At 41.3% G+C, this 62,390-nt stretch overlaps 1 protein-coding gene and 3 long non-coding RNA genes across 5 annotated transcripts in view; 3 read left to right on the top strand and 1 right to left on the bottom strand.

Moving 5' to 3' along the window:
• Positions 1-5,518: 5,518 nt before the first annotated feature.
• Positions 5,519-18,276, top strand: LOC117543973. Its single transcript, XR_004568621.1, has 5 exons — positions 5,519-5,572; positions 8,627-8,738; positions 9,155-9,203; positions 15,829-16,195; positions 16,903-18,276. It is a non-coding gene; the product is annotated as an uncharacterized LOC117543973 (long non-coding RNA).
• Positions 18,277-25,459: 7,183 nt separating this feature from the next.
• LOC117543974 lies at positions 25,460-30,358 on the bottom strand. The gene is made up of 2 exons (XR_004568622.1): positions 27,630-30,358; positions 25,460-27,355 (listed from the first exon to the last, which is right to left on the bottom strand). It is a non-coding gene; the product is annotated as an uncharacterized LOC117543974 (long non-coding RNA).
• Positions 30,359-34,855: 4,497 nt separating this feature from the next.
• Positions 34,856-43,257, top strand: nr2f1a (nuclear receptor subfamily 2, group F, member 1a). 2 transcript variants are annotated; one of them, XM_034212541.1, is made up of 3 exons: positions 34,856-36,186; positions 37,637-38,161; positions 42,027-43,257. In XM_034212541.1, exons 1-3 carry the CDS (start codon positions 35,754-35,756, stop codon positions 42,299-42,301), a joined length of 1,233 nt encoding a protein of 410 aa, XP_034068432.1. In that variant the 5' UTR covers positions 34,856-35,753; the 3' UTR covers positions 42,302-43,257. The 2 variants fall into 2 exon arrangements, with proteins under 2 accessions (XP_034068432.1, XP_034068431.1); XM_034212540.1 differs by having other exon boundaries at positions 34,857-36,186; positions 37,634-38,161.
• Positions 43,258-48,021: 4,764 nt separating this feature from the next.
• The window catches only part of LOC117543899, a 22,047-nt gene continuing 7,678 nt past the window's right edge, over positions 48,022-62,390 (top strand). Inside the window, exon 1 of the long non-coding RNA XR_004568615.1 lies at positions 48,022-48,241. This is a non-coding gene — a long non-coding RNA (uncharacterized LOC117543899). The remainder of the gene's footprint in view (positions 48,242-62,390) is intronic.

Genomic DNA, 62,390 nt, shown 5'->3' with positions numbered 1-62,390 from the left:
GGGATGGGGCAAGAGGTGAGCCAAACATTTTTCCACTTTTGGCACTGCCAGGAGAGGCAGACTTATAGCAACACTGGACTTATATCACACAAGTGTTTTCTCTCTTTATCTGTCTGTCTCTCCCATACACACTTAAAGGCGTGTAGATTTAAAGGTTTTTGGAGGGAGATCTGTATCCGAGCTCTCCTTTCGCGCACATAATATCCTTCATGGTGTGCCAAGAACACACATCTTTTAAAATTCTATAAATCACCTTTATGGGATCTGCAGTTTGTCCATTTCAGCTCCTCTGCTTCACATAGACAGAGCCGGAACTCCTCTACTGTACGTGTGTGTGTGTGTGTGTGTGTGTGTGTGTGTGTGTGTGTGTGTGTGTGTGTGTGTGTGTGTGTGTGTGTGTGTGTGTGTGTGTGTGTGTGTGTGTGTGTGTGTGTGTGTGTGTGTGTGTGTGTGTGTGTGTTTTTGTTGGCCCTGTCCTGTCTCTACTCTGTTAGATAAAAAATCCCACCTGTCACTGAGGATTGTTCTGGCCTTTCATTTAAGACGTTCTTTAAAGAGCCGCATCATTACACAGCCCTCAGACAGAGCCCAGAGAGTGTAAAACCTAGGCCCTGCTCAATCCCTCTGTATCCCTCTCCCTCTGATTCTTTTTCCTCCTGGCTTTGGTGTTTATCTGCGAGGTCGTCTGAAACCGTGGCCAAAATGTGATAACTTTTACAACTTGACAGTGTGGATGACGCTTTGCCAGGACCGTGAAACAAACAAGTAGGTGAAGGTTAGAGAGACAGGGGGAGCAATGAAAATGTTAGACATCGGTTGTTATGAGCTTTGACGTGGCCTTGGCTTCCACACTGCAACCTTACACGGTGGCTTGTAGTCTAACTAGACTCATTGGATTTTCATAGGCGTTCTTGCATCTATATAACTCTATGTTAGTCTCTGCAAGGGCACCGTCTCTCTTTCCCTTTCCCTCATCATGTTCTCTCTTTCTCCTGTTCCTCCATCTCTCCTATCTCCCTGCCCTCTCTCTCCTCTGTCTTGGAGCCGTTCTGATGATTGATTGTTTCTCTGTGCAGTCTGACAGGATGTAGCACACTCTCGGCCCCAGGGGCCCCGAGCAGACTGCACCACCTGATTAAGACTCCTCCTGTAATCAGGCGCACAGTGCCACACCAAAACTACTGCCGTCAACATGTTAAAAAATAAGAAAGGTTCCACCTTCTGAAAGATAACACTTTGTTTGTTGCTGTAGAAGAAGTGAGATGAGGGGCCATCCAGAACTTTTTTTTCACTAAGCTGATACCTTTCTCTCTCAAGGGCTTAAAGGATCTTATGTATCAGTAGCAGCAGAAAAAGTAGAAAAGCAAAAGGTCTTAAACCTAATAAAGTTTTCCGCTGCCTTTAAACCAAGGCAGCTCTAACCCTATTACGGCTGGTAATAGTATTACAGATAACAATCTCATTGTTTTCCTCCTATTGAGACTAAAAGACGGACGGCCTTCGCTGTATCACATGATTGAGGTGAGAAGGAATTTGAATGATGTCAGAGAGCGAAAGACACAGCCAGAATAGCGTAACCTGGGTAGCAAATAGGGTACAAAGGAAGCATAAGAACGAGGACGATAAGTGGTATATGAGACGCTTTTTGTTGTGGGAACATTCACTTTTATGTTTACTCTTTTAATAAATAACAATAAAATGTCAAATGTTCATATCTATATAGTCATCACTACTGTTATGGGTTATTGAATTAACCAGGAAGCCGGTTTAACTGATGCCTCAACCCAATTACAGACAAATGCATCCGCAGTCTGGAGTCATGTCTCGGTTCCTAATGTCAACTGTCTGCTAAAGTTGTGTCAGGAGTTCAACCGGCCAGAGGCCTGAATTGACATAACATCCAATAAACTACTAATTCAAACTCTAAGCAGCTTAAACAATGAGGTAGACAGCAAGGAAAGAGAACTGCTCTCTCATACAAAGCAGATGACGACAGTTGAGAGATTAGCTACAGTATGTCTGCATTACCAATGAATTGCAAAAGCTACAAAACAAAACTCTTTCTTGATAAATAATTTGGAATTGGGGGAAAAAATTAGAACTATAACAAGAACATGGAGAGTACACTGTCTGCCTGTTTGCTCTTGTAACAATAGGTGTGTCTGATCCAAACATATATGCCTGATACAAAAAATACTAATAGCAAAATATACAAAAGCATGCAGGCCTGACATTTGGAGGAGCAGATTACAGATAGAAATAAAGCATAAACAATTTAAGCACCTTTTTTTTCCAGTGTTGTTGCTTATTACCTTTATGTGAAATGTATTTTTATAAACTAGATAGAGCATGTACCATGTGTTTATCATGTTTGAGGTACGACTTCAGATGACTACGTCTATTTTAGTCTATCTCTTGCAATTCGGCCTCGTCAGCCATGGTAAATAACAAGTGAGCCAGCCTGGTGGTGGTGGAAACCCCCGGGCCCGGTTCCAACATAGTTCAGCCTCATCGAACCCTGGGCCTGTTCCAAATTGATGCTAATATGGTCTGGGCTTCTACGGTAGTGTCAAATAAGCTTTATTGATACCAGGGATTTACATTTCTTTCTCTGTGTGTAAGACCATAACATGCAAAAAAAAAGGTTTGTGAAAGGGCATGTGTATGAGTGCGTTTTGTTTATTAGTATGTCCATGCATGGGCATGCTCAAATGTATGTGTGTAGTGTAAGCATCATTCCCTGTGGGTGTGTTTGGTATTTTGCTATGCTCACATTTATATCTGTCTATGTTTTCCCTTTCCCTTCCTGCTGATGCCATCAGTACACACTTGGTGACTGATGACAGTCGTTGCCACAGTCTGATGCTCTGCTGCTTAATGTCCTTTTTGTTTATTAATTAACTGCAGGACATATATGCTGAGAGACACCTATTGATTCCACTGCTGCATTAATTGATTTTGTGCTTCACTAATCATATTGTTGCTGAAAGATTATTGTTAGGCCTCTGTGCTCTCTTTGTGTGTTACTTTGGTATTGTTGTTTTTTGCGGGTGAAGTGTTGATAATATTGAACAGATATCTTTCTTTGTGTTATTTTTAATTATCTCATAGCATATAGAGAATAAGACTGGGGGGCAAAAGGGGAAGTCACAAGCAAGACAATCAAGGCCTAAGTCTAAACTTTAGTAGAGTATTTAATATAATTCATTATTTACCAATATGTATATCATATCATTTGTAAATGTAAACACCACGAGAATAGTTTGTAGTATATGTTTAAAAAAAAAATTGAGGACAAGTGCCACTGGAGTTGCGTATTTGTTACCCAAATGAGAAACATTAGCTGTCATTTAAAATAAATAAACACATGGGAATAAGTAAACCTTTGTTACATTGTAGAAAATAGGCAGCACAACTCTGACAGCTAAGAAAAGCAGAGTGTCCTCTGATCCAAAACACACCTCTTATATGATTGAAACAAACAGATTCCAGTGTTTGTGCGTATCTGACTGCCAGAGGTTCCCTAGTGTGTCTGACCGGGGGTTACAGTGTAACCAAAGCGTCTGTCTCCTGCTCACCACCCAGATCAGCCCGTTCAGCTTGACTGGGCCCAGTTGTCTTGGTTTCATACTGACGACTGTCTGGGAAAGGTCTGTCTGGGGTTCAAGTACATTAAAGTCATCCGCTCCCCTCCCACTGAGCACCAACACAGATGGCTCCAGATGCAGCTGGCACAGCATGGAGCAGCACCTGACAGTGCTCACTCACTCAGACACACACAAATATGCACATGTATAAACACATGCATACACATAAACACGTGCACAAACTCAGGTGCACAAAGGTACGGACACATCTGCTCACTAACTGTACCTAAATGCAAGTAAAATTACCCACACACACAATAATGGGAGCGCATACACTCACAACTATAAATACATAGACATTCACTCACAGCAGGAACATATGCTGCCACGCATCTACAAATCCTCACAGTAGCGCACATACGAATAAGCAATTAAAGACCTAGATTACCGAATGGCGCACACACACATTCAAATGTAAACCCACACATATTGTGCTCACTTTCAAACATATGCCAGGGCATGCCGGTGTGCACATGAGCACAGTGCAGAAAGCCCTTCATCTCTGCAGGAGCGAGCAGGAGAGAGGGGAGCAGGACAGCTGAGAGAAGTCAAATTGAGCAGCCTCACCATTTGTAACACAGAGAAAGAGATGTAAATTAAGGACAATGTGTTCTATTGTACTGCAGAAGACGCTATAGTTATTAGGCCTTTGTGTTCGAATAGGGGTTTTACACAGACCCACTCAACGATAGGGGATTGCATTGCCAGGCAGTTGCACATGATGATAAATTAAACACAGCTGATTTTTGGCCAGTGAAAGAAACATGCCTCTTTTAAAGGTATTTCCTCCTTAGTAAAAGCCATTTTAGCAGAGTTGAATTGCCAGTTTCAGGTGATACAGGATATCCTTACACAGCAGATGATAACAAGGTTTTACAGAGATGCAGCTAAATTATGATAATCCAGATGTGATACACAAATATTATTTGACAAATTTAACAACTATGTTTACATTCAGGAATGCAGGGCAACATCATAGGGCAGCATACATTTGCATGAAATGATAGATCCCAGTGACCTGCTGGTGCGAAACAAAATGGGAAGATTGTTCTTTCCCCAAAATTGAAATACCACTCAGACATGTGTCGTTATTTAACTATTCTGTCTATCAGCAATGAAGTCGTTGGGATTAAACTTGTATTTAATCATGCAACTGACACATATCATTGTAACGCTTAGACAGCTTGGACTTGGAGAGTTTAATAGACTGGAGAGACTGGATTCTTAGATACACTCCTCGTCTCCTCAACTATTCTCAGCTAACTAAGGTCACAGATAAAGGCAGGGGACATCAGCCGTCACAGGTGAGCCAAACATTCAACCTGTGATGATAGTGCAGTTTTCATTTTTTCAACAGCTGTATTATTATAGCATTAAAGTGTTCAGTACAAATAAAGTAACTACGGAACTTGGATATTGTGATGATTTTTGCTGCCAATGTGGAACAAAGCATTTATGTGAAGCAAATAATGCCTTGTACATTGTGTGTTACACATAATAAATAATAAATAAACAATACTAAGTCGTTACTTAGTTACACATAACCTTTAAATATATATGTTATTAAATATATGAGGTGTATTACGCATTTGCCTCAGCGGTGTTGGTCGGGACGACCTTAGCCAGTGGGAAAAACACATGGACTCACATGCACTAAAACAGAGAAGCCCTGATTACAACACGCACACATAGTAATATTGGGACTGGTTATGGACATGAAACTGTATTGTATTGCAAATGCACTTTATTTATATATTGTTGTATTTTTTAGCACTTAATTAACCTGTCGTTTTATGATGTAATCATGTGCAATGCCACTTTTTATATTTAGTAGGTGAAGTTACATTTAATAAGAGTAAAACTCACAGGCACAGAGGGCAGCTCAGGGGTCCTTCAGGTGAAACGCACTTAACGCAATGTTAAAGGTAAGCTAATGTGATCACGAGGAGTTGTGTAAAAGTATTGACACGATATATATATATATATATATGTATGTATTTATTATGAAACTGTAACAAACTAGCGCTAATGCATATCATATGCATTTATATGTTTTATCGTAGATTTGCCAGTTTAATGTCGAGCGTCTAATGTGCGTCACCTGCTAGTTTAATTGCACCTAGAGTGTAACCACCTTTAGCTATATCGTGAGTTGTGCATATGTGCTGAATGGTATCAGGTAATGTTTTTAGCGGGTTAGTTGTTGTGTTTGTATAAGACCAGAATGTAAACGAATGTTAATTCCGATAAATCACTCATTAGACAGTGCCGAGTGTCTGCAGCCTCGTGCAGTGATGTGCTTGTACGTTTGGACTGTATGTAACGGAATGAACGAACAAAATAAAAGATTTGGTTTTAAACTTATGCACGCCTGGAAGTCCCTTTTTTAATGTCCAAGTGTGCTACACATGCTAGATTCCCTGCTCACAATGACATTACTCCACTAAATCTTTACATATCAACGACTTTTTCTTTTTCATAGATCACATTGTAGTCGCTTATATCACAGCTTTACTCAAACCTCCAGCTGCATAATTTTACTGCAGATATCTCATTGTGATGTTTTTAAAATATCTTTAAAAGTTGTATTCACTCTGCATAATATAATAACAACTTCTTAACTTTAAAACCTTATTTTCCCAGCAGTACCCCTCACTCTGGCTTTCAGCCATGCTAATTTTTCATCTACATCATTGAGTTTTAATTAACACTACAAGGATTCAGTGTCCTCATATGACATCACTCGGAGCACAAATTCAACCTCATTAGCTCTCAATATCTCTTAAACCAAGCAAAATTGTGTAATGCTGCACCCGGTTTTAGTGTTATAAGAATGATGATGTACATAATGAATTGACTTGTTGTTCAAGCAGCTATCCCCTAAACTATGCTGCTAAGACCCTTGACTATCCCTTTGGCTACTTTGTTATTAATAAGACTGAGACATAAGGAGGCACACCATCCCTTTACATCAGCTTTTCCAGTAGCTTGACTCTCTTTTCTGTTTTACTAAAAAGCCAAACTCAGAGAGCTCTTTGCTGAATACATTTTACAATGCATTACAGGTCGTATCAGTTTGTCCTTTGTACCATCTTCTTTTTTACCTACCTCTTTATCCTCTAACTTGTATGATTTTCTGCAGTCTGATTCATCTCCCCTCGGCTCCATAGAGAGCCATTGAACTGTCTCAGAACTAGTTCTAATACATTTACACCATTACAAAGTGTCAGGCAACTTCTCCTTCAATTGCTGCTTGCCTTCTGCGTGACAGCTGGAATTAAAGTGGTTACACTACAAATGTTACATCAGCCACTTAGAGAGAAAATGCATTGTACTTGTTACAAGACCAGGGCACATTTACAGCCTACTGCTGTACTGCAATATTCTGTTAAAGAATTGCCTATTGTTGAACAGAGATGTCTGCTGGCTCTGTGTGCGCTGGAAATGCCACTGCTTCATTAAATGAACTGCAGTCAACATATTAAGTTCAGTCCCGTTTGAATTCTTGGCACATTCAAGATATTTGGAGAGTGAAGCCCTATAGCTGCCGGTGTTACAGTCATGTCTTTAGGTGATCTATTAAATGTTATAATTCAAAACAAGCTCTTTATGGATTGCTTATGATGCATGCTTAGCTCATGATTGACCTGACCTTTTACAGACCGTCGTTCTTTGGAAAAACATCAGCCTTAACCTTTTTTAGCTGGATTACCCTGCCAGCGTCTCTGTATATGTGTGTGTGTATGAACATGCATGTATTAGTCGTAAAATCCATCTAACAACGCCTGCCTCAAATGCTTTTATATGGTTTGCGTCGATGACAAAAAATAATACATTACTGATTGATTGATCAATCGCGTCTGAAAGGGTATGAGTAAGTGTGTGTGTGTGTGTGTGTGTGTGTGTGTGTGTGTGTGTGTGTGTGTGTGTGTGTGTGTGTGTGCCATGGCTTGATGCAGAATAGAGATTGATGGAGGCTTGCCGTGAGGAGGATGCTCAGTTATCTCCTTGTAATTAAAATCCACCTCATAAAGATTATTGACTCCCCCACCACACAAACCAGCATGCTCCCGCGCTTGGCAGGGTTTGCAAAGCGCTTCTTAAAAAATGAAAAATAGCATATTAAGCAGCACATATTTCCCATTTATGCGGAACATTTAGATGTGGTTAAGTTATCGTAATGTGCAATAAAACCTAGATGTGAAATTTGTAATCCACTTTGGAAAATTGCTTACTATATTGCTTTAACATCCCCTGAAAGAGCTTTTGAGATGTGTGTGCCAGGTTTATTGTACGCTATAATTTAAAAGTCCTCAATGCAGGCAGTAAATATAAATGTATTAGTGGCAGGTTTAAATAGGCAGACTTGAGGTAGCATGAGTGAGTGGATGCTTGAGTGTTTTCTGTATGCGAGTACATACTGTGTGTTTGTGTGTGTCTTTGATAAATGTCAACTATGAATGTGCTTTCTCTGCTCAACAAACCACAGAGACAGGTGAGAGGGTGTTTGTGGGGTAACTGTCTCAAGACAGCGATGTAAATCTACTCTTTGCTCAGAATGAAACCAAAATAATAAGATGTGAATATTAAGACTTTTAACGTGTCTTATTGGGAGTCAGTATTTTTTAAATATTGTTTTGTCTGTGGTAGACTGGGGACTAGTTTCTTCCTCACCCCAGCACTTTTGAAAGGGCACAACCACTTGTGATACTTAGTTGTGTTATTCGAGCATGACAACATCATTTGTTTGTGTTTTTTTAACAGTCCCTAGTAAAAATGATCATGGACCTACAATGAGAATCTGGCTACACATTGGAGATGGTCAGAAACATGTGACCAGCATACCAATAGATCATAATTTGGCTTCTTTTACTTCTAATTGTTCAGATTAAAATGCATAAAATAAGTGGCAAGGTGACATTGTATGTATTTCTGATGTATCTGTTGGAACATTTCGTCCCTTTGGTTCATATCTCCAGCAGGTGCAGAGCTGCTTCTCTTGGGACAGATCCTCTGTGTGTCCTGGGTTAGTGATTACCCTGGCCTCAAAAGCTCTGGACCCCACAGCCTGTTCCACCGGCTGGCAGGAAGGTGTGTATCAGAATGACTGGACACATGTGTTCAGACTTTTCAGGTCTAAAGTAGATGACAGACCCAAGGTTTTCCCAGTAAATGAGTTTGAGCTGCATATGCATATATTTTTAAATGGTCTGCACTTTAGCACAGACAGCTGAAATGTGCACTGCTTTCTGGTTTAAAGTCTGAAGTATGTAGCGCTTGAACACCTCATCGATGATGTGATAAAAGCATAACTTATTAGCATCAGAATCTTTAATGATCACCTCATCGAATACAGTTAAACAAACTTTCTTTTAATTAAAGTTCCATTGGATTCAGCTTAATATAAACAATTCTGTTGCAGGGGGGTCTTGGGGAACATTTATGAGATTATACCTCATCTGATCTGCTTTGAAATCTTGCCTAAAATACATTTTCATTTTATGCAGGTGTATGATGCCGCCTGTGGAACCTAGCATGTGATGGCCCTCAATACAAGTGAGTAGACTGTCCACTATCCCATGTTCATATCTCTCTGGTTAATTGTTTTTGGGGGCAACGAGAGTGCGTCACCATAGGCAAACCAGGGAAATTCATGTTTTGTGTCTTATTTCTCGCCCCTTTTCCCACCACACTCGCTTCTCATCTCTCCAAATGATGTCTTGCTCCTCCTCAAAGCCCCTCCTCACTCACTTTTTCACTCATCAAACCATCATTCACTTCAGAGGGAGGCATCATTAATGCACAGTAGGACACAGCAGCTTGATGTGTGCTAATTATATTGTGTGTTTTACACGCTGGATGACTTTTGCTTAGTCAGTGATGAGCTCAGTCTCTGGTAATTGTTTTTTGGATGTGATGAGTTTATAAAAGCCTGTGTGTGTCAGTATGTCATTCTGTGAGTGTGTGTGTGTGTCAGTATGTCAGTCAGTGTGCGTGTGTGTACTTATGCATGGTGAGGGCATGCAGATCCTCTGCCTATGTGTACTTGCATTAAAGCTGTGTGCATACATGTATACATCATACACTGTTTTTATAAGGAGCCAGAAAGACAAGATTATTCCACTGCTCCACACATCACACGCTTTAGTGAACTTAAAAGTGATTACCAAACAGTCAAAATCTCAAGATCATTCTGACACATTAAAACGGCATGCAACTTTAAACTCATCAATCCCCACACAACTTTGACATGCACCGTCAACCATGGCACGGCACTCCATGACTTGCATACATTCTCCACAACCCATGTGATCCTTTTAGCACTGTACATCAGTTAGTACTTTTGCTAGAAGTGCTGTTGAGCCTCTGGCTAATCATGCTGATTGAAGGTGTCCTTTGGCTCACCTGGGGGCTTTCAATCCTATTAGGCCAACCGTCCTGAGCCTAGCGCAACCAGCAGCCGCTCGTGTTTGATCACTGGTGCTTAGAGCCCACACTTGTCCTCTTATGTTGGTATTAAGGTATGGAGGAGAGGAGCGGCAGGGTGTGGTTTGGTGGGGGGGTTAAAATGTGATCTCCTTAACTCTCTAGGGGGGCAGAGGGGAGTTTGGTGCCTCACCTCCCTCACTGACACTCCTCTGCTCTTCCAACTGGAGCTGGTCTTTAAACTTCTGATGTTAGTTGAAAGGCGGAACACGGCAAGTGGTTTCCAAGCAAAAAGGAAAGAGATGGAGGGAAGAAAAGATTGAGAGGGGGGGCTAAGAAGAGAAGTTTGACTGTGTAAGTTGTGTTTTCATCTGTAAAGAAATATTTGAGAGTGTAGGTTGTTTAGAAGATTCCTCAACTTTATCACATCCGTCTTTTTCTTTTTTCTTCTCTCTTTTCTTAATTTCTCTTGTTCTTTCTCTGTGTCAGTCTATGGAAGTATGGAAGGTATGCCACCTCTTTGGAACACACCTGGTCCCACAAGGCCTGTCACCTCTTTCTGCCCTATTTTTCTCACATTCTCTACCTTCCCCCATTACTCCCTCTCCCAACCTTCCTCCTGGCTGCTATTCTTCCTCACTGCACACCCATCACTAGATCTCTCCTGTGGCTCTCCTTTTTCCTCCCCTTTTGCTCCTCCTTCTCCTTCTTCCTCCCGCTTCTCCTTTTTCCTCCCCCTTCTCCTTCTTCCTCCCCTGGCCACGAGCGCCCAGGAAGAGCCATGTGTTTCCAAAGTGGACTGGATGGGAAATCGAAGCAGGGCTTCTGTGTTTATCAAGCCACAGCTCCGTCACCTTGCTCCTACTCCCGTCTGGAGGCCCCGGCAAATTGGTGACAGCAGCAACAACCCTGCAGCACACATGCCCCTTCTTTTCCCCTGTGTGCATGTCCACACACACACACACACACACACACACACACACACACACACACACACACACACACACACACACACACACACACACACACACAGCACCTTGGCCTGTTTAGTTTTATTGCTGGTGTCAGGTGAGGAGGTGGAGGTAAGAGTGCTGTCTAATGTTCACCTCACACACACACGCACACACACACACACACACACAGTCATTTCCACCCCTGCCGACACCTTGGCTAACAAGACCTGTGAACCGCTGTGACAGAACTCGGAGTCTTGTCAGAGTCCCAGTCATTTAATGCCAAGACCCGGCCTCAGCTCTAACCCAACAGGGTTTCTGTATGCACACCAAACCACAATAGGCCACACAGTGATATACTGAACATGAGTCTACTGAATAGTACTCCTCCAGGTTCATACTGTTTAGGTTATTACTTTACCAGTCAGAAATCTAAGGAATGATTTCTATTCACTACTTGCATAGAGTAATAGTAGAGTTATCTGAAGTGGAGTAAATGTGTGTCTAATGTGACATGGTTCAGTTCAACATCAGACATGACTTATGTTAATCCTCCTTTCTGTCTACTTTCCTTTGTTACATTATAGTTATGTATCTGTATATCTGCTTTATGCACAGGCATCTTTATCGGAAGAATCTGATAGTCTTGAGTCATTACAAGTAGTTTTGCATGGACCAGTGCTCCTTTTGTTGTATTGCGTAAAGAATGTTTGCTCCTCAATGCCTTTTTTTCAGTGCCTCCCTATTTTCTCTGCTCTTATCACAAGTGGAGGAGAAAGGAGAGTTGACTGGGGTTAGAGCCCTGCACGGCCTGGCTACCTTGGAAATGAACTGTACAAACAACGTATGGCCATTGTGCCTAAGCGCTTACAATGATGCCATTTAAGAGAGTATTGATCCTCCCAGTGCAGGGTCAATCATTGGATCAATGGTGTGTGGGCTGGTTGGCTTGAAGGCTGGTTGACTGCATGAATGAATGGATGGTTGGATAATGGATGATGGGGTGATGGATATGGATTGATTCAGGGTGGATATGAAGACTGATGTGTGTGGAGACGGCAGTGTCAGGTCTGTCCAAACATGAACTTGTTTAGGTCTAAAGGTTTCCGTTGTCTATAACGTGAGATTATGTCCTGGTGTCTTGTACAACTGTCTAACATCACCAATATTTAACACCAACCTGCTTTATGCACAGGCATTTTTTTATCTGAAGCATCTAATAGTCTTGAGTCATTATGTAGTTGTGCATGGACCACTTTTCAAGATTTGCTGGTCAAGGCCTTCTTTCAGTGCAGTGTTTCAGAGTATACCTGTCAAACATTGCCAATATTCAACACACTGGAATGAACCCTTAGCTAATTCTATGTTTCTCATAATCAAATAAATGTATCTATTTTATGCAACAACAAACATATTGTGTGTTACTTGGTTATAACTTTTTTAGACTTTGCTGTATTGTTACTGAGGAGGGCATACCCTTACAGTACATCCAATATGTATGTGAGCTAAGTACCTACTTTTACTTAGATATTTACAAGCCGAGGTTGACATCCCTCAAGGAGTAACACTGCATAAATAAAGCTGTATTTTGGCATAGAAGGGGGTAAAGTAAAGATATAAATTAAAAAGAGTCATTGTCATTAGCATGTTCTTGGTGGATTATTATTGATGTGTTTACACCAGGGTTGATTGACCTAGTTACCCAGCCCTTGGCAGCACAACATGGAACAATGCAACACAAGGGAGAGGTGTAGATGCCTTTATTATTCTTACATGTGAGACACATGTGAGTGAACACACACACATAAACGCACAGAAAGCAATGATCATCAGGGGCTCACAGAGGTCGTGCCTCATGACAAAAGAGAGAGGGAGAGAGCTTATTTAAAATTCTGTAAGAGATGTCAATTGTGCCCTCCGCATATTTCTATGGAAAATGTGTAAATAGATCATTTGTAAATAGCTTCTCTCTTGCCAATCACCCTGTCTGCTCTCTGCACCGCAGCATTAAAAATGGATCCTTAGCCGCACTAGGGTGAAATGCTAACATCGCTGCCAAATGACTGATTAAAAAGAAAAACCTTTAATCTTTGCTTAAAAGTGTCTACTAGCTTGGCATGCCTTTCCCCTGTGCTCCTCTATCTTCCAAGGCTGTAAAAAGAAGGAGGGGGTCGCCGTGGGGGAAACGGGGTCACGCTTCATGTAGAGTCAGCGCTGTACACTGATATAGCTTTAGAGGTGAGGGATTTCACTAAGAGCAGATCTAGGAGTTAACATGCATTGCTCTTCTCTGAATGTAACCTTAAGACAAAGGTTAAAAACACATTTGAGCATTTCACAAGAGGGGGTGAATGTGTTGGCACTCCTTCTAATGACTTGCAAAAAAAGCAGCTAAGTTTATCTATCCTGCCAGGCGAGTAAAGAACAATCAGCAGATAGTTTGACATGCTTTCAGATTTGTCAGTTGCAAATAAATATAAATTGAAACTCTCTTTCTCTTAATGATGTTTAAATAGTGACGTGGCAACTGAAAAGTCATGAAATAAAGAAACCTGAGCAAAAGATGTAAAAAAGAAGACGCAAAAGGGCATCGAAGTGTTGATCGGAGGTGATGAGAGGTGTGTTTGTGTTTCAGAGGGGAACAGGGGCCGTGCTCACTCAGAAACTGAAGCTTGATTCAGAGACCTTGTCAGCGATCCCCTCCCAACGCAGTGAAAGAAAACACAGTGAAAGTAAGATAAACATACCTCCTCTTTCTTGCTCTATAGCCCTATTATTGACATACTGTATAACTCAATCTGTGACTCGCTCTCTAACTCAACAGCCCCCTAACTCTTGCAGTGGATCTCTCCTGATTGATATCTTCCTCCATGCCTGCCTTGTTGACATCCTCATTCCCACACATGCATTGTTTGCTTCTCAAATCCTCTTTCATTCATTGTTTCAGTTTCTTTAAAACATGCTGTAAAATAACATAGTATACTATAAGAAGTTGCACTTGAGTAAACGGCACAACCCTCAAAGCATTAAGTGGAGAATATATTCACTCACCTCTGAATATCAGTGAAGACCACTCAACTGTCACCCAGAGCCACACACACACACAAGCTCCCGCCCCTCCCTGTCTCTCTGTCATTCAGGTGTTTACTGTCATTCATACTCAGGGTTTTTGTATAATCCTCTCACCACACCTGAGCGCTCCCCACTCAGTGTCACTGGATTTACTCCCCCTCTCTCCCTTCCCCTCTCCTCCAGTGCACAGCCTTTTTCATTTTGCATCACAGCCATTCTTTTACACACGTTGTCATTTCTTATGTAAATAACCGTAGATAAAAAGACAGTAACAGACATTTTAAGATGTACACACACACCGCTAGGCGCGTATGTTTTCAGTCATCCCCTCTCATCAGCCAGTTTGTTTGTAGAGGTGTCTTTGCCTGTAGCCATAAATTAGGGGTTGTGATTTAACTCATTGAGACAACAGAGAAAGACAACGAAAACATGAATAAAACAAATGATGTGGAGAAGGTGAGGGAGACAGCGAGAAGAGGAGGGTGAACTGAAGGCAGAAATGGGCCAGTATGTATTTCTGCTCTACTTTCACTTGGGGAAGGCTTCATTAAGAAGTCTGTTTCCAGAGCATAGTGGAATGTATCCGGGTGCACGTGCGTGTTCATGTGTGCACAGAATCGTGCGTATATGTTCATAGGTTAACGATCATTTTGATGCACACGCATACATGCATGCTCGTAAAAAAATGTGTGTGTTCATTGAGAAAGGGTCTCTTAAATTATTTACTCCCAGAACTATCTAATTGGAATCAAGTTTTTAAATGGGGTCAAATGTTGTGGTGCAGTCTCATGCAGCTTTTCTCTTGCCCTAAGTCTGTATCATTATATCTGGTGCTACAGTGCTGTTGTTTCATTGGACTTGAACATCTAAATGCTGTATTTGATGATTGACTCTGGCTCTGCTCTCAGGCTGAAGCAGAGGAGGAAATGTTACGGCGTTTGTCTGTTTTCTCATGGCTGTTACATAGAAAACATTCTAGAAGAGATCGGGTTAGTTGTAAACATCAAACAGAGGTGTGCACACTTACACACACACACACACCCACATACCCACACCCACACCCACAGAGCCTAAGGCAGCGCACAGAGCTGGTATTAGATTTAAGCCCCCTAATAAAGCCAATTAGAATTACACTGTGCACTGATGAAGGCAACCTAACAAGGGCATTTCTCTCTCACACACACACACACACACACACACACACACACACACACACACACACACACACAACAATAGACTGTAGTTGATTTATGGTAACGGTGTCAAATGTATTTTCCTTATTCAGACAATGGATACAGTAGGTACAGTAGCTAGTTACTTAGGTAAGTTAAAGTTAAATCAATTACTTAAAAATATAAGTCAAGAGCAAACATAAAACTATTAAGATTAGATTCATATTGGTTACCTTGTGTCCAGTAATGCACTCATTACTGCCCTTAGGTAAGACACTCTCTGCCTAGAAAAGTACACACTGACTAAATTGTATTAATCATGAAGGTTGCATGAACTCAACTTTAAGCTTTGTTGGCAAAGCAGAGGTTTGGATCAGAAGTGAATCTGTCAAGAGTTCATGAAAGCACATGGGTGCAGTTTATGCCATTTTCCATCCTTTTTATATAGGTAAATGCCTTCTATCAAATGTTGTCTGTTTTCCTGTCAATCTACTATTACATTACATTCAAATTGTCTCACAGTAGGAAGAACCTCAGCATATATTGTGTATCACCCAGACAGGAATCCAGACAGGTTCAGCTCAAGCTGCTTCATGGTCTGGAGAGACCAGAGAGCTCTGAGGAGCAGGAGAAAGAGGAAGAAAGTGAGATTGCAGAGGAAGAAGAAAGACCAAACAAAGATGAGGGAGATGGAGCGTGACACGATTCAGCATTTGCCATTGCCAGGTCTTCAACAGGGATGGACAGAAGAGGAAATGGCCACTCATCAATCAAATCTGGCCAGGGGGAATGGGAGAGAATGTAGCAGGACAGCAGGGCCGTGGGAGCTGAGGAGAGAACCATGCAGAAGAAGGGACAGTATTCGCTACTTTGCATCTTTAACCAGGTCCGATGGAGAGATGGAGTTTTAGCTGAGGCTCTAAAGGTGAGTGTTAATGTTGCTATCACAAACAAATAATCTAATTGCCTCAGTTTTTAGTTATGTTTAATGGTTGTCTTCAAAGAGAAGAAAGCTGGTTTTGCACATATTACATTTCAATTATTTTTCTTTGCCCCCTGTGTGTACAATTCAAAGATCATTTTCACTTTTATTAGACTGAAAATAGTTGATGGAAACATCTGGATGACCCGCTGATGTCACTGGGCTGCTGGCCCTCTTTGTTACACTAGTACTATGAATATCCACTCTCCAACCTGCCTCAGAGAGCTAAGTGCTTGTGTTCTTCAAGAGGCATTATTAAATCACTTTGGCCGGGATTAAAGAAGCAAGTATACATTAACTGGTTGGCAGGCTTGAGGTGTGACTTTAATAATGGAATGCTGCAAGAAAAGTAATTTGCAAACAGTAAACAGTTAACAATGACATTTAAAAACCTTTATATTCTCCAGGGACTGAACAAATGAAGAAATGGGAATTGTCTTCCAACAGAACATTGATATATAGTTTAAGTGTGTATATAATGTAATGTACTGAATTGGGTTTTTGCTCTTAATATATTACTTCATCAGAACGTGTCAGGGTTCAATATTATGTTAAAGCATCAGGTAATTTCACCAGCATCTAGTAATCGAATCCTCAGGACAAAGTAGGCTGTTTTCATATATATTCCTTTCTTGTCTTTATCTATTCAGGAGAGATCTGCACATTGATGGAATTTGTCCAAATAACTTCCCAGACATCCTGGGAGATGTACAGGTCCTGCTGATCAGAGTATGTTGTCCCTGCTCAAGGAAAAGACCACACACTTGTCTCAAGACTTGACTCGTCTCGCCATCTGAGATGGTTCAGAAGCCCCCCCACCCCCCCCCCCCCCCCCTTCCTGCTGCCCTGGACCAACACTTACTCCAACTCCTTCTCCTTGTGAATTATTGAGGTACCGTCCCACACACAGAAGAACGGTTTCCTGTCTTGGCACATATTGGACAAATCTATTGGAATACACAGTTCTATCCAACAGTGGACTTTTAAACGTTACTGGCTATTGAGTGTGCACTCTATTTTCTACCTGACAATGCTTTTTGTAGACCACATACAAAGCTAAATACTTTTCACTCCTAGGTGACTGACAAACAGCCTCTTTTGCTCCACAAGAGCTCTCCAAAACAGACTCCAGATCAGCCTTAATGGGCTCCACTCTACACCACACTGTGATTTGGCAAATATGCTCTTCTTACAAACAGCCTCAGTCAATGACACTCATGAACCTTGATCTTATCTGAAAGCATTAGACTTTGGACTTGAAGTCAAAGCCGCGTGCCGGAGCTGCAGAGGCCTTGAATCGGTACATTTCAGCAGAACTTGAGCGGGTTGAAAGTGTTTTTTTTATTTTACGTACTATCGAGCCACATTAATTTTGATACTAACAGTATGTTGTTTATTAAAGACAAACAGCCTCTAAGATCTTGGGCCCCTTGTAAAACATTTCACGGTGGAGTGTTATCATGGCTGCTCTGCAGTATGAGTCACATGAGCATGCTACTATAGCTCTTTTGAGTGTAAGAGAATTGGGCTCTCATGGAGATAATACTATTTGGTGAGGTCACTCAAAGTAAGTTGGATTATTACAGGAAACAGAATTTTCTTTGAATCTTCTTTGCTCTGTGTTTATATTCCTACATTAGTGTTGCAGTCTTTGCAAACTAGTTCTTCTTCGCCACAATGTAGAACACAACCATGTAGTAGTTCCTCTGACAAAAAGGACCTTTTGTCAATAAGATGTTATTGTGTGTGTTTGTTGGCAGTGCATGGTTTGACACATTCATCAAAAAGTAATACAATTACTTCTTAGTATTATTCATATTGATTTTAAATATGACTAGTTATTTTGTAAGATTTATTAAATCACTTTAAGCCCTGGTTTTGCATAACAAGGGTGTTAGGAGTCATGTTGACACATTGAATGGGTATGAAATTATCTTGGTTCGCTTTCTTCTCTGCTATTTTTTCACTGAGACAAAAAATAAATCTGAACATTAAAGCTATTTTTTCTGTGGTCACAGTGTTTAAAGGTAAAAGGTTTGATTTTGTGAACTTAAACAAAAGTATTTAAAAGGTATTGCATTGCTTATCCAGGAGGGTGATGAGGAAAAAACAAAAGTGCTTTTGAAGTGAGTCTGATGGCTTTTGTGATTACCAAACCCAACACTTACTTTATACAGCCATGCAATAGTGATGGCATTGAGACATCCGCCCTCACCTCACCGTCTCCTCACTCCCTATGGTTTGTTTTGGTGTGTGTGAGTAAGTGTTGGTTGTGTGTATCACGTCTTTGCCCTGCAAGACTCCTTCCGATCGATTCAAGGTGAGACTTGTCGATTAAACACCCTGAGCCGTGCTCTCTACCTAACCCCAGGGTGATTCAATCCCACCCCTTACACACACATGCACACACCCGTACACAAACACAAATACCCACCCGCTTCACCTGTCATCCATCAATATCTCCATCTGGGCCTCTATTGATCCCCTCTATCCTGCCTCTTCACCCCTTGCAGTACAACATCAGGGCCAGGACGTCCACACAGGTTTAATTTTTGACAGATTTACAATAAAGCTCAAGTTATTATTTAACTCTTCCGGCCGCAGTATGCTCTTTGATTTAGCACCCAGGGAGAGGATGAGTTACAGCCGACACGGAGAATCTGCCGGGGCTGGAATGGTAGGCCCCCGGTTCATAACTCAGCCGCCGAATGTGTAGTTAGTCAATCACTTGATCTGTAATCACAAATGCTGCCAGAAATTACATGAGTGATGAGCTGTAATAAAAGCACTTACTTTTCCTGCTCTGTCTCTTAAGTGTTATTGGCAGACCCCACTCTCCCAGGAGGCCGTGGCTGTGAAACCAAATCCCGATATAAACTGCCTCATTGGTCCCTGCCTCACGCTCTCTCCCCGGTGCGCTGTGACTGTGTGTCTGCGACTGTGTGTGTTTCTGTTGCTGGGTGTGTGTTATGTGTGTTAAGCAGAGTGCTCCCACTACAGTGTAATACAAAGCCCTTTTTGACAGTCTTTCTTCCACTCTTGGATTGCCTTGCTTCAGGACAAATGATCCTCTTTCAGTAAAAACAGTCATCCGCATCCCTATCATTTACATTCTCGAATGTCTGCAGAGGTGCAAGGGAACACAACTTACTGACAGTGACAGTTTTTAGACACACCTGTTAGTATTAATTGGTCAGTATAATACAAGATATATGTACATATAGGTTTGAATGTGTTTCAATCCAGCAGTTTGTTGATACTGTTAAAACTTTATGCCTGACTCATTTCTTCCTAGATGTCCTGAAGAGTTATGGTTCCTCACAGATATGACCTTATGTACAGGTAATCAAACATCCCAGGGCCGTGACACAAACGTTTCTTCGACTGTCTGTGACTCCCTGCTCCATAGCCTTTGGCAGGAGGTCATGCGTGACAGTTTTATTGATACGGACCTCTGTAATAATTACACTGCGTCTTGCATGCACTATTGATCAGGCCTATTGATAAAATAATATTTTACTGTAAAGGTCTGTTGATTTGATGCATTACAGCATAAATCTCTCCTCACAAGCAGCTGATTTGGAACCCCTACTGCAGAGTGATGGATGTTCCCACAGATAAACACACACACGCACAGAAGAATACACACACAAGTATTTATATCTATTGTTTGAATGAGGTAGTAACAGACACAGGTTAAAGACAGGCAGAGATGTAATGATATCCATATAAATATACGATCACATAGAGAAGACAAGTGGGATCTGCTATCCAGCACAGCTCATATGATGTGCTAGGATGTTTATGGAGTCACAGCTCCATCTTATCATGATTTGTATTGTCAGCAGGGGCTGAATCTGCATGGTGGTAATAGATTCTGATGTGGTTCAAATGCCCCGTGGTGAATGGGAAATAGAGATGAATGTGACAGATCATACAGAACTTGTCCTGTATATAAACGGCCTTTAGAACTGTTGTTCTCACAGGCAGGGAGGACAGATTGTTGAACAGCAGGCATGTAGGGAAATGTCATTGCTGGTATTAAACTTGTAAAAATGTGATCCTCAAAGCTGACCTCTACAGTTGATGCAATGAAATTGATATGATTTCCAGAGGAGAAACATTCTATACGTTTTTCTGGTGTTAAAGAGGTTTTTGTCATACTGAAGTTGCATGCAGCTGAAATCCAGACTAATGGAGGACTAAACACAAAGTGTCAGGTAATATACACTGGTACTTATGGTGTCACGCATTATCACCCTTTGATCTTACAATGGAAAAACATAGTATTTGTAATAAAGGAAAGGACCAAATGTATTACTATTGGAGGAAAGGAAAATTGGTCTTTATGGTTCAGGTTAAAAAGCAGCTCACTAGACCATGTTTCCGCTTTGGCTGCCAGTTCAAAAGCATGTTTTCTTTTTGGACTTTTCGCTGGCTGAATTCTGAACCACTTGGGGGTAGTTTGCAAAGGCTGTGGTGCACCAGCGACAGGCTGGTTTTCACATTTAAGCAGCCAAAGGGACATGGGAAACATGACCGTGTTCAAGAGGCCTACACAAATCTAAAAGCCGGGTTATAGAGTTAATCGCTGGCCCAGTGGAGACCCCCCCTGAGCGGCTGCTTCTACAAAATGCTGAACAGAATGTCTGGCTGTAGCGCAGGAATGTTGTCCTGCAGGGGACAGAGGAGGGGAAATGATTTTAATCAGCAGTGATGTATTTTATAAGCATAAAACCTGCTCCAACTTGCACTGTTTGAAATGCTCTGGAATTCTGATACTATCAAATGCATGAAACTAATAAAAAGACAATAAAATAGCTCAACAGTTTCTACACTGCCTTTTAATGAATGAAGTGTGGGAACATCATTTTGGAAAAAGCCTTTGTCACATAACAGGAAAAAAAAAGAAGAAATTCTCCGTATTTTTGCGATCAATTCAGGACCCTACTTCCATAGTGTATGATTGATACATTATGGAATCTATCCATACCATCCTGTGACTTTGAACATACACACTACCATTGTACCACAACTGTTTGAAATGCTAATATAGAGCTTGTGAAATAGCAACAATACCGCCAGTGTGTTCCCCAGAGCTGGAGGGAGAAGGCAGAGCAAGACAAAGGCAGTTTTTAATCTGAGCAGGAAGCATACAGTGGCGATTCACTGTGACATGGTGATTGATATGAGTGAGTAGTGTATTTACCGAGTCTGACGGGATAGGAGAAAGAGAGTGTTTTCTTCCCATCCGTACGCTTATCTCCCTCCATAAATCACTGCCAATGGAATGCATAAATGTGGATGAGAAAATGTTGTATTGTTCCGACTCAGGCAATTCTACTTTGACCTTTACATTTGCCATTGGTCACTGGTGCTAAACGCATACCATGACCCTTTCTGACCTTGGGCCGTTCATATTTAATAGCCATGAAGCCTGATGGTTCATTAGACTGAATACAGTGTATGAACACACACGCACCACATAAACACTCCAAACAAGTAGTAACTGTAGTCAGGCCTAACATCTTTTCATGCCGTCATTTTCTCTGTCGATTTAAAATATCACATTAATATAGACAATATATGATCAGTTGTGTTCCCTTCTCATCAGTCTGTGTCTTTATGGCTATGATTCTATTATCCCTTTCCCAGCGGCACGCTATGATGGGATATGTCCATCCTAACCTTTGACTCAGGCCAGTGCTTTGAAGGTTCTGCTCTTTGCCCTTTCCCATTTGACCTGTCTGAAGTATACCTTTATAATTGCCTGTGTCGCTATCAAATGCACATATGAGAGGGGGCAGGGGCAGGGGGCCGAAGTCTGTCCGGTAACCTTTTGGCCTCTTGTTCATCCATTCTGCTTGGAGCGAGCACAGCAGGCTTCCTCCCCCTGCCCACAATCCCATACTGTATTAGTCTGCATGTCGGAATTATTGATGGTACTCTGGAAATATTTTATTGGTCAGTCATGACCTTTGACTGGGGCAATGCAAACACTAACCCCTCAAAGCTTCCTATTGACATGGATATATATATATATGATCAGATGGCTAATAGAAGTATAGATTTAGAGTGGCTGAGGAGCTAGTCATTTAGATTTTAACACCATGAGGTCAGCATTGCTTTTCCCCACTATGGGTCACTTGGAAAGTCACATATTGAGTTTGTCACCTATCCTGTGATGTACAGGAAATACATTTTTAGGAAGACAAATGTATGTATAAATTAATAATACTAAATAATTTCAAATTACGGTTTATATTTCAAATCACAAACCTTAAATACTCTTTAAAATGGTGAATATTTTTCTCGTACTGTCCTCACATCTTTATTTATTCAACATACTGTACGTCTCTTTATCAAAGGTAGTGTCACTTGTGCTGAAGCACCCACAATTAAGATAAGCCCAACCCCAGCTGGACAATTACCTGCAAACTAACCTTTTCTGGAGGCACTTAAGAATGTAAGGACCCCTGAGGATAGATGCGCCTGAGTAGAACAAGCACTTGAACAGAGAGAGGGAGGGAGGGAGGATGTAAGGTATGAGAATGCCGGGGTAGAGAAAGGGTGACAATGAGGAATACAAAAAAAGATAGAAATAGAGAAAAAGACGGTATCATGGTGAGATTACCTAATCCTCTGTCTGAGAGCAGTATTTGAAGGACCTGGTGGTGTCAGACATGAGGGGGCTTTGTGGAGGTTTACCCAGGAGAGGCCGGCTCAGCAGGGGGATCTAGTGTAACTCCAGGTGACCAGTGCTCTGTCCCCAAGCACAAACCTCAGCCCATGGCTTTGTAACCGCTGTTAAATTGATTGCAGGGAGCTGATGAGATTTCCCTGCAGCCCGGGTCATTATCACATTGTGTACCAGCTCTAATTCCCTCGTACTGAGCCCTCTATGGATTGTCACTATGGTTTATGTAGTCATTTTGAATGTAAGTGACAGTATTTTCTGTCAAAAGTTCATATATCTGTCAGGTTGCGTGTGATAAAACTGGTTACAGGAATTTCAAATGTGACATGAATTTAATGACATACATTGAAAAACACTGACTTGTATTTCATTTCCTAATGCCTGCTGCAGCATTTTTAGCACGGATCAGGGTGTTACAGTCTACCCTGCTGTGCAACGGGGAGAGTTTCAGCACTGTATAATATCTGATCCCAAAAATGCTGCAGGGCACCCACTGCAAATCAACAATGGATTAATGGATCTGGTTCTGCTCGTAAATCTCTGTGGAATTGGAAAGCGTTCTAGGACAGTCAGCCTGTAGTGGTGTTCTTAATGTTACAGGCAGTTTGGGTTTCCCATCGTTCAATGGCAGTGACAGGGTAGTAAAGATGTGGCAGCATCTTATGTCAGCGTTAAATCAGTGAATGTCAGGAATACTAGATTGTCAGTCTGCGGTGGTGAGAGCTATATCAACACTGATTCATTGGTAGAGATTTGTTTATGAATAACTCTTTTCAATAGCTCTCAACATACAGTAGAATAACTTCATGCACCATAGCAAAGACAGGGGGAAAAAGTGAAGTGCAGACATGCCCTAATTCAGCGATGTCAGTACAACCCTTCAACCTTAGAGTGGTGCGGTAAGGCCTTGCCATAGATCACAGTGGTTAACAGTTAGCTGTTCCTGCAGGTGTATAGGGAATGGCAGTAACTGCTTCCATTACTGGACAGAATGGCCCAACTCCCACAGCCCCCTCCAGACAGCGCTGTCATTACCCATCCATTGTGAGGCCTGAAAGGGAGCTGTAAGTACGGCAGACTTATGGCTTTGTTAGAGTGACTAGATGGTCTCCTCTGTCTCAGCACAGGATAAGGAGGGACGGTGGTATGGAAGGATAGCCAGATGGAGTGATAGAGATGGAGGATGAGGAAGGATCGAACACTCCCTGATGCCACGCCACCGCCACCACTTCCCGATGTGCTCGTGAGTAAAGTGCAGGCGGGTGGGTGGGAAGGGTTATTTGGTGCTATTTTTACAAGAAACGGGTTGATTTGTCTTAGGCCATTACCGTCTATTACAGCTGCGAGTCTTGGGGAAAAGGTGGGAAGCGGCAGACGCTGGCATTCTGCCTAAAGAGAAATCAATGAAACAAATTAATCCTGCACAGGCTGCGGTGACACAGTAATCCATCATTCAGGGGGCGCTTTTACACACTGAATCAGGGAGCGAGGCAGGGAGGTGGAGGGATTGGGGGTCGGGGGGGGGGGCTGGGTTGGTGGGTGCGTGTTGGTGGGTGCGTGTTGGTAGAGTGGGGTGGGGGAGAGCAAGACTGAGGCTCTGGGGGACAGGGGCAGACATCCACGCTCCGGTAACACTGGGGCAACGGTGGGTGGTGGCAGGGAATCAAGTAGCTCTAAGCCCTTCCTTTATAGCCTTTAGTTGCCTGTGGACATACAGAGCAGGAGGAGGAGGAGGAAAGGGACGTAAACACAATCAGCTAAACTGCACCATGGACATGGCCATGATTACACACATACGCCTACACATATTCTCCCTGTTGCCTGTCGCTTGCTGTCTGCTTTAACCCCACCAAGCTGATGGTTATGAGAATGATAGGAGAGCTTTATTATTTATTTACACTGGACACACAGGCAGCCAACTGGTCATTAATGCATGGACATAACTTGGGTGGGAAAGAATATAGGGTGAAACTGGGGCCATGAGGTGAAAGGAGAAAGAGAGAGGATATAGGAAAGCTTTGTTGTAATGTACAGATAAACTGAAGCCACAAATTACACTCATTGCTTAACATTCCAGCGGCACATTATAGCACTGCATTGTTTCAATTGCAGATCATAGCAGATTGTACTAGTGATGACATATTATTTTGCATTGTTCATCATTAAAGCATTCCTTGGTCTAGTCCCCACCCATAAACATACACAGAACTCACTGGCCTTCTGCCTAGCAAGATAAAAAACAACCCAACATTTTACTATTCAAAGCAGAGAGCCATACACATGCACCCAGATTCGCCTCGGTGACGGCCAGTGCACGGCCAATTAGAGCTCAGATCTATCCGTGTGATTGAGTCATGTGATCAGCTGCCCTGTGAGGAAACAGTCCTGTCCAGGCCAAGATCCATGTGAAGCAGCTGTACCCTCCGATGAATCACACAACAGCCGACATCAAATGATATCACAATTCTACCGGGAGTGAGAGGGGGAAAAAAAACACATACGCACACATATTAAGATTGATATGTTTTTATTAAGATCTTTGCTGTGTTGCATTGCCTTTTAGTAAAATTACATCATTATGAAAGCAATTTCAAGAGCATGATCCACTCTGTTACTGTATCAGCCGGCTTTGTTGGTCTCCAGGCTCCTTTGTGGCACTGAGGTTGCTCTGCTGACGTTCATCAATGGTGACCGCGTGTGTTTTTTAAAGCAGTGACTTGTAGCTAGAGCTTTGATAGAGAGTGGTGATGCTTAGGAAGCCGGGTTCATTCCATGAAAAAAAAGACCCCGTAATGCAGAAACACAACTGGCAGCACCATAATTTGCCGTGTCATTGTAATAGAGGGTGCCACTTACCTTGACCAGCTTTCCAAAAAGGAATTCCAATAGCCCCCCCTTTTGCCTCTAAAGACACAGGTGGTAGCATTCTGTGGAACGACAGGTTAGAAAATCAGAGAAAATAGTGGGTGGAGGAAAAAGGGAGAAGGGGGGAGTGAGTGAATGTGCTGGGAGGTGAGCAAAGGGAGGGAGAGGCTGAGATTGAGCAGGGTGGTGCAGGAAGGGTAACGGGAGCAAGAGTGGTCATAGAGTGGAGACGAGGCGAACAGAGAGGGAGGAAGGGGAAGAAGTGAAAGGATGGAAAAATGTGGGGATATTGCAGCAGAGCGGGTGGTGTGAGGGAGGCAGAGTGAGAAATGTTGCCGGAAATGCTAGAGCCAGCAGTGTGTGTAAAAAAAACACACTGCAACATTTCTCATCCTTGACATCACTGACAAGCTTTCCAAACACACACAGTGTGCTTTCAAAGTGCAGGGCTATAAAATCTCAATCTTTAACACATATGTTTGTCCTGTGTTCATACTCTTTTTGTTTTCTTTCCTTTTGTAAACAAGACAGATGTTGGGGATATTACATTTAACCGATGCCGTAATTCTTCATTTGAAGGGTGTGTGTTTTAAGATTCCCACAGCAAATTCAATAAAAAATGTTTTCGTGTAATGAGAACTTTCTCCCTCCTCTCGTCTAGGAGACATACTGGAAGGACGGATATGAGAAGAGGGGAGGAGGAGGAGGAGGAGGAGGAGGAGGAGGAGTACAGAAGATTGTTGTGGAATGTTTGCAGTTCTGGCCAAAACTCGACCATCTCATTTGTCAGGGCTTGACCCCAACTGTTGGGTCAAAGGTCAAAGGGAACATCTGAGGGGAAACTGACTTGGCTATCACACACACACAAACACACACACACACAGAGAGTCAAGCAAACACACAAACATGTGTGAAAGCGTCTGTGAGAGTGTCTCCTTACCTCTCCTTCAGCGCGCTCACACATAATTCAAACTAATCTGTATATGTATAATCTGTACATCTGTATATATCATCATTATTATCAGTCCTACTCTTATTTGTTTTATTTATAGTGTATTATGTTGACCTCTAGCTACGAAAATATCAGCTTTCATTTTGCGAATAGGCATACTGGTCTTTTTCCAAAACAAATCATTGAGAACACATTTTAGTTCCATGATGCTTGGATTCATTTCTGAGTAGTTTGTGTTAGTACTTGATAAACACACACTCCAGAAATGTACTTAGTGAACAGAACAAATCTTAACAGACCAATACAATCCAGAGAGGGCAGCCTGTTCAAATCTATTAAGAGTTACTATTAATTTACAATTGATGTTATATTTACCACATACGTATTTGATTAAGTACAATAAGCCTGTCACTGCAGGGCTGTCATGTCAAGTGGGCCAACGCTCATACTAAGCAGTAGTATCACCATCAACGTCTTATAATCAAACAGCACTCGCAATAAATTACATCTCATCCAAGTGTCAATCCTTGCACCACACCGACACGTCCCGCTGTGTTTCTGAACACCTGGCCGCCATGTTGCTCTCTGCCTGTGAAGAGACACAACACAAACTCGGTTACAAAAGGGCAAGGTTAGCTCCGCCGAATCAGTCAAACTCTCTGCTTCAAGATTCAAATTAAAGTGAGGATAAAGCAGGCAGTGACAGTGTGGGTGGTCTGCTTCAGTGACCGACATAATCACTGGACACCTGTGAGTCACATGACATTAAGACAGAAACCACACTGTGCATACTGAAACTGGTACATTGAGTTCATGTTGAGCTTTATTAATATATTTACAAATGAAGATTAGCGTGCACTTACTACTGTATCTATGTCTGTTCTCTGGCTGCTCTCGTCTGCACCTCCTGTAAGGGAACAAATTGTTCATTTTCATGGTTTAAAATGCAGCCTATCTATCTATTTTTCTCCTCTTAAAAAAAGGACAGGTAGCACAGCGGCTGATATTCATGGCTTTTGAGATGGATCTTAAATCTTACACCTTTGTCATTCTTTGGCCGGAGACATCAAACAGGTGCTATGAATAATTTATCTTAAGAGTTTCACATTGATAAGGTCACAATCTGCCAGGTCTGGACGCTAAACACAGGCCACCTTCACACCTTCACTTCACTGTCTTTTAACACACATGTTTAAAATGAAAATACACAAAATGTCAAAAGGGTTCCGTCCAGTGTGGTTGGTGTGAAAGAGGGAGGGATGTCTTTTGGTTTAAATATATATATGTGTTTCTTTAATGTTTTTATTAAGAAATGTGCTGTTTTTTATAATCTGTGCTATATTTGTTGCATTATATGTAATATATATATGAGATGTTTTAAATTGAAGAAAACATTGTATTGCAGCTATTCATTTATGGCATATCATATTTTAAGGGCTGACAAATAAATAAATGTGTGGTTTACCCAATCGGACCAATGTTGTTTCCTTTTTTCTCTGTACTGATGTAAATCTGCCAATTTTGCTCCAGCATTATGATGGTTCAGCTACACTACATTTCTAATTAAACCCCTTCTGTGTGTTGGTTTTGGGGTAAGAAAATTGAGGGGGAAAAATCCCAGTGCTGATGTGATGCCACTCAGTTAGTTACAAACCAAAACAACCAAACAAGTTAAGCCAGAAGGGGGTCAAACTCTGACCCAGGGTCAGTAATCATAACCAACAGTGTAAACAACAAACTGTCACCTAAAAAGAACCAATCAGTAATCATCTGCTCATTTTAAAATTGTGTTTAATATGAAATTACTGTTTTAAATACTGTTTTAACATGGGTCCCCCACACGACAGTGACAGTACACTTTATGAACGACGAGCTTCTTTTTGTGTCTCCCCCTTTGAAAGCACACATTGAATCGCTCCTATACTGTGTTGACCCCCCCCCTTCCTCTCTCCTCCTTTGCCTCTCTCTCCTTGTTCGCTCCCCTATAATCGCCATACTTCTTAAAAATTGTTTGCACTCTTCTGTGTCGGAGGGTAATCTCGCTCTTTTGTCGCTGAGCTATATTTCTACTGTGTGTTGTCGGATAATGTGAGGATGGAATGAAAGGTAATCTGCGTGCAGAATTCCTAAAGCTCCCTTATCCTTGTTGAATTTCTCAAGAATTCCACCTTTGCCCTCCGGTTTCCCTGAAATAAATTACTTTAAGGGTGAGATGCCTTCACACGCACCCCCGTATGGGTTCCGGTTTTTGTACTGCCTTCTTTAAACGCAGTTAACAGGCAATATGTATTTTTCTAATTCACTTCATTCCTCCGGACCGCGGCGCTCCCTGGATATTTCTAATGCACTTTAATAACAATACATTATTTACCAAACTTGCATAAAAATAGAAACCACATGAAAACGGTGTTGTGTTGATCATTTATGACTACAATGCTACATTAAGTTGACACAGTAATATAAACAGACCGTGTTTGAATCTAACCATCGACCACTGATGAGACATTTTCCCCTGACAGTTAATGTTCTGTCCTGCTTCGTTTACTCTGTGTTTCGGTTTAGCTGCTGATTGATATACGCTGGGCTTCCCCTCACAGTGGATGTCTAAGAAGTACACATGTGCTTTTGCAAATCTGTTTCCCTTCATCTAGCTTCTGGTAGGCTACTTAAAGTTTGGTTTTTGGTTTTACTACAAAATTACAGTGTTTGCACTGTGGAACCACGAGGTTTTGGGTGCTAATGGATTTATAATCTCCGTCTCTGGGACCATCCAGAGTAATTAGCACATGGGCGCTAAAGAAATGATGGTTAGCAATAAAGCCATTGCCCATAGCTTAAACTGACAGTCCCTCTAACTTAACTCCAACCTCAAGCCTAATTGGGAAAGTCATTGCAGTTATTGTGCACAATTATAGTCTGGGATGCAAAAACCCTAGAAAGAGACTTTCATTTATCACGTCCAAAACTGAGGGATCTCAAATCTCAGGAGACACGGGCCATAATAAAAATAATGAGAAAAGGCACAATAATACAAACTAGCATGATTCAAACTATGGGATAGTGCAATTTTACTGCTAAACTAAAGTCCTTTTAGGGCAAAATAATATATTAATTTAAAAAAAACACAATACAATTATGAAATAATTAAGTATTATAATAAATATAAAACAAATTAAGATATATATATATCCTTAATCCACAGAATGCTGTTTGCATCTGTCGGTTTTAAACTGTGTGTTACTTTCCCTGTTTCGGCAAACACTTTTCAGTTTCCAGTAATAATTAACAGCCATGCTATTATGTTAACTCTTATTGCCTGTTAAATGCGTTGGTCTTAAATGGTTGTAGCCTATAGGCTCAACGATATTTCCACTATTTCTCACGAATGGCCTTTCCATTAAGAGCGATTAGATTATGTCTATTGAAAGTTGCTGATCCATAGAAAAAAGCCAGCGGATAAAAGGCGATTTCAAGTGACCTTCTCGTCCCTTTCACACCAATCTGAGCCCCCAGAATAATTTGGGGATCAGTTTTGGACAAAAAGAAGCCCCCCACCACACACACACACACACACACACACACACACACACACACACACACACACACACACACACACACACACACACACACACACACACACACACACACACACACACACACACACACACACACACACACACACACACACACACACACACACACACACACACACACACACACACACACACACACACACCCCTCGCCCCCTCCTCCCTTTTCAACACACAACCACTCAAAGTAACAAAAGAATGAGTTTGAATTATTTTTTGTTTAAATGAGGACTTTCTAAAATATGACAGTGCTTGTGTTTGTTTTGTGTTCAGCGCAGTGCGCACGGTTGAAAATCTGCCTTTTTTCTCGATTTCCGCAAGTGCCATTTAATACATTTAGCTTTTACAGGTGCGGAGGAAAGTTACACAAACTTTGTTGTAACAACTAAATAGTCACTTATGACACTATGTCATAATCACTTTTGTTTAAATGAGGTCGAAGACCTTTATTTCATTTTATATTTTACGATTTTATCGTCATTCAAAACTAAATTCCCCCCAGCATAAATCAATATGTCACTGCAGTGTTACTGCTTTCATGTACTCAGAAAACAATACTAAAGCCAAATACATGCTTTGCTTTATGCCATATATCAACAACACGGCGCTAATGTAAGAGTCCATGGGCTCGGGAAATTATTCTACAAATGACCATCTCCACTAAATGACATAATAAAGTGAAATGCCATTATCAGCGGCATTTATTAATCCTAAATCCCTTTATTAGAAATGAAAAATAACTTTAGTGACAAACTTCTTAATATACACACCCCAACAACTGTAACGTTATGTTTGGAGATGCATCGTATTGTATTTGCTACACATGCTCGGTATATTAATCAGCTTCTATTATTTAAATAGACTGGACCCAGCATGAAGATGTGTAACAATGCTAGGTGTTCATCACTTTATTCGTTTTGGTTGTTTATTCATTTTAGTTTTGCAGGCAGGCGTTGAGGTCGCAGGGATCAGCATCAGCTTGAGGTGGCCCTCTAGTCCAGCGTCCAGAAACATGACCCTGGTGTGCAAACAGGAGGTGTTTTGAGCAGAGGCACATGCAAGAGCGAAGCAACCCATATATGTTTGGCTATGCTGTGGATGTATCCTGGTGTGCTTACACGCAATCAATACTAAACAGACCCTCAACCATTCCTACATCCTTACATCCGGATGCATCGTTTTACATTTACTAAAACTCATCCATATAGTCACGTGTTGTTTATTGGGGGACCTTGCACTTGTGACCTCAGTGTCTTCCCTTTATGCTGCTGGTTAGTTTCTGCTTGGAACTACATTTCGTGAGTTTTACAACGTCATACTGTAAGAGCATCAGAACTTGAGCATCACATATTTGGCCAAACTGACTACACCTATACATTTCAACTATCATGAAATTGCAAGAGTTAGGCTATATATAAACTATGGAGAATTCAATTTGGATTAAAATAGAAAGAGTCAGATAGAATTTCAATATTCCACGATCACTAATTATCTGTTGTAGAGATTACAGTAAAACGACTGCTAATGCGCAAAAGCATCCATTACCTGGACATGTTTAATAATAATGTGATTATGTAATTATATGCATGTTTTTAATAATTTAACAGCCTGTGCATATTTTGTTTCCCAAATAACAAAAGGTAGAATAACTAGAGAAATGTAAATTATAAATAAATCTTACATGGCTCACGTGAAATGAATAATTAGCATGAACTTTATTCACCCATGAGAGGATTAAGTTAAATCTTATTATAGTTATTTTACAAAGCTGACTGGCGTTCAGTTTGTCCTGTAGTAAGTGGTACACATTGCTACACACTATATTTTATATCAGTTCTCATTTGAACCCCTTAACATTAATAATGCTGCTTTGATAAATTACATTGTGTGTCCTCTTTCATTCCCTCGCTGCAATCTTTTCTACGTGTTTTTGCCGGTGTGTGAGATTTTGCACCAAACTATAATATTTGCATCTGACAATGTTGTGGCTAAACTGGCGTTTCGAAAACAGCGTAAAATATGGGTTTCGGCTGCTCTCTTTGATCAGCCTTTTAATCCGGTGACACTATCGCTGAGACAAACAGCCTGCTATCGATCTTTTCATTATGTGTTCAAACAACAAATAGCCTTGCAGGTGAGGTGCACGGCTCGAGCGAAAAATACAGACTCCCATGTCCAGCGGTACTACAAGACGCTTGTAAAAACTACTATCTGATCTACAAATCAGCGAGGACAGTTGGAAAGCGGTGAAATAAGTCCAACATCCGGGGGAAATATCTAGTTTTAAACTTGTGACTCTGACACTGCCCGGGTCGGCTATGTGGTTTGAAGTTAACGGTCATGTTGCGTGACAATTTAGCCTTGTATTCAGAGCCATGTGTGTGTAACGTAGGAGAAGTGAGAAATAAACATTGTACTTGCCTTAATGGTGTCTGGTTTTATCCAGGTTGAGGGCTGCTGCTCTTCTGGTAACCGCCGTCGCCGGTGCTTCTTCTTTTAATGTCCTGCTGTCCACTTTTTCTCTCGCCGTTTCCCAGGTTTCTATTAGAACCCCTACCCTGCTCCCATTCGCTGCCCCTCTCACGCTGCTCTCCTCTTCTCCCGCGGAGCCCCTTTCCAATCTGTGGAGTTAAATCTTAATGATACACTTACAGAACAAAATCTTTGTCCGATTTAATCTTATTGGTTTCACCTTTTCAAAGAGCTGGAGATATGGCCGGGGAGTTCTAGTGGAGTGTCCGAGACAGGGACGGGAGAGAGAGTTCTCTTGTTGAATACTTAAAAAAACAACCCATCCCTCCTATGCGTTTCTAAAGGGGCACTTGCATACTTACGCTCCGTTTTGTCTGCTAATAGCTTTTATGTGGTTAAAGATCTGTTTACAACAACTACTTTATTTGTTCTAAATAATAATTGTATGTATTTTTAATGATTATCATTTTCCACCATGTGTGTTTTAGGGGTTTTGGATATTATTTTTGCAAAGCGTTTTCACTTTTTGGTACATTTAAATAACATGAAATCCATTTTTTGTGCACTTTTGTGACAAGTTGTTTTTTGTTTTAGTATGAGTTGTACTTGTTATTTTTCTTGAACATTTCTTTGCTCCCTTATTACATCAAAAGATTGTACTTTTCAAAGTGAAAAAGAGGAAAGGAAACGGTACGCAAAAATTAGGCTTAGTTTATTTTTTAGTATTTTAACTTTATAGTATTACAAATTCATGTTTGATGACTTGTGCATTCATTCATATGAGGTTGTAATTGTACAATGTACGCTAGATGGCAGCGCGATCCAGACATTTTTTAGCTGGAGCGGTAGTAACCCCGCAGAAACCCTCATACAAAAAAAGCCGGAATCCCCATGCAAATTCCCAGCAACTTCACATGATTTTGAATTACTGTCATTATTAAGACATAATGTGACACGAGCTCAGTGATAGTGGAGACTATAGGACCTCGGTAATTATTGGGTATTGCTTATTGCTCCGTGTAATTTTTGAGATATTGGGCTACTGACTCGGCATCCCGTTTGTAAAGCACACTCTCTTTCATGCATCATTCTCCCCATTGACATTTTCCTCCCTTTAAAATCTAATTTTAACTAAATTGTAAGTTTTAATCAGCGACAGTGTGCAGATTACAGACGAGAATGTACCGCAATGCGCATGCCAAAGACAAACAACGTGTGAACATATACATTCGCTTCAATGCAATACTGACACCCGTTATTTTCATAAAAAATATATGAGTCCACGACAAACCATTTTGAAACTTTGGCTAATTTTTGGAGCCAGAGTCCCCCTTTCGCTGTTGCGCACAGTTTTTGGGTTTATTTGTCGTGCGTAAAAGCTTTGTCCCCCCTTGCCTTTACCCCGCTTTTTTCTGCTATTCTATTCAGGATTTCTTCCTCTTTTTGGTGACAATAGACGGCCCATACTAATCAGGTTTCAAAGTAAATAGCAGCGCGGGGCGAGCTCAATGTAAATTGTGGCTGTCAGAGCCCCCCAGCCCCTCCAGCCGTAGATTGCAACACTGCAAAAAATATCCATCCCCAGACATCAGTCAGTCGAGTATTGAGTCTGGAAATCTTAGATTTATCTGAATAAGACACCGAATCTTCCATCGAAGCAAGGTGCTTCCACTTGTTTCCAATGCCAATCTGCCCATCACTGTAAATTGTATTACATCATTGTTCATTTATAAAGGAATCTCCCTTCATATGCTGCTTTATTTCAGGATATTAACTCCTATTCTACAAAGGAGTCGGACTGAGAATACGAACAAGCATCATTCTCTTAACTGCACTTGCATTTTTTCTACTGTGTTTTCAGAAAAATATAACATTTCAACATTTGAACACGAGACCCAATGACTTAATGAGATGGACATTTTTTGCAGTGAATGAACGGAGGGGGACTCTAACCAATGGAGAGGAAGAGAGGGCTTGGCTATAACCTTAGCCTCCCATTTTCTCTCTCTCCCTATCTCCCCCCTCTCCTCCTCTCCTCCTCCTCTATGCAGGGCTCTGGCCAGTCAGTCGCCTTTGATTATCAGTCTCCAGCAGCCCCTCTCTTGGCTCCTTGACATGAGCACCATATAAGGCGCAGCGATCTCCATAGAAACGTGTCAGTTTCAATAGTAGTGTCAAAGTTCACTATATACAGACATTCGCGCAGATCCCCCGTTTCGGAAACATTGCTCTGCTGGTCCTCCCGTTTAAGCGCATTCATTTTTGGGTCTCTCCTTCTTCTTGCATATTCTATTAGTTGTTGCTTTTGGTCTTCTTTTTTATCTTTTCTCTTCGTATCTCCATTCCTCCTGCTGGAGAGAGGTGAAACTATACATGGGCACTTCGTTCGGCGACGCGGTTTTCTTTCGCTACTGGGCGAGATGATGAGGCTTATTTAAGAATATAGATGTAAAAATCCGGCACTTCAGTTTTTCCTCCACTCCTATACGACGAAGACGGGAGTGTAAAGGAGCAAAGGGAAGAAAAGAGAAAGGAATTTATCTCCGCAGCACTTTGGATCGCGTGTCTTTCCAGCAAAAGGTTTTTTTCTCCTGCATTTCCTTTGTGGCTATTTTATATCAAACTGCAATTTGTTACGACTGGACACTGGTTCTCCTACAAGATTAGGGATTCCTGAATGGCTGGCTGCAATATACCTTGGAACTGGCCTCCCGATACTTGCAAATCTTGATCGGGTGCCTATTCAATCGCTCTCCTGTATTCTGAATGTATTGATCGCGTTCTACTCGGCTTCTTACCCTATATGAGATTGCGTACTCCGATTTGACTTTGCACTGCCCCGTCTTTTGAGATCTCGTTTTTTCCTCCAACGCTTCATAAACACCGGCGAACATTTCGCTTTATAGCACTTTCAGGGGCCGAGATATGGCAATGGTAGTTAGCGTCTGGAGAGATCCACAGGAAGACGTGGCCGGAGGACCTCCGAGCGGCCCCAACCCAGCAACGCAACCGGCGAGGGAGCAGCAGCAGACGGCGTCGGCAGCGCCGCACACTCCGCAGACCCCCAGCCAGCCGGGACCCCCGTCCACACCGGGGACCGCCGGGGAACAGGGGAGTAAGACTTCTGGATCGACTGCACAGCATATTGAATGTGTGGTTTGCGGGGACAAATCGAGTGGCAAACACTATGGCCAGTTCACCTGCGAGGGATGCAAAAGTTTCTTCAAGAGGAGTGTACGGAGGAACTTAACATACTCATGTCGTGCCAATAGGAACTGTCCCATTGACCAGCACCACCGAAATCAGTGCCAATACTGCCGGCTGAAGAAATGTCTAAAAGTGGGAATGCGGCGGGAAGGTGAATATATTTTTAAAGCCCCTCATGATTACGCATTGCATAGTAGCAGACGAACAGGGCTGCCATGTTGCATTAAGGTCACAGGCATATGGCTGGGCATACTGCAGTCTCCATCCATGTTTTTTAGAGATGTTTGCATGAATGATCAGTATGTTCTGCCTCCGTAAAAGAGGTAAAAGGCCAGTGCAGCCACAGCAGTTATGCTTGTGAATGCAGGTCGTCTTAACAAAGCGGCTCGTTTAGCTGACCCCTTTATTTAGTTTTTCCTTGCAGACTAAATTGTAATATTATCAAGCAAAGAAATTCTGAACAACAGGGCATTTTTACGTATTTGTTTTAGAACAGAGGTTGATCTGTAGGTCTGCCCGTCTGTCTGTGTGTGTGTGTGTGTGTGTGTGTGTGTGTGTGTGTGTGTGTGTGTGTGTGTGTGTGTGTGTGTGTGTGTGTGTGTGTGTGTGTGTGTGTGTGTGTGTGTGTGTGTGTGTGTGTGTGTGTGTGTGTGTGTGTGTGTGTGTGAGTGTGCAGTGTGCAGTGTGCAGGGCTAATAGTCCTTTCCATATATATGTGTAGTTTACTCGTTTTGTAATCAGTGTGTGTGAATGTAAAATGAACACACTACAGACCCATGTCTCTAGCTCCTTATGCTGACTAGACAGCTCAGACACACTGAATAATGCCGCTGAAGTTGTCCATGGCTCATTGTTTTGCCTGGTGCAATACATATAACTTTCCTCTCTATGGCAAGTGTTTTGTTCCAATTCATGCAAACACCCCTTATTTAAAATCAACTTTTTGCTGTACAAACAGCAAGCCCACGTGTAATGTAACATCAGTAACATAAATATTTTTTATTTATTTAATAATAATCAATAGCTGAATTCCTTTTATTCCCAGCTGACCTTTGGGTTTTGGTAAAATGTCTAAATGTTTTTACATTAATCAGTAATTATCAATCATATTTGTAATATGTTTGACCATAATGATAAATTATTAATATATGCAAAACCCCACGTAAATAAAATGGCCAAGTAATACAAGTAGACTGTTGCCTACTATGCAATGACGCCGTGAAATACTTATTAAAGTATGTGTTAATCTTTGTCTTTGTATAGCAGAAAATGTGAATTGACTATAAAAGTGATTGTATTTCCATGTTGTGTACATGTAACGTGCAACTCTGAATATAAATGCAAACAGTGTGATGGTTGAGGGATAAAACACATCAGATTTTATGAGATGTTTATGCTGTCGATAAAATAATTTGCTCTTACAACTGGCATATTCTAGTCAATATGTTTTGAAAAGCGTGCTGAATTTAGATTTCAGTGCACGCCGTTTTATTGAGGAGTAACACACTAGCTGTAGCTTTCTCTACGGTTACTACTCATGAACAATGTTTATCAGTCCTGGATGCACATTTCCTCTTTTTTCTCTTTCTTTTTGTTAGCGGTTCAGCGAGGACGAATGCCTCCAACTCAGCCCAACCCAGGCCAGTACGCGCTGACGAACGGGGACCCTCTGAACGGCCACTGCTATCTGTCCGGATACATCTCGTTATTGCTGCGGGCCGAGCCTTACCCGACGTCCCGGTATGGGAGCCAGTGCATGCAGCCCAACAATATCATGGGCATCGAGAACATCTGCGAGCTGGCGGCTCGTTTGCTCTTCAGCGCCGTGGAGTGGGCGAGAAACATCCCTTTCTTTCCAGACCTGCAGATCACCGACCAGGTGTCCCTTCTCAGGCTGACGTGGAGCGAGTTGTTTGTGCTTAACGCAGCCCAGTGCTCCATGCCTCTGCATGTTGCCCCTCTGCTCGCCGCGGCGGGCCTCCACGCCTCCCCGATGTCTGCGGACCGGGTCGTGGCTTTCATGGATCACATCCGGATCTTCCAGGAGCAAGTGGAGAAGCTTAAGACCCTGCACGTAGACTCGGCAGAGTACAGCTGCCTGAAGGCCATCGTGCTTTTTACATCAGGTGTGTGTCCGACATGTCACATAAGAACACGTCTCTAATCACATAAGGCCCATAGTCGCACTAATGTTACTACGAGCAAGGCTCGCATGGTGAGACAGTGACACTGTGGCATCAATAATATGGCTGTCAAGTATAGGCTGGTTACAAATCTGACTTTAAGAGATGTTTGTGTAGCCGATGCAATAGCTATTTTGTCAACAGCTTGCTACATATCCACTTACATGCATTCCCATGTCCGTTGTAGCCGCAGCATAAGAAGTGTAAACAAATCCAGATTGAGCGAGCGCATCACGTTTTTAAGTGTAACTCATAGTACAATGCGCCTTAGATCCGGTATAATTGACAATCTTATACATCTAAATATTTCACAGTGTTGAGTTTAAACTTTTTGAACACGTCTGAGCCAAGAGCTAGATTGTAGGTTCGCGTCCATAAATGTTGGAACAGGTGTCAAATAATCGAGCGTAAAGATGAAATAGTCTATCACTGTGTGATATATGACAGCTGATACATTTATGAGTGTTGGTGCATGCTTTTATCCTTGTTTTGCGTGAACAAACACATGTCTTGGGGGGGAAGGAAATAATCCTTAGCAGACAGAGATCAAAAAGCTGATGGATGTTGACTCATATGATCAGTGCATCGCTTACAGAGCAGCACTGCTATAGATTGTTTGTATATTTGTAACTGAGCTATTCATTTTTTCTAAGTTACCGAGGATAGTTTATCTTGTCGCACACGCTTTTAAAAGTCATCAGCAGCCATTTACGAACCTAACCCACATTGTTGATAGCTTAATTGATGGCTGACTGAGGCAAGGTCCTAAAGTTCCTCATTTACGCTCGGTGCGTAATTTAGATGCTATTGGGGTTGGTTGTGTAGCTTGGTGCCATTAGGCCTGTTATGTCAAGGGAGTCTAGCGATGGAAGGGAAAGGAAAGTATAAACTCACAATCAGGTCCCAAACTAATGCAGAACTTACCTCAAAGTTTTGACCTCATTGTCTTTTATTTGACACATTAGACAATTCTGTAACATATATGTACATATCCTATAATTAGAGACGTTCATGTTATAATATTCAGTTTTACTGTAGTTTTCAGATGTGGATTTATATTAACATAATTCACATTTACAATATCCTTAGAAAGCGTCATAACTCCATTTTATATTCAATGGTTACACATTTCCTTGAGCATATTTCAGTAATTCTTTTTTTATTATTTACTTGATTTCAAAGGATGTAAAACTGCCTACACACATTACCTTAAATATAATTATATTACATTTGAAATGATAACAAAATATATTATTTTATATTTTTAATAAACTATCCAACACCATATTAAAACGTCATGCAGAGTGTACCTTAACATTGTGTATAATAGGAATCTAAATGATCCTAACTTCAAGTTTGAGTGCTCACCAAACTTAGAAATGCAGAGATTAACTTAACTAACTAAACTCAACTCAACATTTTCAGTTTTAGCGAATACCATAACACATAGGGTTTTCTTCAGTTAGAAAACTTTAGGTTTTTCTATATGTGTAATTTCTGGAGCCATAATAAAAAAAAATCAGTTTCAGTTCATTCAGACACGCCAAAAATACAAGGCACTCTGAGAGGTAAATATATGTTTTAACACAAATAAATACATAATTTGCCTCAGTTACTATAAGTAATGTGGCATCTTGAGATGCGCTTTGCTGTGTGTGCTGATATATTTGGCCACTTTTTCCTATTTTTAAGCTGTTTTGGTTATTCACCCCCGATTACCCAGAGAAACTTCATACACATTAACATTGTCCATGTTTTCTAACAGATCATTTAGTTAGGTTGAGAGACTACAACTGGTGTTGGCTATAACAAGTCATGTGGCACTTTGCCAAAACTAGCATGGATTGTTTGCCTTTAATAACACCAGATTTGTCAGTATTTTATGCACTTAATAATAGTGGCCAGGCTACACAATTTCACCACAGTTTAGGGTCCTTTATTTTAAATCCTCATCCACGTGTGCACGCTACAGTGTCTGTGTGTCTTTGCTAATTTACCACAGAAATCGCATTTGCTGATCTGGAAGCTAACTGCTCCCACGTCTCAGTATATTGAGGTGGTGGGGTGCAGGGTTGCAAGCAGGCCTAATGGAGAACTATGGGGTGTCTTTGACCAGCTTTCTTTCGACGCATACATTAAACTGCAGCATATTCCCTGCACCTCCGATATCGCTGCATTGCAACATTCAAACTAGCCTATACATTTTTACCAAAAAAATTCAAATGTAATTAATTTCAGCCTTATTGATTTCTGTAGATTTTAAAAGGGACACTCAGCGTTAATCCAAAAGGATTTGCATACATGGGTTTTTGACCGGCAGGACTAAGGTCACAGTAAATCACTCCCGAGATCTCAGCGTTGCCCCCGGGTTCATAAGGTTATTGTGTCTGGCCATAGTGAGTTATAGCACCGATGAACCACGAGTAGGCTTAAAAGCCTCTGTCCGGTGTTCAATGTATTAGTAGCCTACTTGGATACTAAAGATGTCTTCCTTGTGTAGTTTATACAAAAGCGCAGCTCAATATGCCTACAGTCAGACTCCAGAGGACAACCTACTGCATGTGGGACCATATATGCCAGCGGTTATGCTGCTTGCATTTACAGCAGTTTATAGAACACGCATGCTTGTGTAAAGCACTCCCGTTTTATAACGGGCTAAAACATCGTAAGACACTAACAAGCATTATATGCTTTTGTCTATAGTGAAGCGTGGCTGTGCAGAGCTGCATAACCCACCAGTGAGCACCAAAACAGGTTCCTCGCCTGCGTTGTTGCAGAGGCTCATTTTCTGACATTTTATGTCGCTCCTGCGTGACTATTGACTTCACCTCCTCTAATAAATTTGATTGCTTCCAGCGGCCTGTCCTATAGGCTCCGTCGAAAAACAGGCCAGGAGAGGTCTATGGAGAGAAGGGCGGCGAAATGACTTAACAGCTTACTGCAGAGTAATTAGGTCACATTACATCTAGTGTAATTTCAGATTCATCAGTGTCGTTTATGTTTCCTTATACTTGAATCCCCAGAGTCCAGACATTAAGAGCATCGGCCTTTAGGCCTATTCCCTACCTTTCGCCTTTGCTCCATTTCCCCACCAGTTCTTCTTCTGCAGGCTCACAACACGGTTTTCATGACATTTAACTCTATATTCTTGTTGATTGTTGTAAGAGCAGGCAGGGATATCCTCCACTGACTTGTGCCTCCCCTAATACAGCAGCAAGTCCCTTGTTTATTCTGTATGACAGTCCCACTCGCTCAGTGTGATGTAGCATGTTTGGGCAGTGTGTTTGTTCATTCCACTTTGTCAATAACACGTAAAGGCTGATGTTGAATGATAACCAGAGTGCTTCTGCAGGACATAAATTGGGGGTGGCAAGGTGTGTACTTGCCAAAGCTAAGCCCACGTGAGGCTAGAATTCACCATGTGCTTTTGTTTTCATATTTTGCCCCCAGAATAAAAAGCAAAATTGACTGCAATGTAATTGTTTAGTTCTAGCCTATATATTTAAATATATATACATATATATATATATATACATATATATATATATATATATTTAAAAAAAAGTAAAAACATTTTTAATATCGCTGTTTCTCTTCAAGCTTGGAGACTGATGTGTTTTGATAATATAATATTTTCTTAACAATATATTTGTAGCCAACAGTAAATGTTTCACCGGTTCCTCGAAATGTTGAAGTTAAGCAGTAAAAAAATATCAGATTCAGCGACTTTTTTCCACAATATGTTGGACCTTGGGGTTTTCGAGACGTGACGAGCCTAACCACAGTGTTCTTGGTGTGTGTTTCTCAGATGCTTGCGGCCTGTCGGACGCTGCTCACATCGAGAGCCTGCAGGAGAAATCCCAGTGTGCCCTGGAGGAGTACGTTAGGAGCCAGTACCCGAACCAGCCCAGCCGCTTCGGGAAGCTCCTGCTGCGGCTGCCCTCTCTGCGCACCGTCTCATCATCGGTAATCGAGCAGCTGTTCTTCGTCCGCTTGGTAGGTAAAACTCCTATTGAAACCCTCATCAGGGATATGCTATTATCCGGGAGCAGCTTCAACTGGCCTTACATGTCCATCCAATGATCCTAATATGAAAGTGGGAAAAAGAGAGGAAAAAAAGGACCAAAATTCAGCGCCCCTGACCCCATCCTCCTCCTCCAAGAAGACTATATATAGGACCTTTTCTGCGAAACTTGGAAGACATTACTTTTTTTCTGTCTTCTGGGACTGAGATGGAATACATTATGTACAGAAAAATATTGGAACTGGACTTTACACCTGTGTAAATCCACCCTCATCGTCAAGAACAATACTCTTCATTTTGTAAAATACTAGTCTTTATTTTCCTTTTTTTTGGTAAAAAATACAAATAAAATGAAAAACATCATATGCGCAGTAAGAAAAAAAGAATCAAGACTTAGCGGGAATATAATGTTTCCAAGCAATTATAAGAATTGTCCTGTGTCTATGTACCTCTCTGTTTTGTATTTTTTCTGGTTCTAAACCAGGGTTTCTGTGATTCTATACTAATAATTTTTTGATATAACCTTTTGCTTCTTATAATGAGTGCGATATATGTTGTCGAAGCTATGTTCTCCAAGAATTAAAATTGAAGTGAGAATTTAAAAACAGAAAAATAAAGAAATGTAGACAAATAAGAAACGGTCTAATCGCTATGACAATATTACCACTGATGGTTGAACTTTTTCCCAATTGAAACGATGGACCTGCTACTGCAGCAAACTGACCTCCTGGACATTTTTACTGAAAGGACGTCTGGGGCGCCTTTCCCCGGCCATGAGTGCGTGTGGAGTCGATCATCAGTCAAAGAGGAGAGACATGAAAATCAAAAGCACTTTTAATATATCATTTCAAATACATTTTGTTTGTTTCGTCTTGAACATTTTCATTGTTTCTTGAATTTTATTGGTTGTTGCCTTCAATTTGCTTACTCCATGATGCAGCTTTTTGCAGAAGGGTCGGTTGATGAAGTTGTGTGATGGTGACTGTACTATTAAAAAAAGAAATAGGCAACAATGTTTCATTCTCAAGCATATTTTATGTTTTATCATCCAAGGGATTTTGTTGTCTCTGTCCGTTCCTGGTATAAGAAAAGCCCAAGTGCATAGTTACTGAGTCACTCTTCGGCATTGCCTTATAATGGCACATACAATTATTAATACACTGTTTGTCTCTATTACACCCTTCCCACCGAAAATGAGGTGATACAAGGGATTAAGTGTGTTCATTACACAATGAGTAAATACCTTACATTTTAATAGAGCCACTGACACAATGCTAACACAAAGAAGCGGAGGCTATAGGAAGTACAGCAGTGAGCTCTGTGCTAGCCTGTGTGCGCATTAATGTTTAATATGTTTCCCAGACAGCAAGGAACGTCTGCGCACCACACAGAGCCACCTCTATCTTACCTCATGTGGCTTAATCAAGGTGATTCTTCACAAACCAAACAATATTCCCCTCTCCCTGTTCTTAAAAATTCTGCCTTGATACTGCATGCCTCAATATTGATGTGGGCGTCATTTGGCAAAAAGGTTAGACCCCGCTGCAAAGCTGCTGTGATATGCGTGATCAATCTGGAAAATGTATTTTACAGCATGTAAACCAGTCGATAGGAACACCGAGTGTGATGCATTGTGTGGGAATAGAGCGGAGGAAGGAGAGGGAGGGAGAGATAGAGATAGAGAGAGAGGGGTAGAGAGACTGTGGAGCCAGCGCAGAGACAAATGAGAGGGGAAATGTGTGAGAAGGAAGGCAAGTGTGTGTGTGAGGGAGACAGAAAGAGATGTGGCCTTGGTTTGCCTCATACATTCACAATGTAATGAGTACATCGATAAGTCCTCAATGTGTTAGATGGGTTAGAGTTTCTGTCCGTGCATTGGTTTGTGTGTGTGCGCGCGTTTTGTCTACATATACTCTACAAATGACACAGGAAGCCGAGTTATGGACCTGGATCTACCCTCACTGTCATTACAGAGGTACCTTCACACCTACAGTGGTAATATGTGATAAATGGGAAGGCGTTGTGAAGAAGAAAATGGGGTTTCGATGTGACAATTATTACATTTGCCTGTTAGTCTCTCCCCCCCCCCCCCCCCCCCCCCCCTCTTCAGACGTGTTGCTTATGTGCCATATTGCTCACATCGTCATCTGTTGACTGGCAGCGATGAGGGACAGGAGGACAGGAGCTGAACTGCATGCAGCACGTTGCTATGTCTGAGTTTGATATCGCCATATTTGTTATCTGCCTTGGCTGGGGGATGGGTATTCGTGGCAGTGGTTTATTTGTTTGTATTGCCTGTCTCGTTTAAAGGCTACAATATCAAGGTATTAATTATATCGTGCTCTCACTGGGATGCTATAGGCTGTGCTTTAAGTTGTCCTCAAATGCTCTCTCACAGCAGTTTTCATTCTCGTGATTAATGTCTGTTCAGGCATATTGTACCTATTAGCTCCCAATCGACCTGTCTGTAGCACTGGGTCAGTTGTCAGACGCCTTGATGTTGCCTAAGCTACTGTACAAACATAAATGTGATATTTCTTCTGGTTCGATCGTTGTTTCCTTATTGTGGACATGATTATCCGGAGCTTTAGGTCAAAGGAAAGTTGATGAATAATGGTACCGTTCCTTTCTGTTTTATACTGAAGGCAGAATATGCTGTATTTAAACAAAAAAATCAACAATATACACAACCAACAACCCCTGAAATGGAGCCTAAACAGATATGTACTGAAGCCATGGAATTATATAGCATGTTTATCTTTTACTGGTGTGTTTTTGGAATCATCCAGAGGATTGTTTCCTGGACGGCAAAGGTGCATGCGAAAATAAACGTTTGTTCTTCAAAGAAATGTAATATGGCTTCACCATGGCCATGACAACAGTCCAGGTCGTTTTTGTTTTATGTTGCTCTGGACTAAATTGTTTGTTGGTTTATTAAATGCAGCTTTCAGCTGGTTGTCTCCACATAATGTATTCTAAATCCCTCCAGAGTAACTATCTTTTATCCTCTTGCTGAGAGCATTTGGTTATACAATTGTAACACTACAGGCTATATAAAGCAATAGTTCAAAAACAGATGAAATGGTGGCATGTGTTGCTAATTAACGTTTCTGTAGAGGCAATACAAGCAAAACATGAGGATTCTAGGGAAAGTGATAATTTTTTTAGGCTGTGGACCATTTTTCACTATTTGACAGAAGATCAAATTGGTGTATTATTTAACACCTCAAATATTGAAATAATAATCTTTAAATATCAGATATATTTATTATCAAATTCCTAATAGTTTGCTGTTATGAAAACATTATTAGTACTTATTATTAATTAAATACAAGCAAAGAAAAAAGTACTAAGTGCACTCAGAGAGAAGTAAATCACTGTCAGATTGGGAAAGCTGCGGTGGGTAAGAAAGATGGATATGTGGCACACTATGGGCCCCATTTGTGTCTCTGTAATTTCGGAAACTCCGGTTACCAAAGTGTTACTACAAAATGAGTTAAATAACCATTTACCTTTGTCTGGTTTCATTCATCAAACTACAAGTGGAGGACTCCTAACACAGGGGGCTATTTGTTTGCTTTACACAAGCAGCTGGGTGCGATTTCACGTTTGAGATGTCTGTCTGAAAGCGAAACATTTATTATCCTAAGTTGTCAGCGAACCTATTTCTCCATAAGCCTCAATGCAAGCCAATGGTTTTATTCAGCGGTGGAAACGTCCTGTTGGCGTCACACGTCACTTCATTTCACTTACAGTAGCCGAGTTTTCCCGGTCACATTTGACAAATACTGTTGTTTAAGACAATAACAATTTCCAAATAGCGGCTCCGTATATGAATGGGATATGAATGGGGGGCCCTCTGAAGTATGACACGGCTTATTTCTCATATTGTCTTGTGCGTAAAAATGATGACAACAAGTGATTCGCCGTGTCTTCCACGCACCTCGCTCAAACGAGCTTGCAAAATGGCTGGGAACGGCACAGTGGGGACAAATGTCCAAAATGGAATGATTCCCGAGATGTGTGCTATATAGCAGCAAACAGTATTGACTGCACACACAGTCAGTGGAAAGAGGCATAATGTTCTGTTCTGAGATCTGTCCGTATAGAACTCATAGGCAACCTTTAAGCCATGGATCAAATCCAGCCCTACGGGGTACAAAGTATCCCTGGTTGTGAATGTAACATAAGGGGACGCCTCCCGTGGACGACTCCCTGCACCCGTGTGCGTATTTGTGCACGCGCGCGCACTCCAGTTTGTCATGACTGTCAAACGCTGCTATGTTAGGATTTTGCAATATGTGTGGGGTCTCTCTGTATGTATATATGTGCGGGCGCGTTCTTTGCATATCCGTGCGTAAACGCGTGCATCTACCAGCGTGCTTACGCGTGTGTCCGCGCTACTGGCCGAGAGCGCGCGCGCGAGAGAGGTGGTTGTGAGAAAGCCCGGATCGCTGTGTAAGCGGATCCCTTTGTGTTGATTTAGGAAGACGTTTGCTGTATATAACGTTCAAGGCTGATAATATCATTGCCTGGCCAGATAAATAAAGCATTGGCCAAAACCATCGGGTCAGCTATCGATCCGTTTTTTCTCCCAGAGAGAGAGAGAGAGAGAGAGAGAGAGAGAGAGAGAGAGAGAGAGAGAGAGAGAGAGAGAGAGAGAGAAGAGAGAGAGAAGGAGAGAGAGAGAGAGAGAGAGAGAGAGATAGAGAGAGAGAGAGAGAGAGAGAGAGAGAGAGAGAGGGGAAGAGAGAGGGGAGAGGGGGAGGGAGGGACGGAGGGTGTACAGGAGGAGGGGGATTGAGAAAGAGAGGGAGAGAAAAGGAGAGAGAAAGGGAGAGAGACCTCACTCATTAGCATTCCACAGCCATGGACTAAACGCTGACAACTAACAGAGATATCCAGCTCTACACCACTGCATGCATTTTCCCCCCTTTGTCTTCTTCCCCTGGCCCTTCAATTCCAGCGGACAGATCTCTCGTCACAGCCAACACATTTTTATGTATGCCTTCTCCACTCTTTTTGCACGAATGGACCTCGTGCACTAGAGAAAAAAAAACCTTCTAGTGAAGTAGAAAAAAGGGGTTGAGAGTGATGTTGTAAAAGCTGTGCAGAAGTGACAGCGCTAAGCACTCTCGCTTTACTTGGGAGAGATATACAATTGTGTGTGACTTGACAAAATAGACGTGGGAGACGTTTTAAATTGTAATCTTTACGGCTATAATTTAGATATTTCAGGATTAAAAAATATCTACAAACTGTTTGCTATATGACATAAAATAAACTATAAAAATAGTATTTCCAATTCAATAGGTCCAACATTTTCCAATTCTTCAACGTTTTATATTAAAACAACATAATCTGCTGGATAAAATAAACACAGATTTAATAATAACGAGGTCGTTCCACATTTCTAAAAGTTGAAAAGTTAAAGTTGTGCTTTGAAATAATTATTTGAAAGACATATAATAATTTACTATTTAAAAATTATTAAACAAAGGTATGTCTTAGAAAAATGTATGAAAACGGTACAAGGTTAAATGAGTGATACAGGGACTACCAATGACATTATTTGGACATGTTGCTTTTTTCAGATGACTATATCTTAATATGCATTCATGTCTTGCCCAACAATGACAGCTGTTCATCTGATAGTAACTTCTTTCCAAGTTTTCTCCCCTCCCACCCGGGGCCCCTGGTCTCTGTCTTGCTTTGTTGTTTTAAAATATGCATGTCTCTCCGGAATGCCAGTCACGGGTCCAAACTTTGTGTGTCCCAACCTCCCACATGATGAAATGATCCTTTTAAAGCGGGCTCAATATGTCTCAATCTGCACTCCTCTTCCCTCTCTAAAGCTTCTGGGTTCGGGACAGAGCCCAGAAATATATTAATTAAAACGCACTACCACAGACTTGTTAGCACTGGAGAAGAAGTGGCTGGATCAAGTCAAGCTCAGTCAACGGATGGATGAAGATTCACGGCAGGAAAAGAGAAAAAAGGTAAGGCTCATTTTTACTCCCTCTCTCCCCCTGTCTATCTTTCTCTTCCACTCTCTCTCTTTTTCCTCCCTGTGTGTGTGTGTGTGTGTGTGTGTGTGTGTGTGTGTGTGTGTGTGTGTGTGTGTGTGTGTGTGTGTGTGTGTGTGTGTTTTGCACGGTGTTCTTGTGTGTTCCTCGGACTGAAATGGATAAAGCCAGGGGGAGTGAGTGAGAAAGAGAGAGGGGAGGGGGAGGAGGGATATATACGTAAAAAGTGAAAGAGGATGGGCATTTGTCTATGAGTGTGAGTGTGCGTGTGTGTGTGTGCCCGTTAAAATGCATGCGTGTGTGCTTGTCATCACAAATAAATTAAACAGCACGTGGCATTGAAGTCCAAAGGGAACGTTTTCTCACAGTTGTGGGATATATACAGTATAAGGATGGACTCATGTTCACACAAATGGAGGTGTTTCTCTTGTATGTGTGCACGCGTACACACATACATTAATGATGTGCGGAATAAATCACACTACTAGCATAAAGAGAGACCCGGATGGTCGGAAAGGAAATGCTTGGTTTTAAAGGGGAAAAGTGTGAATCGGATGTAACAGAGCGTTTGCAGCTCAAGAGGAGCTCCTAATTCATTCTGTCAAGTTTGAGAGGATGTGGTGTGTTTCTTAGCGGCAGAGGGATGCCATTATAAAAGACAAAGCGACTCAATAAAAACTAATGCTGGTGCGTTTAATAATCAGCTGTTAAGTGCATAACATTCAGGGGAAAGCTAGAGAGGAAGTCAGTTAACCTGTTGCTCATGGTCCAAACACAACTGCAACCTCAATACTGTGATAACATCCCATGAGCCCCTGCAGCATTGTATCCCATAATAATCCACCCTCTCCAAAAATGTAAACAGACCAACACTCGGAGTCATTGGGAGATCTGCACAAACAAACTGAATTGAATTACTGTGTTCATTTATTAAATTCAGAAATGTTAATAGACATCCCAACAGTGTGATTATGTCAACATATGGGAGGCCATGCAGCAGGGCCTGGGCTTACATACCTGATAACGCCTGCTTTTCAGTCATATTTACGGCTTCTCCTTCTAATACACTCCAGATGGTGTGTGACTGTGCCACCGCAGTCAACGAGCTCCTCAATTTTTACTCAGCAGCATTTTGTTGCAATTACATCAGTGCTGAGACAGATTTGATTGGTGACCCATTTTCGCAGCATTATACAAAACTAAAATAATAAAAGTTCGGCCACTAGTGAGCTCTGCTTTATGTGCATGCAAAGTTTTTTTAAACTGCTCTGATGTGGACTTTTAAGTTTAACTGAAAACCGTTACGGTCTCAGATCGTCTCCACTTCATGGTTTGACGGATTAATATGTTATAAAGACAAAACATACAGGACGCATTCATGCCTGACCAATCTTTTCTGGAGCCTGTGCGTTTTTTCAGCCAGTCACTCAAGCATAATAATGCTTGTAAAGATATAATCCACTGAGCCTATACCCTCTGTAGTCCTTATATTATCCGCTGACAATGAATTACCAAGCTTTTTAGCAGGTATCCAACCTCTCCACTAAACACATGTGAATGTCATTTGCCAAGGATTTGGTTAATAGACTAATTCCATTTATATTTTATTACTATAGTTTTACTGTGACATGATAAAAGCTTGCATTTCTGCGGCAGAATAAATATTGTTTTTGGGTGCATTTGTGCAGATACTCGTCAAATTGTTATCTGAAAATAGCAGGCACAACATCGAATCATAAACACATTGATATCTCTGTCTATGCGTCCATCTTAGTCGCTGTTGTTTAATGGGTGGTTTTACTGTCAAATATTACATTACATTATGTTACTTGTTAGACGCTTTTATCCAAAGCGACTTACATACTCAATACTGTGGGCAATCCCCACAGGTGCAATTTGGGGTGAAGTGTCTTGCCCAGGGACACAACGACATGCTGACTGCAGTGACGCACTAGTCCACTCCAAATATGGAGTTCATATTGTTGCTATCTGTGTTTACCTGGACTGCTGTAGGTCTATTTATGATTGACTGAAACGATGCTTTGAAGGGTCTTTTTTACCCATACCACGGGGAACCGCTGCTTACGGTGCCTCCATTGCCTCCCTTTAGTCTCCATGTTGGTGCTCTCCCTCTCTCTCTGCCTCTCTCAGCCACCTTAGAAGACATGCGGCATGTTGATAAATACATGTCTTTTTTCCATCTTACTCAGCACCATCCATCACATTTGTATGTCCATGTTACACTGCTGTGCTTAAGGGAAGGTGGGGGGTGCCAGGAGTCGTGCAGAAACACTCTAAATCGTCAACAAGGGATGTATTGCTCTCCTTACAATAATTACTTGATCATTCGCGTTGTTCATGTTATAACGTGCTGACTTGTCTTAATTCGGACGATGCCAGGGTAATGCTGTTTGGAGAGCGGTCTTTTGCAGGGCTCTGTGGGTTAATAACCCCTTCACGCACCATAACCACTGTGTTTTGATCCCATAATACGTTAGATAGAACGTTTCTCTGGCTTGCCCACGGCTTGGACCACTCTACAGAAGACCAGTCGCCCTGTGGTTGCAAACTCTTTGTGGCCCCACATACCGCCGCTGTGATTATAGAAGTGCCTCCTCTCCCTTGTTAAAGGAGCAAAGCTCTAATCTAGCCTCTGTGTCGCCCCTAAAGCCAGCGTGCTATAGTGAAAATGAGCGTGCGTGTGCGCGAGTGTGTGGGGAAGAGTGAGTGGGGGTCGGAAGGAGAGAGAGAAGAGGGGAAGGGGAGAGTGAGAGAGGGAGAGCAAAAAGGAGGGGGTTATAACGGAGTGGCCCTCTCCTTCTCTTGAGTGACACGACCTCTCTCTTCTCTTCAAAGGCCATGCAGAAATAAACGCATCTCATTTGAATGGCGATTTTTCTTGGTGGTATTTCAGCGCCAATATTTCTGGGATAGGAATGTGTATTTTTTTCCTCTTCAATATTGAATTCTGTGATGGTTCTGGTGGCGGGGTAGCCTATTCAATATTCCCATCTCTCCACATGCAGCATTCTGCAGCAAGTGTGGTATTTTGTCCATGACTACACCACCAACACCCCCCCCACACACACACACACACACACACACACACACACACACACACACACACACACACACACACACACACACACACACACACACACACACACACACACACACACACACACACACACACACACACACACACACACACACACACTCCCGCACCCCCACCCCGTCCAAATTCATTTGCATCCGCTGATGATATCAGTAAAGAATTGCTGGCACCGTATGAAGCAGGGTGGGGGAAGAAGGCTTATTTGGATAAAACTGGACCGCAGAGTGGACACGGCCCTAAAGGTCAGTCGCCCATTCATGTCAAGGTGGCAGGGGGTGTGTGTGTTAGGGGGGTCGGCATGGGATTGCCAAAGAGGCTTATTTGAAAGCGGGCGTATATTTGAGGCAAGGGAATGAAAAGGAGTGGACCACAAAGCTCGTCATACTTCAAATACGCCCCGTCACATCTTCACTCTTTCCTTTGCATACTTGCGGCGACTATAAGGGAGGTTGGGTCTCAGTACTATGGCATGGCCTGCAGAACATGCAGCAGAAAATAAAACATGTGGACGACAAGGTGGATCATAGAGGTTTAGGTGCACAAAAGAAGAGGTTCCCTTTGATTTGTGCAAATAAAATGCTGGATTCATTCAAATAAGGAGGCCAAGAAAGGTTGTCAGAAAGTTCTTTTAAAGCTGCTGGAGCATTTCATGTAATCTCGCGGGGTTGGGTAGAGCACTATAATGCTGAGAGATAGAAAACCTTTCTGAAAAGATTATTTATAGCACCAAAATAGGGTTTGCCATAGAGGAATCATATAATTTTCTGATTATGGGCTACTACAATGTTGTTAATAGTGCAGAATGTCAAGGATTCACTTCTAAAGAAAAAACCGAAAACGTATGAATATAATATCATGTATGCTGTAAAGTGTAACTGCCATGTAGTGTTTCTAGATAAGTGAAGAAAAAAAATCAGGTATGTCGCCAATATTTGAAATGTGTGTTACATTTATTGAAGGATTATCTTATTTCACATACATCTAAGATGTTAGTATGATAATATAGTATATTACCGTTGGACAAGATCCAGCCTGCTAACCACCAAATATGACTTAATGTCAACAATATCACACAATGGTAAAACACGCAATAAAACTGCAACATATATTTCACATTAATGAATAAATCAATTAATGCACTCTCCTGCCGTGCTTAAACCAATACTTCCAGGGCATAGGTAGCATCCAGCTCGCGCGCGCGCGCGCACGCACGCACGCCGGCCGACACACACACACACACACACACACAAACACACACACACACACGCACACACACACACACGCACACACAATTAGGTGAGATATACTGCAGTGAAATGATTTACAATTACCCTATAATTATTTCTAAAACTATATTAGTGGCCAAGTTATAAGTGCAACCATGCAGTCTAAACTTTATTTTCAGTGTGGTGGCTGTGAGGGATTATTGGACGCCTTAACCGAGCGAAAATGGTCACAAATTGCTGGTTGTCGAGGGGCGAATGACAAGATAACGAATATGAGAAATGTTGCCCCTGACACCTCGGTTCATATATCATTGCAAAAAGCTAGCAATCACTCACATGTTGCCTTGAGTATTATTGCAGCTAAATATCGTGTTTAAGTGTTGTGTCAAAATTGTGCATTTATTTTACCCCAAAAAACTAAAATTGATGTATAATATGATCACATTTAGTTTTGAATAACAAAAGCTTTTCAGTTTACAGCACCTATTGATAAATACAATATCCAAATATTTGTAACCTGTTCGGTTATAATGTGGAGTAAGGTGAACAATAACATGAATTGATGCACAGTGAAGCTCGATCATTTCAGATGCTCTGCATTGATTGCTGCACTAATAGTGCTTGTGCCCCTACACTCGCGACCAGGCATTTACCACTGCTATCATTATTACTCATCATTATTAGCCTACTGCTTACTGTATAGCTATAACTGCTGTTATTGCACCATGATTATCAGCGATGATGTTACAGGGAAGACGACTAAACTGTGTCTATAAGAAATAATCGTTGCGGTGTGCGATGAGTGGGGGAGATTACTGAGTGGGTGAGAGTGGAAGTGTTTTAAGACATATTACTGACCATTTTACACACGATATACTCTTTTATTTGACCATGTTTTTTTTAAACCCAGCTCTTAACACCTCTCAACAGCAGTAAATCATCATGTATTTTTATTATATAAACTATCAACAATGCACTGGACATAGATGTATTGTTTGCTTGTGGTATACTTCCCCAGTAGTGATGGAGCTTGAAAGTGATAGTATCTATCGATTTTGTCAAGAGGGGGAGTCACCTGCCGCCCTTCCCCTCCCTCACCCACTTTGACATTAAAACTTCTCCCATTTTCAGCTTGACCACTGATCAGCTGGTTTGCCATCTTGACCCCTCGGATGCCCATTTCAATTGATTATGGTGGTGGAAAAAAAACAAGCAAACGTAACACTGTCAGTATTTAGTCGATTTGAGCTGGATCGTGTATTAGTCTTACTCAAACGGTAAGCTTGCATAGCAGGCTCTGCAAGGCTGTGATCGCGCTGTGGCATGCACGATACACAACGTTTTTAGTGTTTGAGTGCGCTAAACCGCGGCGCTTTGTTGTGGCATCCCTCTGCGCCCCTGTGTACTGTGCCTGTGTGCGTAAAGGCAGCCTCTCCGTCTCAGACCCTCCGTGCTGTTATTGTTTCTACCTTTGTTTGCTAGATGGCGCTCTGCGTTGTGGGACCCTCTGACACAAGAACCGCCTCATTCCCTCTCTCTCTCTCTCTCCTCGGCTCTGCTCTCAGTCCACCGCGCAGCACAAGGCAGCTTCACAGGGCCGTTTCTTAACCAGGGATTTCAGCAGCTGCAAACGACTCTAATGCAACCCGCCGCTGCGAATAGTGGGGGAGTTTTATAATTGCATTAGCTTATGTCGACTGACAATTTTTGTTTGTTTTGTTAAGCTGTGGAATCACGTCGATTAAAACTAGCGATCAGCAATGCATTTAATTTTTAATGTAAACTGATAATCACACAGACTATCGCACACTATTTGAGCTTAATTAATTGTTTGTTTAAGCGATGTAACTTTGCAGGAAATATACACGAATACACATTTAAATTATCTTGAAAGGAATACAAGAAAAATAATTATCCAATTTCAAATACATAATCTCCTATTAATTTAAGTAAAGACAGGCGTGCTTAATCTGACGGTGCAACAGAGAGTTAATTTCAACTAAAACACACAGCAGAAGTTTATAGCACTTGCTTGTTTATTTTTTTTTAAAAACATTTTTAAATAAACGATTTATCCTGACACATACTTTGTCTGAGGAAGAATGCCTTGGGTGCAATAATGCAAAAACAGCGTAATATTCGCAAAAAATATGTAAACATTAACAGAAATAAACCTTCATAATATTTGTTTTTTTTAAAAACATTTTTTACCAATCAAACGATCAGCTGTCCCACTTTATAATCTGTTTTAGATTGGTTGCAACCAAGAAGAAAAAAGGTCCATTGTATTGTTTGCTGAGTGGCCCACTCTGCTCTAAGATATACTGCTGCAGTTACACTTTCACTAAATAGCAGCTTGTCGGTGTCTGACGTTGATGAATGTGTTGGAGACTTGGAGAGCCTTTTACAGCTGTCTTAAAAAGCGCCGTGGCCCCAGACCAGCCACAAACGGATCAGGTGCAGGGGCCTTAACACGGCAGTCAATGACAAAGAAACATGCACTTTTCACACATTTGGAATACGCCACACCTGCAAAGAAAAGTAAATTCTACAACTTTATTGTATTGGGAAATTAAGTCACCTTTTCGGTTTACTTGGGTAACGTCAATTGTAAAGATACCAATCTGATGTAAATTCTAAAATGGGAACATTAACGAAAGAGTGTACGTATTCATTGTGTAGGAAGATGAAATGTTTATTGTAGTTGTGAACTGCTTTATCATGGTAACCAACTGCAAACTATGATTTGTTTCACCATCTGTTAATTTGCAAACATATAATTTGACAGGCTGAGATAATGGATTTCCTCTTATGTGGCTGAATAAAAACAGTGTAAGTGCAGCATGTGGGCTAATGTGTGTTCTGGCTTTTTCCTTTACTGTGGCTTCATCTGAATTATGTGAAGACATCCGCAATTCAAATGCACAACCCAGAATTATAAGGTATAGCCATTTGAAATATTATAATATAATTACAAGTTGATTTCATCTTATTTTGCTAAAAGTATATTCATATATTGTTTATCCTATTTAAAAGTTTCAATTAAAAAAAAAACACGAACACTCTTTTGGGCACAGAAATTACGGGATTGTTATCTTTCTGGCACTTTTTCACCCTAACCAAGGCAATATTTAATTGTTGATTGAGCTGTATTTTCCACTGTCTTACACACACATACACATACACATACACACACCCCCTCCCCGTTAGATGCTGGGTGGTGTGGCACAGCAGGTTCGCTTGTTGGCTACTGTACACGGGGCTTCTCCACCTGCAGCTCCCCACAAGACACAAACCCAGTCAGGCTTCACCTCATTTCCTCCACAGCCGCGTCTTCTCTCACTGCTATTTACATGAGTTCGCCTGCACTTTTACTAACACATTATTAGCGAGCAGGGGAGAGAGGGAAGCAGCCATGGGCCCGTCATACATTTTGAGTGTTTGAGTAAGGCTCTTTTGGTATTTGTTTTCCTCGACTTAACAAGCCATCATCTCACACATGCATATAGAATTGCAATTGCTCAGAGATCCCGCAGGCAAAGGGCGGGTTGCAGGTTCAATTAAGCTGGAATAATGCATGGTGACAAAGCGTATGATGACCTCGATTGAAATTGATCAGAAAACTCATTCACCAAAAAAACACACACAGTAGCCTCTTTGTTTTGACTCGTTGTTGCCTCTTTGTATCCACACTGAGGCCTATTTGCCTCTTTCAAATCGCAAAGCTACTTTGATTTTGGGAATAATTCCAACGCCTGAATAAAAAGCAAAGCATTTAATACCACCAACCTATAATTCGCTCGTTTTTTTTACATCTCTTTCTTTCCTTCCTTAATCGAATTTGACACATTTAATCTGGTGTATGGATTTTAAACCATAAGCAGCCATTTGGGCTCCATCCATGGAATGACAGAGAATACGAAGGTTTGTCATAATTTCCTAAATAGAAAACAAGATATTTCACAGCCACAGTGGGATTTTAACGAATTAAAATATCTCACTGCTTGCCTGTGATAAACCGGTGTAGGATTGAGGAGCTCGCTTGTTAAGTAACTTGCTGTCAGTATAGTTAGCAGTGCTCTGATATAGACGGTGGCTGCAGAGCCTCATCTCTTGGGGTTTTAATTAACAAGCTGTCTCAAAGCTGTGGAGCTCCATCAAACAGCCCCTCTCTCTCTCCCTCTCTTTCTCCACCAGTAAATCCTCCTCCCGTCAGTGCCTTGGGCTCTCTCTCAAACTTTAGACATTCTGCTTCCCAAATCAACTTGTTACCACAGAATGTGTAGCAGATAAGGTGTAACTATACTCTGAGAAAAATCGCAAAATATAAATTGCGTTTTTCAATTTTTGCTTAGCATTTATTAACACGCACTGCTTTATCCACTAGACTTCCACTATTCTGGTTGGTTTAGCCTTGCATGAAAAACTGTTGCTTCTTTCTGACGATGCTGTCAAGTAAGAATATTTATATAGTCTGTTAAAGTGGATGGAATCTTTCAATCTGCTTCACAAATATTAGATTATGCACCTATAACATGCAACAAATGTTCTGGATGATCTTAAAGCATATTTAGAATCTCTAATTTAAAGATATCCATTAGAAAAAGGAGGTGGAATATAACTAGGGGAGGTAAATTAATGTGTAACACTCGCAGGGGGCATATTTCTGAATAAGTACATTTGGTACTTTGCAGTGATATAACAAAACTTGTGTACTTTACTTATATGAAATTTTCTACGCAGGACTTACATTTAATTGAGTATGGTTATATCGCAGTATATCTACGTTACCTCTTTAACTATACTTGAAAATGTTTATTTAAGGATGTGACCCTGAGGTTTTATATCACAAGGATACATATTGCCGTTAAAAAAACCACTTAATATAATGAAGTTTACTATATGTTAAACTGAAGGATGTCATACAAGGACGGACAAGCCCTTTAAGGAGGAAAAAACATTTATAAACGTCTGTGTGACTGAGTGTTGTTTACATTGGCGGTTGGTGAAACAGTCAGTATAAACCGCCAGCCTCCTCTTGATTTACCACAGCATTACAGGGTGTAAGAACTGGCTTCAGAGGAGATTTTTCTTTTGTGGGAAAGAAGCAGAAATCTCCCTCTATCTCTCCCCCTTCCTCTCTGTGGTAAAGTTGGTGCTGGGCTCCCACCGTGGCCCAGGCGGGGGTAATTTGATAGCAAGGCAAGGTCAAGACAGTGCGCTGTCCATGGTGCTACGGCGGGGCAGGCTGTTATCATCAAATTAGACAGGACAAGTTTCAAATCGATGCCACCCCCGGATGTCTGGAGACCGCCAGCAGTCGGAGTTAAAGTCCTAACAAGTCCCCCCTGACAGGTCAACGCCTCTACACAAACACACACCTCTGATGCTGCAGCCTACAGGTCAGCAGCGCTGTGTTGGCGAGATAAGCACCAATCCCATTGAAGGCTCTAAGTGAAATATAGCTTTAGGTCCACTGTTAGTCTGCGGGCTCTGTATGAGACTCGGACAGCTGAGGCTGGGTGTTGTGCTTTCATAAAGATTTTTTTTTCTACACTTGAATTTCTTATGCTTGCCGATTTATTCGACAGTCTTTATCTGTTTGTGTGTCATATTTAGCAGACACAAATATACCCATCATACATCTGGGTATATAATAAACGACATGCACATATAGTTACAGAATGTCGAAAGTTCAGGGAAAACATAACTTTTCCGATAATATATTGAACTGTGGAAAAAAGGTTGCACGGTCAGTAGCATAAACGGTGTGCTTTTCATCCCGATAAGATCAAAGAATTACATGTTTTATGTATCTTTTTGATCCATAAAAAGCAAAAAAAATGAATTGTTATTAGTCATTTTCAGATCAAACACGATGTCGTTATGAACTTATTTTTCAAGTGCACCTCACTTGCCTGACATGAACTGAATTTAATTTGTTTTAGACTCAGAACATAGAAAATAATGTATTTTAATTGGCTACGTTATTTATTGTATTCAGATTAGCTAGCTCTTTCTAAAGAAAAAAAGTACATTTGTACCTGCAATTTAAAAGTGTTGCTACATTAAAACCTGTTTTAGAAAGTATGTTAACCAACTCTATCTTTATTTTTTGTAATGTCTAGATTCTCAAAAATGTATTGCAAATCGTTGGATACAAAATAATTGAGCATATGAATAACTATCTTGATATTGTTCGAATAGAAACAATGAAAAGTTGCATTTTACCTATAGTTGCATTATTATTTTTTTCCACAGAATAAATTGCATTAGTAACAATGCATTAGAGAAAGATCAGAAGTGGATGAGTTGAGAGGGGATCTCAGAGAGAACGGAAGAGAGCACTGATTAGAGCTGCTGCCAATCTGTCAGCGCCTGACAGCTTTTGCTGCAGGGATAAACAGCAATAAAGCAGAGTTGGCCGCTGTGTCGTTAACTTCACACACGCTATCACACGCGCACAGCTCGCCACCGGAGGAGCAGGTAAATTCACTCAAGTCCTCACAGGGCCCTGCTCGCCTATCATCGCCTCTGTCTCCCTCCCTGCATGTCAAACTACCCCTTCCTCCCGTCCTTCCTCCGCCAAACTCTCCTCTTTTCATCCTCCCTGCTGACTCAGGTGGCAAACACAATGAGGACCTGAGCGACAAGAAAGAAAGCTATTCAACCGGATGGAGAGATTGTGCACAAGAAAGAGAGAGAAAGAACCGTTATATTTGAATGGCTGATAAATAAATGAAATAGATGGGAACAGAGTCTAAGCCGGCGGGATAGGAAGGAGGGGTTAGGCATCAGAGAGAAGGATGCAAGGTGACTGCAGGCCCTTTAATAACACAAGTATATTAACTCGCTTAACCACGGAGATTCAAAATGAACCCAACTTCACTTAAGGGGCCTTGCAAACCATGAAATGCACATCCAAACATACACCTGCCAATCCCACCACCTATATTCCTCCAAGCCCTCTCCCCCTCTCTCTCCATCCAAGCTGTCTGTCATGGTGTGGCCCGGCTAATTTGAGTTCATTGGATGGCAATAATTTCATTTAGACCTTCATCTCTTTTTGGGCTGGATGTAATGAGGATGCAGGGTGCTGCCAGTAAAGGGCCGCTCCCACAGTAATAATAACTTGGATTTTTATTCTTACCCCACGCACTGCCGTGTTTATCCTCGGAGGGCTGGGTCCACATGAAACTCATCTATAATGTGTGATTTCATATCGCGTTGCACTCTTTTTTTCACAGAGATTTTAAATCCAAAAGAGAGAAGATGGTGGGCTATAGCTCAGGAGGAACACTGCAAAAATAGTTGTTTTAACACACATTTCATTTGATGTTGCACCCAGAGTTGTTTGTCTTATTTTTACACGATATCCAAATATTTAAACGAGCAATTTACTGAAAAAGGTAAACATTTAAACTGCAAACAATGAGTGGTTTGACACTTTTAAACAAAAAAAACAAAACGTAAAATATGAGGCTGATGAACCTTTTTTGCGGTGTAAGTCCAGGCTTTTCTCTAACCACCAACTAATCGATATCTCACCAACTCCAATGCAATATTGATCTAGGGAGGATTGTTCTTTAAGGATTTCTGGAAATACCTAATTATTTCGTTGCTTTAAGTGCAAGAAAATATTGTTTCATTTACAGTCGACCTTCTTCGATTTATTACGGTTGCTTAAAATAAGACTGTGCCCTTAATTGTATTCCCATGGACTTATCGAGTTATTGTTCGTACTAATAAGAGGGTTTATAAGGAGACTGTATCTATTATTTCCTAAAGAAAGAACTAAGAGCCATTTTCCGATGAAAAGTCCACTTTATTCAGAAAAACTCAACTTTGAGAAAAGTAATACAATTACAATAAAAAGTGGTTTTAGATGTATGTTCGTTGAAGATTATTTTCTGCATATTCTTAACTAAAGAAACTTACTTTTTCTTTTTATATTTTTGGTTGCATTATTGTTGTTTTTTAAATAATTTCCGTTAAGATATTGTCAAAAAGCGTAGGATAACGGATTATCCAGGTGGTTATGTATTCATTAAATGTATATATATATTTTTCGTTTTACTAAAAGCAATTTAGTTGTATAAGTTTAACATTTTTAAATACATAATACTTTTATAAAGTAGCCTACAGTTGTATTTTAATTTAGGTTGCCATTGTCTAATGTAGATTTTTATGACATAAAATATGTGATAATAATTATGTGTAGTGTATTAGGTCGGTATTATTAAGGTTTTTGATTCTCATAAAAAAAATGAATGTGCATTATTATATTAGGCTATATAATGATTGGTCCTGTGTTTATCAACACTATTTGTGTATTAATCGTTGGATTAAAATGATCAAATGTGTAAAAAACCTGACATTCAAGTCGTTGTAAAGAGAAAAATAATGTAACAAATAAAATTGGGTGTCATTTACAGTTGAGTAATGTGAGAATTGAATGAATGCTCTCTTTAATTTTGTATGTGTATATTGTCAAAAACTACCGGGGGACATTATGCATCACAATAAAAGTTGTTTTGGTTGGCCAAGTCTCGACAGGAAACACAGAATCCCACATGAAATTAAGGCAAAATGTTGCCATGAAATTCAAAAAATTACAGAGTTCTTAAAAATCACATTATTGGTGTTAAGTTTCCCGATATCCAGTAGTTTTTTAAGCTTTAGAAAGGTCCCGATCACAGGCCTACCTACACCCCATTCATCCGGAATGCCATTCATCAAGACAAAATGACCAATTTTCCACAGTAAGCCGTCGGTGGCCTGTTAAACTAGGCCAATGAGCGGTGGTACACTTCGTTTCCTACCTCCTTCATCACTGTTTGCCTAACACTGTTCCACTTAAATCATCAGAGTATAGCCCCAAATCTTAAAAGTCAGAGCCCATTCTTCAAATGTATTGCATTTCAGAGGGTGTTTCTTTTACTGCGGGAGTCTTTAGGCCAGCAGAGTATCAGAGGAGGTGTAATTGAGGGGGCGGTGAGGGGATAGAGTAGCGGTCCGCCTGAAAGCTGCCATTAAAGCCAAATGGACTGAACACCGTAAAACGGCTCTGCCAACAGCTGTCCCACAATCGGAGTCTTATATGCCAGGATCCTCAAGCACGCACACATTAGGGCAAAGCTGCTGATGTAGTGGCTGCTTAAAAGTATTAGACAGCAAAGCCGAGAAAAGAAAATACCATAGAGAAACCACATGTAATATTCGTATTATTTTACAAGGACGCAGACTGATTTGGGTCTCTAAAGGCATTGTTCACCTCTCTACAAGTGTTAGTCTTCTTAATAACCTGGGGAATTGCAATTTTGCTGGGGGAGCCGATTTGCTTTACATATTTCCACACATTATGGTCGTCCTTTTTCATAAGAGCCCCAAAACAGGTGAGAGGGAGAGGGATGGCGAGACAAACTATGTTTCTGCGTGTGCACGCGAGGACAGAAAGCTCATATCATTCACAGGTTTACACAAGTTACTTTTTGCGCATGGATTTGCCTAAAACGTTTTAATGGCTGATACTTTATTTGTAATGGTGTTTCACCACAATTGTGCATGATGGTTGATAGCTCGCATATCAAATGATTCCACTCATTAAACAGATAGAAATGAAAGTAGACCTATATATTTGCATGTTTCTATGGAGACTCTTGCACCCCTTAAGAGGCACAACACCCTACCTGGTGCAACACCTGTGCCCAGACGCGCATTTTTAAACAAGTGCTGCACCTTCCTCGCCCTGCACAATAAAGCCAAGACACACTCTTTCCTA

Source organism: Gymnodraco acuticeps, unplaced genomic scaffold (assembly GCF_902827175.1).
Source record: "Gymnodraco acuticeps unplaced genomic scaffold, fGymAcu1.1, whole genome shotgun sequence".
Lineage (NCBI taxonomy): Eukaryota > Metazoa > Chordata > Actinopteri > Perciformes > Bathydraconidae > Gymnodraco > Gymnodraco acuticeps.
Note: the sequence above shows the minus strand (reverse complement) of the source record. Positions and strands in the feature narration are given on the sequence as shown.

Bases quoted from the DNA above. Each gene is read 5' to 3' on its own strand.
- nr2f1a (XM_034212540.1), top strand. From the start codon at position 35,754: ATGGCAATGGTAGTTAGCGTCTGGAGAGATCCACAGGAAGACGTGGCC. The intron at 36,187-37,633 runs GTGAATATATTT...TCTTTTTGTTAG, and splicing joins AGTGGGAATGCGGCGGGAAG to CGGTTCAGCGAGGACGAATG. The intron at 38,162-42,026 runs GTGTGTGTCCGA...TGTGTTTCTCAG, and splicing joins CATCGTGCTTTTTACATCAG to ATGCTTGCGGCCTGTCGGAC.